Here is a 70,984-nt window from a genome sequence, read left to right on the forward strand (position 1 = left end):
CTTCTTCAGGCTACATCTGCCAAGAGAACTACAGACAGAGCTGCCAGGCCAGAAACAATTTAGAAGCCAGGACTTTCACTTAAGTTTTCTTTATTTAGGATGTAATTGATGTGCCTGTCCTTCTTTCTTTGGCCTTATTTCCCAACTGCTAAAAGCCTCCACTCTCTTCCTCTGCACTTCCGTACATAACTCTGGACTGCATTAGTAGTCTTCTCAGCTGGATTTCTCAACCAGTGCAGCTTCATTGGAAGCTGGAATGGAGATGAGGCACGTGCAGGCTCAGGCGTTTTTATCACTGCATTGAGGTCACATGTATCACCTGCTCTGAGGTCAGGATCGAGGACTTTGCCAGAGCTGGATTGGCATGTGTTAGAGTGCAGGTCAAGATGTTGAGGATGAGGAGGCAATTGCCCGTTAGCAATACCCTGAGTCATCCATTCCTCCTGTCTTCTGCCTTGATACAGTGTAAACTTCATCACTGTGATGAGGGCTTAACCTGTTTCCCATGAGATCACTCACAGGCCAAGATTTTGATAGCTGTTGGGAGGAAGCTTATACAACACCTAACCCAATGGGGCCCTGGTCTGTGACTGGGGTTCCCAAGCACTATGGTAATACAAGTAAATAATAATAATTCAGGCTAAGGACTGGGTGTCAGGAGGCATGGGTCTCCGCTAGAGACTTACAGTGTGACACTGGGCAAATCACTTTGCTGCTCTGTGCCTCGGTTTCCCCATTGGTTGGCTTTAATGCTAACTGAATAGCGCCGGAGTGAGTAAATGCAATATAAACACAAGGGTGCTGAGAAGAGTCAGGAGGAGACAGGTGGAGCTCTTACTCTTTTCGTGAGTTTGCCTGAATAAGGAGTCCATCGGGTTCTATGCTGCTGGCTGCTTGCTCCCCTCAATCTAAATACTCATCGGTGTCTTACAGCTGGACCCCACTGTGCAGTGTGTATTATGTGCCCTCTCTCTGGAGCTGATCCACTGTCTCACTTTTCCATGACTGCTTCTAGTTCTAAAGTGACCTATATTCCATACCAAATGGTGGCACCTCGTTTTCATTGTAGAACATTATTCACATGAGAAATTAAGACTTATGAAACAGAGGGTACAGAAGGGGTTATTCATACTAGAAGAATAGCATTTAAAGTCTCCAGCACTAATAATTTCTGTGTGTGCTCCTCATCTGGGATCTTTGTCACATATTGTGTCCCATATTTGGGCCTTGGCAGATTGAGAGGTCTGAGGATAACTTCCTGCTACTCATCCCAGTTCATGGATTTAGTCCTTTAGTCACAGAGGTCTCTGGTGAAGGTTCACACCCTGTTATCAGTACATGGTGGGGGTTGTGGTACACAAGAAGGTCTTTGACTCCCAGCTCCAATGGATTGTGAAAGGCAGCAAGTTCCAATGGGAACTCCATGTCACCCTCCAACCAAGAATTCAACTCTGGTAATGGACAGGATGAGTCCCTGATGAACACAACCACGGTGATGGTTCTTCCCACACCCTGCTGTGGATGGCCCTGCAGTTCTGGGGAGGTGGCTTGTGAGCAATTCCAGCTGACCCTGCAAAACAAAATGGGATGAACGTGATCCGTGCGCTCTCCTTGCGCAAGACGCCAGCATTTGACAGTCGCTTGGCTCTCTCTCAAACAAGCGGGTGAAGATCTCAGAGCCTACATCCCGTTATGCTTTGCCTCCTGATTGCCAGCTCCTATGAGCAAGGCTAATGTATGAAGAAAGACACAGAGAGACAAACTTACCAGTTTAAATCCTCCAAATGTGCAACCCGCAGGCTGCTAGGACTATAGGCCACAGGGAGTGGGACATATTACATAATGTCCAGCCCTGCTAAATATTAATGCCACACCCACCCGTTTGCTGGCATTTTCCCAGCGCATGGGCCACTAGCTGGGGGAAAACACTTCCCTAGCCCACTGCACAAAGGAGAGCAGGTAAACATTTCTGCCCAAATGTTCCAGAGCTGGCAGTTACTCCAGCAGGAGACTATAACAGCATTGTTTCAGTGTGGCTCTCTGCTCATTAAAACAAGAAAGACATTTGCACTTGGGGATTTGCAGTGTCAACAGACACACCAGGAAATGTCTCTCACTCTGCTTTCATGGATCTCTCCTGTTCTCCAAGGCTTATGCACAGCACATAAACAAAGATGGAGGATGTGAGGTCCAACTGCAGGCAGCAGCTGTGGAGGTCAGGAATTCCTGGGGCTCAGGACATCTCCTCTGGATCAGAAGGGACCCTGCATTTTGTGTTGATTTTCCAATTGCCACAGTAGCGTTTTCTTCCCTGACTGAGCTCCCTGCCCAATAGCCCTACGGATTGTGGCAGGGTTCTGGACAGATGGATGGCTGTTGGAAGCACATCAGATCTATGGATGGTTGAACCCACTCATACAAAGAAATGCAGCCACATCAGCCCTGCCCTCAAATAATTCCACTGGCTCCCTTGTTTGTTTCTCTGTGACACTAGACAGACAAAGCGGGTGAGGTAATATCTTTTATCGGAACAACTTCTGTTGGTGAGAGAGACACGTTTTCAAGCTTACACAGAGCTTTTCTTAAGGTCTGGGAAAGGTACTCAGGGTATCACAGCTAAATACAAGATGGAACAGATTGTTTAGCATAAGTAGTTAACAAAATATCAAGGGAATATTCAAGGTGAAGTGGCCAGTTAATCCTCTTCCCAAGAGCTAATCCACTTCCCCAACAGGAGGCAGCTAGGTCGATGGAAGAATTTCTCCATCAATCTAGCGCAGTCTACATCGGGGGTTAGGGGCTGGTCTACACTACAAATGCTGCATTGGTGCAGTTGCACTGATGCAGCTGCGCCACTCTAGCATTTTGATGAAGATGCTCTAAGCCGATGGGAGAAAGCTCTCCTGCTGGCTTAGTTACTCCACCTCCGTGAGAGGCAATAGCTATGTCACCGGGAGAAGCTCTCCCACCGACATAACGCTGTCTACACAGGGGGTTACAGTCAGTATAACTATGTTGTTCAGGGGTATGGATTTTTCACACCCCTGAGAGATGTAGCTATGCCTATATAAGTTTCCAGTATAGACCAGCCCTGAGATACCTAAAAATCAGGCCTGGTCTATACCAGGAAAACAACACTTATGAGCGACACAGTTAAACTGATTTAACCCCCAGGGTAGACAGCGCTAGAATTCTCCCATCAACCAAGCTACTGCCTCTCGGGGAGGTGAATCCCTCCCATCAGCAGGTAGTGTCTTCATTGAAGCGCTACAGTGGCACAGCTTTAAGTGTAGACAAGCCCTCAGTGGCCACTGAAATTTTGTCCCTAACAAAATACTGGAAGCTATCCCAAATGAGGGTATTGAGAGGGGTGTAAATATAGGGGCAATGAGACAAATTTTACTGTCAGGTACTTGGCACGTGTAGCGTTTGACCAACTATATTTCAGTTAGGGAAATGTCCTGTACCATTTATTCCCAGGAAGCAAAGTGTTGCTTCACTGCTCTATCATTAATTTACAGAATATGTACCCAGAGCCAAACTGCGCTGAATGACCCAGGTTATACTACTTACTTCAGTGGTATTACCCCAGTACCGATGAGAAATTGGGCTCCCCAGAATTTAAAATAAAAGTTCAGGCAATAGAACACCCTTAATTGTATCTATTGTAGAGTTTCATATTAGTCCCCATCCTGGTGGTATCTGAGGGCCTCCCTGGTTAATTATATTAGCCTTGGATGGATTAGCACCTTGCTATCCAGGCTAAAGAAGGGGCATCACAGAGCAGAACTGCTTGTGCTGGATTGTGACTGTGAGCCAAAGCTCTGCCCCCTTCCTGCTTGCCTGTTCCTTGGCCACCAGCCTGGGAAGGGGAGTAGCAGCAGAGTTTGGCCCTGTGGGTGATCTATGCAGCAGGGGAGCTCAGCAGTGAGCCCATGGTGAGTCCCTAGTAGGCTTCACGGAACCTTGAGCTCTTCTCCTTTCTCTGAATATGGGAAGCTCTGCTAAGGGGAAGGTAAGAAAATGGGTAACAAAAAAACATTGACCTTAATTTTTGGAACATGTATTTTTCAACTTCAGCCAACAGCCAAGAAGCTCTGATGATCTCATCTCCCCAAGGAATAGCACCTCCCTCTCAAAGACATGGCTCCTGGGGCTCTAATCTCTGCACGTAACAGCTTTAATCTATAAACAGAAATGAATAACTGAACTGCCTCCAGGCAGCTGTTTGTCCCCTTAACTAGGGACACTCAGCATGTGCTGTACTCAAGGCATGGGGCAAAGGAAGGTTGTGCTGACATATACAAGAGCAGGCATGGGCTCGGCAATTTCACTTGCGATGCAGGCTGCTTCCGGAGGCAGTCCCAATGGCCCTGCGGCAATGAATTCCTTATTATTACTCTTACAATTATTTCTAATGGGCAGCAGCATAGTGACCCTGATGCTTCTAGAGTGCCCCCTACAGGCTTCTTTGCAGAGTCCAAAATATGGCTACCCTCCATCGAGCTAAAACGAGGTGGCAGATTGACTCAGTGGCTATTTAGTGTGAGAGGATGACTAATGCAGGATTAAAAGAAGGTAAGTGGGGATGTGCGTCAAGGAGCGAAGTTTATGAAATATTTACAGACAACAGGCCTGCTTCTGATCCCAATTACAACAGTATCATTCCATTGAATCCTCCTGCTTTATACTGGCCTAATTGAGATCAGAAACAGGCTGAAATGCTCTGTGTTTCTGAAGTACCCATAGCTAAATTCTTTAGCACAAGGTTATATTTAGATGCCCATAGATGTTCCTTTGCACCTGTGGGCACTCTTTATGAGGGTCGGTGGCTAATCATTATACTGAGTTTGCTTGTACCCCTGGGCACACTTAGCCCAGGGCAACAAATAGTTATTATATTGGATTATGTTCTGTGCCTGTGGGCACACTTAACTGAACACACATGATGGCTACTATCACTGCATTGCCTTTGTCTACACCCATGGGCATGCTGAACTGCTGGTGCGGAGGAGTCAGTGAATTAAATATCTGCATGCCCACCGGTGTGCAGTTAGCAAATGCTACTGCTAATTGTCTTACTTGAAACTTAATATTAAGTTCAAAATACAGCAAGGAAAGTGCTGCAAAAATCACAAATGTCACTGAGAATTAACAGATGGATTTGAAATTGCTTAATTCTGAGCCTGTATGTTGCCAGAACTGAGGAACCAGCTTTGGGAAAAAGTCTTTATTGCAAATAATTGCCCTTTTCCTGACTATTTTACAGCTGCAAGACTCTGAATCAGACAGTTCACTCACCACTCTCTCCAAGCTGCTTACCTGTGTGAAATCTAGTCCACGGTTGATGCTTACTCTGCTCATTAGTGAAGTTACCACCAGATGCTTTGTTAGCAAGAGGTCACTTTGGCCAAATGCCACAGAAACCTCTTGAAATAGTCTGACTGCTAACCTATACATTTCACTTGACATGGTGCAGTCTGGTAATGCTGACAGCCTGCAATCACAGCTCAGTACTTACAGCATGTACAAACAACACTGTTTGACTCAATGCCAGTTTGGCGCCGTCAAAATAGGATTTAGGATGCACATTGAGCATGGATAGAAAATGTGGGAATCTCAGGATAATGGCAACCTGGAAAGCGAATTCAGTTCTTTAACCTAACTATACAAAACATGGCCCTTTCACATCAGTGTTAGGATATGCCTATTAACTGATATGGCCAAGCCTCATGTTAAATCAACATAGATGGCTTGGTTTTCAGAAGTGCTGAGCACCTATTGCGCCTACTGATTTCAATGGGAGCCATGAGTGCTCAGAACCTCTGAAAAATCAGGCCAAGAGACTGAATCCACTATTCCAAGGAAGTGATCCCTCTAGAACGGAGATCTAGTGTTGGTTTAGCCCCAGTCTGACTGGCATTAGAAACTGAATCACCCTTTCCCCTCAAGTGAGGCTGGCTTGGGTGGAATAGCGTAGGGAACCCTTGATTTTAGCAAGGCTTTTGACATAGTCCAACATGACATTCTCATAAGCAAACTAGGGAAATGTATGGTCTAGATTATTATAAGGCAGGTGCACAACTGGTTGAAAGAGCAGTTATGAATTGTTCACTGTCAAACTAGGAAGGTATATCTAGTGGGGTCCTGCAGATGTTAGTCCTGGGTCAGGTACTATTCAGTATTTTCACTAATGACTTGGATAATGGAGTGGAGAGTATGCTTATCAACTTTGCAGATGACATCAACCTGGGAGGGGTTGCAAGTACTTTGGAGGCCAGGATTAGAATTCAAAATGACCTTGATAAATTGGAGAACTGGTCTGAATTCAACAAGATAAAATTCAATAAAGACAAGTGCAAAGCACTTCACTTAGGAAGGAAAATACACAACTACAAAATGGGGAATAACTGGCTAGGTGGTAGTACTGCTGAAAAGGGTCTGGGATCACAAACTGAATATGAGTCAACAATGTGATGCAGCTGCGAAAAGGCTAATATCATTCTGGGGTATATTAACAGGAGTGTTGTAGGGAAATCATGGGAAGTAATTGTCCCCCTTTACTCAGCACTGGTGAGGCCTCAGCTGGAGTACTATGTCCAATTCTGGCTGCCATGCTTCAGGGAAGATGTGGAAAAACTGGAGAGAGTCCAAAGGAGAGCAACAAAAATGATAAAAGGTTTAGAAAACCTGACCTATGAGGAATAGTTAAACAAAACTGGGTATGTTCAGTCTTGAGAAAAGTAGACTGAAGGGGGACCTAATAATAGTCTTCAATATGTTAAGGGTTGTTATAAAGAGGATGGTGATCAATTGTTCTCTGTGTCCATGGAAGGTAAGATAAAAAGTAATTGGCTTAATCTGCAGCAAGGAAGACTTAAGTTAGATATTTGGAAAAACTTTCTAACTCTAAGGGTAGTTAAGCTCTGGAATAGGTTTCCAAGGGAGGTTGTGGAATCCTCATCATTGGAGGTTTTTAAGAACAGGTTGAACAAGCCCCTGTCAGGGATGGTCTAGGTTTACTTGCTCCTACCAGAACGCAGGGGGCTGCACACGATGACTTCTCAAGGTACCTTCCAGCCCTACATTGCCACAATAAGTACAACTGACTATCAAAATGGAACTGCCCTTTCTCCCCAGAATAGGGTGGTACAGCCATCTGTTTTAAGTTACACTGAGGGAATTGCATGGGGAAGATGCACTGAGAGTTTTCTCTCCACTTGTCTTGTAAAGAAAACAACAGCCAGAACTATTTGGAGTCCTTACACCCCTCCCAATGCTTGCATTATATGGTTTCTTCTTCATATACATTTGAAATGAAAAAAATCGATTGAGTTACAGATATCTGTCATACATGACTTTCAACTAATGTAACTGTTTTATATGACTGATGCACCAATTATTGAGTTTATCATTTTATTCTGATATTTTTAATAATAATGTACAGAAATGTTGAAGGGCAATTATCCAGGCACACAAAAAGTGATTGCTTAAAAATGTGGAAAAGCTATTAATTTATTGTTTTATAGTATCATTGCAAAGTATGAAATGAGAGAATTTAATGTATCTAGAGGGCTACCCCATAGAAAACAGAAAATTGCGGTCATTAATGCAGCCATACCAGGTGGGAATAGCAGCATTGTTAACAGCCATTGTTTCTCCCTCTATGTGGTTCTTGGAAACCCAAAGTTGTATAATCGGGGAGGAGAAGGACAACACACCACTCAACACTGTCATGCAGTCAGCAGTCCTTTCCATGACTGCAGGAATTAGGATGATCCTGAATGATTAGGGTAGGCAGCACAGGCTGTGCTAGTGAGGGAGAACTACAGGCTCTGTGTGTGATGGATTTGGAGCTACTCTGTCATAATTAAGGCTGTGTGTCTGTCACGGAGGTCACGGATTCCATGACTTTCCATGACCTCCGTGACTTCTGCAGCAGGCAGCCCCAGTTGCACCAGCCGCTGCTGGGGCAGTCTTGGGCCTCCGCATCCCCCGCAGCAGAGTTTGGGTGTGGAAGAGGGCACGGGGTTGAGGGCACTGGACAGGGTGAGGCAGGCTCTGGGCGATGCTTACCTGGGGGGCTCCGCGAAAGCAGCGACATCCCCTTTGCTCAGCTCCTAGGCGGAGGCATGGCCAGGCAACTCTGTGCGCTGCCTCCACCCAGAGCACTGCTTCAAGGGTCCCATTGGCCAGGAACCATGGGGGCGGTGCCTGCAGGCAGAGTCAGCGCACAGAGCTGCCTGGTCACGCCTCCGCCTAGCAGCTGAGCGAGGGGGATGGCGCCACTTCTGGGGAGCCCCCCAGGTAAGTGTTGCCCAGAGCCAGCCTCACCCTGCCCCATGCCCTCAACCCCCTGCCCCCTTCCACACCCAAACTCTGCTGCTGCTGCTGGGGGGGAGGCACGGAGCCAGGTAGGGAGCCTACCCGCCCCCAGCACCAGCGGGGGTCCCAGGCCGTGCGCCCCCCCTAGCACTTGGGCCACCCTGCCCCAGAACCTGCGGAGCCCCCAGGCAGCTCCCCCACCCCAGTTTTAGTCACTGATATTTTTAGTAAAAATCATGGACAGGTCATGGGCTGCGACTTTTTGTTTACTGCCTGTGACTTTTACTAAAAATACCCGTGACTAAAACATAGCCTTAGTCATAATTTATGAATACTCTATACTGGTCTGGGTAGTGGAGTATTTTCTGTAGGATTCTATTAGTTTAACTCAACAGGAGGCGGTCTGGAAAAACATGCCAGAAGGAAAAGAATGGCTCAAGGAAGCCACCTCTCGGCAAACAATGAAGACCTGTTACGGGACAACGCCAGAACTATGAGCTTTGATGATTTTGCCTCCTCTCCAGCCTACCTACGCAAATGGTTCTGACCAGGACAGGATAAGACCCACGAACACAGGAGAATAAAAGAACTCTATCAGAATTAAAAGGGACCCTCTCTAAAAAGAGAGGGTGTAGTTGTTCAAGAAGAACCAGATTGAGGCCCAGGACCACATAGGTCTGAGGAAGATAGGCCAGTCTAGATTTCCAGCAGGAAGTCGTAAAACTGTGTAGACTGTTGTTTTAACCGCCACCCCCCCCCCCCGCCCCGCCCCTGGAAGCTTTGTTCCTCTTGCTAAAATGCATTACATTGGTTTAGGAAGGCTGCCTGGTTGCTGGATACCACCAGTCACAGACTCCAGAAGGGAAGAATCACAGGTGCCCCAACTCAGTCGGACCTGTAGGGTACACACAGTGGGTACACAGGATACTCTAGCCCAGGGTCCAGTGTAAGAGTGGGTGAATTGCAAAAGTCCACCCCAGCATGGATAAAGGCCTGACATGTGAGGGAGTCCACTTGAGAGAGACCAGAGGAGGGACAGACGTGCAGCCTGTCCTGTAATCTGACCATACGCATCCAGTAGCCTACATATCAAATCCCTTCTATGTTCAGTCCTAGTGAGTCCTGTCTCTTCTCTACAAGGGTCACTGCAAACACCCTTTGCCACAAAGAGAAATTCATGAAGCAGAACCTCACAAACAACCCTTTGTAGAAAAGACCACAACATCTGAAGGGGTTGTACACCACCAGCAGCTACAGTTCTAGCCTCTCCCTACCACTTTGCCCACAACATAGCAGTAACGAAAAAAAGGAATGAGGAAGACAGGTGAATGGGGATTCAATGCTCAAATGAGATTCCTTCTTACTCAGTAATAGAATAGTTTACCTCCCACCCTCCACATGCTGCTGGTTCCATGAAGAACTCACTTGCATATTAACCTGTCCAGATTTCAATCAATTTGGTTTAGCCAATTCTTTTTAAAATTAAGAGGGAAGGCCACAGTAAAAACACAGATAGAGAACAGACTAGAGGAACCCTCCTCACAAGATACAGAAGGAAGCCACATGAGTGACAAAGTGCTTGAGGTTCAAAACCAGTGCTGCTAACATTACAGTACAACCTTACAGAAGGTGCTGCCCAGTTAAATGCCTACATACAGCAGTACTAGGTGAATCTCAAAGCCTAAGAGATGTAGATCTTGCTCAGGGTAAAACAATGGGAGTTCTTGCTTGGGATCTGACAGCATGATGAGGCTATTAGAGGCACTAGGCTTTGGATAAGATATTAAACTAAGGTGATACTGAAGATCCCACAGCATTTTATCTAAAGAAAGGGGACACATGCCCTACCTACATTTCCTCTCTCATAAAACAGTATCTAATGTGTATATCTGTCTGCGAGTCATTGCTGAAAAAACAGTGGTTGCCTGGTTTGCCTATACAGTCACCACAATACCAGTAACTACTGCATTCACCTTGAGAATGAAAGGTGCTATAAGGAAACCAATTTTTATTCTATGAATGCAGCTTTGTGTGCATTTATCAACCCCAGACTCAAATCTGTCAACCATTGTGTAAGAATTATGATGGTTTAAGCAGATTGTCAATCTAACATGTGGGATCTTTCTTTGGGCTTCAATGAGATGACATATGGAAACATGCATTTAGACAGGGTCCATGTGAGTAGCTTTGGCTCTCTAGAAAGACTCAGACCAAACTCTGAGCTCCTGTCTCATTGTTTAAAGTACAACCTGTCATTAACCAGGAAACTGACATAACACTTGTCACATACACTGACGCTTTGTCTAATAGTTTTGCACAGTTCTCACATTTCATTCATCCAAAAAACCAATCTCCACAAACTTTTTGAGCACTCAGCAAAGGAGCCTGTTATGTTCTGAAAGCTGCATAACTTGTTCACTTTGTTCTTCGTTGCATTCCCAGCAAAAGGCCTCATTAGCCTTGTCTCCTTTGATGCATTTAACTCGCCTTTCCCTCCCCCTCACATGCTTTGAGGTCCTGCCAACTTTGTCAGAGACAATGCGCAGGGAAAAAACATGTATTCAATTAAATTACAAAATGAAGGAGTAGCTTGCATGAGCAGGGTGAATGCAGCGAGGCTGTCTAAGCACAAGGGTAGGTTGGGGGTGTGGTGGTAACAGCCTAAGCAGAAGAGCAATGATTTAGAGAGACATATTGCAACCAAATGAATGGGCTGGGGAAGACCATCTTTTGGTGGTAATAAGAATAAAACCCTGCAGATCTCTAGCACCTTTCTTGGTCAAAGAACTTTACAGCTATTAATGAATTAAGGATAAAAACTCCTCTCAGTGTTATGTATTATTATCCCCATTTTACAGGCAGGCACAGCATTGGGAAATTAAAGAATTTGACTATGGTCATAAAGCAAGTCTGTAGCAGAGATAGGAATAGACCTCAGGAGTCCCAGCTACAAGTCCCCTGCTCTAGCCACTAGCCAACATCCCACAAGGGTTAAAGGGACAATATTGATTTCCCACACTGATTAACAAACTCCAGGCTATAAGTTGTCCCCTTAGGAGCATCACAGGGGTTTAGTAAAAAACATCTTAGAGACTAACAAATTTATTTGGGCATAAGCTTTTGTGGGCTAGAACCCACTTCATCAGATGTACGAAGTAAAAAATACAGGAGCAGGTATAAGTACATGAAAGGATGGGCGTGCTTTACCAAGTGTTGGGTCAGTCTAACGAGATAAATCAATTAATAGCAGGATACCAAGAGAGGAAAAATAACTTTTGAAGTGGTGAGAGAGTGGGTAAGCCCTGAATGACTGAAGATCCCAATTAGCTGGACTTCAGATTGTCCCCTTATACCTTCAGAAAATTGGATTTTACCTGTAATAAACTTTAACACTGTAATACACCTCTACCCCGATATAACATGACCCGATATAACACGAATTCGGATATAACGCAGTAAAGCAGTGCTCCGGGGGTGGGGAGCTGTGCACTCTGGCGGATCAAAGCAAGTTTGATATAACGCGGTTTCACCTATAACGCGGTAAGATTTTTTGGCTCCCGAGGACAGCATTATATCAGGGTAGAGGTGTAGTACCAAGAGAAATGTTTTCATTGTTTTAAATACAATCAGCATAGGGGAAATGTAACAGAACTGGGCAAATACAGCAGAAAACATGTTAAGGCATGGAAATCCACAGTTAAGGCATCCTTAATTCAGTCATCACATCCCCATGAAATAACCATAGAGTTACGACTGATGTATTCCAGTGTTTGTGGCCCACATCCTCAACAGTATTTAGGCAACTAAATCCTATTGAAGTCAGTGGGAGTCAGGCTCCTTAATACCACTGAGCATCTGGGCCTACAATCCAAGATTAAAGTACGCTGATTTTTTGTCATTACAGGGAAGAATCACGTTTTTGTGTGTCTTATCTCAAACTTAATATGAAAAAAGGTGTCTTTAGAAGTCAGTTTAATTTAATCTGGGACTATAAATATTAGTATGGATTGCATCACTATAGGTAGGGCCCTTCATTTTCAGTTTTATTTTATTTTATGTTTCCTGAGACTTTATCACTGTTTATTACCACAACAAAAACAGGTGAAAATCAGTGCAAAAATTATTAATTTTTCTGGGTAAAACAGGGATTTATTTTGGTGGATGGAAAGACAGGGGAAAAAAGTATTCAGTAGATTAATGCTTTGAATTCCGTTCATCAATGTGGTTTGCTGCAGAACCAAAACAGAAATCAAAACACGCCACCTTTGAGTTTAAGAAAACAATACATCTCTAATCAAATAAAACTTATTTGAATAAACAGTTTACTGTTGTAGACTTAGAACTATCAGCCTATAAATATTTACATTTGGGCCACACCATTTGTAGCACACACGCTCAACTTCATCCTTTTCTCCCGTTTGTTTTTTCTTTAAAGTTTTGAATACTTCGTAGTGTTCTGAAATATATTGATACAGATTTTTGTTTTCTTCCCATTTTAGTGTGTCAAAAATTTAAACCTGTTATCTGCTAACAGCTTGAATGTGTACATGAGATTCATCAGTATGTTCAGATGCACACACTTCAGAGCTTGCGTGTGTGCCTGTGTATATCTTCTAGACTCATACATAGCCTTACTTCAACAGGCAGCTTTGCATATACACACACACACACACAGACTAATGTATTATCATAATACATATATCTCATACAATGTATTGTATTTTCCTAATAAAACAAGTTATTTTTATACGTTTGAATGATAAAAAAAAAGTAGGGTGAAAATCAGAAAAAAACTGAATAATAACATTTTTTGTAAAACCTGGCAATTTTTTGGTAAAAATTGGTTTAAACTGAAAACGAAGGGGCTTAACTATAGGGAAGAGTTAAAGTGGCTTGGGTGCCTTAAATGTGCTTTTCCATATCAACTCTGAATTTCATGTGTTGTAATGCTTGTTTTGTTACACCATCTCTAATGTTTTTACCCTTACATTTATCTGAATTCTCAATCTTAACTTCATTTTAAGAGGGTTTGCTGGGGGGGGGGGGTTGGTCTGAGAATGTGTGCGCACATATGTACACAAATACTTACCCCATTTTTAAAAAATTAAACATTTTTATGTGCACAAGGAACAAAAAACAGGTGGCCTTCACACTTCACTCCACTGCAACATAAAAGAATATGAGAGTTTGAGCTTTTGATCAGTACTTGAACCAAGTTTCACACATGGACAGCCAAACCCCCCTTACATTTTCAGTGGCAGCGTTGTCCATGGCACGAGAGAGGTTGCACAGACCACACACGGTGCCATCCAGAGCTCAGTGGTCTTTTCGGTGCATGCAGGAGGCACTGAATTGAGCGGCAGGCAGGCAATGCAAAACACCAGCTGCTGCCCAGCTCCCTTAGCCTTAAATGTCCTTTTGTCTTGAAGGGCAAAAAAAACCAGGGCATTAAATGCAATAACGCTGCGTTAACGTTACAAAGGAAGGCTCCAGACCTACTGCTGGTGGGGTCAGTGCTGAGGCTACCATAAGCTTCGCCTGCCTTCAAGGGGAGTAACGCCGAGGCCAGGGCTAGGCCCCTCCTCACACGCCCTCCCGCCAATTTCCCATCTCTCCGCCGGCCCAGCCGTACGCATGCGCGTTGCCGGCGGGACGGATCATACCATTCCTCTGCGGTGCGTGTGGGTGTTGGAGGTGGGGAAGAAATCCCAGATTTGCTACCGTCCTCGCCCGGAGGCACCGCTCCGCACATCCCGAGCGAGGGACAGGGAGGCCTGTGTGATCTCTGCTCTACGCGGTTCCAAACAGGCCAAGTTCTCGGCGTTGGCTCTTTCCAGTCTATTTCCAGCTCGCCCCCCCCCCCGAGGGAGGAATGGTTCGCCCAGAGGCCGGGCTCTGCCTCTGAGGACCGGGGGCCGCCATTTTGTCAGCAGCGGCTGCAGGAAAGGAAGGTGGAGGTGCCCGGAGCCTCCTCGCCCCGTGTAAGGCCCCCCTGGCCCGGTGAGCAGAGCGCGGCGGAGAGCTAGAGGCTCAGGCGTCTCGGGTCCCAACCGCGACTGGGTCCTGCCTGAGCGGGCCGGGGGGAGCTAGGCCCAGCCTGGAGCTCGAGAGAGGCGGGCGCGCGCGGGGGGGGGCTCGGTGGTGAGGCCTAGCGCGCGGGGTGGGGGGTTTATAAGCTAGGCCTCATTTAGGCGCAGCCTATCGGTTAGGCATGTGGTCTGGTCCTCACGCCCGTCTCCCGGAAATGGTTTGGTCCTGACTCCCTTCTTCCCTTTCCCTGTGATCTGACCTCTGCTCCCCCGTTCCCAGACTCCCTCTCCCCGGGATGATCTGGACATTCACCTCCCTCCTTGGAAATGGTTTGGTCCTGGCCCTCGCATGGTCTGATCTCTGCTCCCCCACTCCAGTATGGTCTGGTCCTTGGCTTTCCCCCCTTTTTTCTCCTCCCAGCAATACCAGTTGGTTGGGTTCTTTCCCTCCGCCCCGTCCTACACAGGCTTGGCCCTTGCCCCATCGCCTCAGTTGGGGTGATTGGTGAGATCATTGCAGATTGTAAACAAATCCTCTTTCTTTCCTAGTTTTAAATAACTTTGTTCATAACCCCTCCTGTCCAGGCACTACCCATAAATGTCACTTTATATGTCTGTTGTTAGAACATAACACAACACTTGAAGCTTAGAGAAGATCAAATGCAACATCTCTTGGTAGGTTATTAGTGCCTAGGAAGAAAAGCATTGTCGGTGTTTTACAGAGAAACAAACTGATTTATTATGAGATTAAAAATGAATAAAATGAGAGAGTAAAAAATTGCTGATGCCCCCCCTTTTTTTTAAATCCATTAGTAAAATCCAGCAAAGATGTCTGAATACATCCGCGTTACTGAGGATGAGAACGATGAGCCCATTGAGATCCCTTCAGAGGATGATGGCACTGTGCTGCTATCCACAGTTACTGCCCAGTTCCCTGGAGCATGTGGTCTGCGTTACAGGAACCCAGTGTCTCAGTGTATGAGAGGAGTCCGGCTAGTGGAAGGAATTCTCCATGCTCCAGATGCTGGCTGGGGAAATCTGGTCTATGTTGTTAATTATCCCAAAGGTCTGTCTTTGTTCCATGAATTTTTGGTACAACCATACTTTCTTAATTACAAGGAATTTTACATCAAGATCTATAGATTCCTTAGTTTTTATGTTTTCCTCTTAACTTACTATCAAACCATAGCAGCAACTGCAAATAAGTCTTTTTCACTTAAAGTGTGTGCCTGGCCCACAAAGTGAATTTCAGAGCGTTCCCTGTTATTTAGCACCATAATTGTACAAGATACTTTACAAATAAGACTTTGTCTTACAGTTTGTAAGGCATTTAACAATCTTATACAGATACCTTCCAAAGGTCCAATCCTACAGTGAGCGCCGTGCAGGGCTGAGGTTTGCCCATGTGACACTTTTTGCATGATCTGGGCCAAAGACATCAGTTTTGTAGGGGAGGGTGTGGGAAAGGCGAAGGATGAAAAGGAAAGGGAAAAGTAAGGAGAGCACTTTTCCTTTTTCATTGAGTAGCCATTGTCTCAAACTATATATAATATACACAAGCTCTGGTCAGGCACCTGAATGTTATTTGGCAGTACTTCAGTGGAAAACAAGCTGAAAGTGTGTTTTTAGATGAGTTTGAATCTGCCTGTTTTCTGCACTCCTCTCCCTGATATTGTAGGGCAGTTGTATGCGGATTATAACATATATGCAGCAAATAGTATGTATCTGGAAGAGTCCCAGTTCTTAGCTTCCACAATACATCCTGCAAAAAAGAATCTAATCCTTGTGCTATGCTACTTCTGACCAATGGAAGTAGCTTTCCTTTCCTTTGATGTAATGTGGAGATGACAGTTTCTGATGTACATGTTTACATTCAGATAACAAGAGGAAAATGGATGAAACAGATGCCTCATCAGCTGTGAAAGTAAAACGAGCAGTACAAAAGACATCTGATTTAATAGTTTTGGGTCTTCCCTGGAAAACCACTGAACAAGATCTAAAGGAATATTTCAGTACATTTGGAGAAGTTCTCATGGTGCAGGTAAATTTCTGTTGTTACTTGACTCTACTTGAGTCAAAAGCTATGAATTCAGATGGAAGTTTTTCTGCATGAGCCAGTACAAGGCAAAAAGGGCAGTATAAATTTAAGAGCACACTTTTAACTGTTGTAACATTAAAATTTGCTTTATACTATTTGCTTTGCAGTATGCTATTTTTTCTTGGAGATATCTTGGTATGTGTTCAGGTCTTTGACCCATGTCAAGACTGATTTCTCAAAAGGGGATGATTCTGATGTTACACTAGTGTAAACAAGGCATTATGTGGCCCATTGTGTGGTGTTTGGTTTTTGTGCTTGCATATTAGTTTATTGGTATGGGGGTAGTTGTAGCATTTGTGAAGACTTACTTTTTACAGTTCTTGTTTGAATTTGAAACTTAACTTTAACAATAAGTTTGAGTTTAGGTTTAAGGATGTTTTATATTGATATTGGATTAGCATTTTGCCACGATGCATCAAACCCATGCTCTTTTGAACATTGTTTGCTATAATGGTAATTCACAGCCTGATTTTGTAAGTATGAAACTGTCAAATGCTTTTGTGTATTGTCATTGATAGTACCAGTGGCCATTTCATGAGGGATATAGAAGCCTCATTAAATTAGGATCAAAACTTTTCACATTGCACTCTTTTAATCATGCTTTGATAATCCTAGCATTCCTTTTGATCTAGGAAAAGACTACTAATTAGCAGCTAGTTGCAGCTAGTCTAAGAATACCAGTGCATATTACTGCTTCAGTATTTCAGCTATCTAGATCATCTTTTTCTCTCCTTTCCCCTTAGGTTAAGAAAGACATTAAGACTGGTCACTCAAAGGGTTTTGGTTTTGTTCGATTTACGGAGTATGAAACCCAGGTGAAAGTGATGTCCCAACGACACATGATAGATGGAAGATGGTGTGACTGTAAACTTCCTAATTCTAAGGTATTGTTCCTTAAATTATTTTAGTGTTTGTAGAAACAAAACAGGCACTCTTTTAAAGAATCCTGTTGAGTGAAAAGGGGATTAGATATATGGGCAAACAAAGGGAGAGGGGGACTTTAACAGGATCCTTGAGGCAGGTGAGAAGACAAAAAGAAGGAGTGGAGCCTGGAGGTTAGGTGAAGGAACAGTGGGATGGGGGTTTGAGAAAACTATTAAGCACAGGGAAGATATCCAGTCTGAAAACTACAGAAACCAGCATGCTGACATCATAAATGTCTAGCAGCCCCTACGTCAGATACTGTCCACATTTTGCAGAAGGGAGGAAAGTGAGGCACAGAGGATAGGTAGGTAACTTGCCCAAGGCCAGACTGGGTCAGTGGCAGAGCTGGGATCAGAATCCAACACTTTTGACTATGCATATTTCCTCACTATATATATATTCAACTGAAGGATTTAAAGCACAAGGAATGCTCTGCTGCCTACCTAACCAGTCCTCATTTGCCATCACTTTTCAATTCTCATCTCCTTCCCACTCTCCATTTTTCACATATATCCCCCTGGCACCACGCCTAGGAGATGCCCCTTGAGCAAGATGTTCTAAACAAATCTCCAATCATCAGAAGAGCTTTAGATTATGGGTGGTAGATATGGCTGTGGTCAGTATATACTGGTGTTTCCACCATTGTCAGCACTACTGGAACTGCACCACTACAGGAGCAAAGATAGGAGATTTCCCTACAACTTCTAGTGCAAAGGTCCTAGGGGGTAAGATTGCTTCCATCTACTCAGGAATTCCAAGTTCATCCTTACAGTCTTCCTCTCAGGTGGTACAGTTTTTAATTACATTATCTTGGGTAGAGTGGAGAGCAATTGGAGGGTTGCTTTTCTTTAGATCTTCCTATAGCTGTGATAAACCCCCATAACCTGATTAATAGTTTATGAAGTTCTCTATCACAAAAGAAACTACGTTGTATTTGGTATTCAGAAGGATGATTGCAGTGTTTTGGTCAATATTTCTTTTTCTGCAATTCTACCCAGCAAAGTCCCGATGAACCTTTGCGTAGCAGAAAGGTGTTCGTTGGGCGCTGCACTGAGGATATGACTGCAGATGAGCTCCGGCAGTTCTTTTCTCAGTATGGAGAAGTGGTAGATGTCTTCATCCCCAAACCCTTCAGAGCTTTTGCTTTTGTTACATTTGCAGATGATCAGGTATTTATTTAAAATATTTTAGCCCCTGACATTTAGGAAACGGTTTCCTAAGTCTTTTCAATATCTCTCTTTACCATTCTGACTATAAATGTTGACAAACACTGTCACTTAGCATGTAATTATTGGAATTGAATGTACAGCGCTTGTTTTTGTCATTGCAATTTGAGAATTTCAGTTGTACTTTGAATTTCTATTGAATTACATCAATATACTTACAGTTCATGTCTACAGATTCACACTTTTCAGCTGGTATTGTGTATATGGATCTTCACACTAGACGAAGTAACTTAAGTTTATTCAGTAAAGTTAAAGGATCTTGTTTTTAGTTTGTGTCAAATCTTCACACACCCTTCCTTTACAGTTTACACTTGTATTCAGAATCATGTGGTTTGTCTTGTTATGTTGTAACAAGTACTTTAAAAATGGTCTAATTCTATATTTATTTACATCCCTTATTTCTTATAGGTTGCCCAGTCTCTTTGTGGAGAGGACTTGATCATTAAAGGAATCAGCGTACATATATCCAATGCTGAACCTAAGCACAATAGCAATAGACAGTTAGAAAGAGGTGGAAGATTTGGTGGTAATCCAGGAGGCTTTGGGAATCAGGGTGGATTTGGTAATAGTAGGGGGGGAGGAGGTGGTTTGGGGAACAACCAGGGCAGTAATATGGGTGGAGGGATGAATTTTGGAGCATTTAGTATCAACCCTGCTATGATGGCGGCAGCCCAGGCAGCATTGCAGAGCAGCTGGGGAATGATGGGCATGTTAGCTAGTCAACAGAACCAGTCTGGGCCATCGGGAAACAACCAACCTCAAGGCAACATGCAAAGGGAGCAGAACCAGGGTTTTAGTTCAGGAAGTAATTCTTACGGAGGATCTAACTCTGGAGCAGCAATAGGTTGGGGGTCAGCATCAAATGCAGGATCAAGCAGTGGGTTTAATGGAGGCTTTGGTTCAAGTATGGATTCCAAATCATCAGGCTGGGGAATGTAGACAGTGGGCTCTGATACTGACTCTATGGTGGGAAATCAATTTTTTCTAAACTCATGGTAAGTATATTGTAAATTGCATATATACTAAAATTTTCCTGATCAATTTGTTCAATGTGCAGTATATTCAACAGTATTTTTGACATTTTTCTTTTGTAAAAAGAAAGGTTAAAGGAATTTTATAAGTTTTGTTACATAATTTGTTGGAATATTGAATGATTGAAAGTGAACTGCTGTTTGCCTGATGGGTAAACTAACACACTACAATTGAGAGGAAGGGTTTCTCCTGTAATATTTTATTCCTTGTCAGCTGAATTCTTTGCATGTTCAAAAAGGAAACCATTGGTCAGAAACTACATTCTTTCTTTTCCTCTTGTTTGTTTTAATTTGATCCCCACCATAAGAATCTCTCCAAATGCCCCAGTTGGAGAACAGTGTCGGTGTTGTGTTTTGTTTGTTTGTTTTTTTTCCTTTTAACACTGTCTCCCCTCATATACTAAGTACAATATGAAGGCTTCATTTAATCTCTGCAGTTCATCTCATTTCAAATGTGTATGGAAGAAGCACTTAATTGAAAGCAGTGCTGTAAATATTCTGCTTTAGGAATACTTCTGTCTACATGCTTTCTCATCCAAGAATACTTCATCACACTGCACATGCTACGTCTTAGACGGTGGGTGTTCCATTTTTATCCGCTACTCTTTATTTCATGGAATCGTATCAACGCTATGAACGCAAGGCTGTGAGATGGAACCAGAAGGCTGTTTGAACTTTTGAAACCTTGTGTGGGATTGATGGTGGTGCCGAGGCATGAGAGGGCTGGTATGTGCGAGAAAAAGGAGAGAGCGCATGCAGAGACCTGGTGGTGCATTATGGGATTTTATTTTACTTGGCGAGATGTCTCTCAATCCTGTGGCTTTGGTGAGAGAGTGTGCAGAGAGCAATGATAGCAAATAAAGTACGAGTGTTTTTTGCATTCAAAGGACATCCATATCTGGAAGACTAAATGGGTTTTATACCTAGTTAACCAATTAGTTGAATGTGTTAAGTGAAATGAATATCTGTATTTTTTTTCCCTTATGTCAACTGCTGTGAATGTTGTATGGTGTGTGTTCTTTTCTGTTAATGATATGTAAGTGTGGTAATGTGAATCGAAGATGATGGGGTTTGTGACGAGAACATTGAGTTTGTGGTGTGCTTTGCGGTAGTTGTAGCAGAGTTCACTAGCGAGCTCAGTGTGCCTCTTAAGGGTGGAAGTTCCACTGTCTGTAAGATATCCATAAGAATGCTGTTTGCTGCAGTTCTGTGTTTGGATGCTTTTTATAAGATTTGTCAATGTAGGAAATTCTTAAATAAAACTGATTTAAGTAATATGTGTCTTTGTTTTGCAGCCCTGAATGCAAAGAATTCATAACAGTTAATTTATTTTGTCCTTTGAGATGAACTTCCGTAAAGTTGTTTTTGCAGTAATTCAGTTTGTTTCAGATAAGCATGCTTTAAAAGTTGACAAGTCAAATGGATCCATCACTCTTCATGCATTGATACCTGACACCCAACTTGTCTATTTTTGCATTGTTCTGAGATACATATCTAAAATCCAGTTCTCACAAGGTTGAGTGCTCTCACCTAAAATGGTAAGCCATTCCCTCCAGCTTGCATCCTCACCAAGGAAGCTCCTGCTTGTTTTTAGCAATGAGGGTGGATTTTATTTTTTTTTTTGGAGTTGGGGAGAAGGGGCGATGGGGAAAGTAGCTAACACATATACCTGTCAGTAGATTTGCTGCTCTTAAATATATTGTCCAAAGCAGCTCCTTTGAGGATGAGAATGTAAAGCAAAATAAATATTGTAGGCTGCTTTAAATCAGCCTGCTGATTGGGAACAAAAGGGGAAATATTCCCACTCTAATTTGAGCACAGAAGAAACTGTAAACTTGTGGCTAAAATAAAATATTAGCTCATGATGAAGAATATCCACCTGAAGAAAGTATTGATGAATTTATAAGAGGCTTCTTATCTCCAAAAGAGAAATGTATCCAGTAGTAACACATCCAGCAAGGTTACGTCCATAAATATTAGATCTTCAGAAATTGATATAGTGTGTGCTTGAAATCCAGCACCACACTGATCCTTTTATTACTGTATTTCATATTCTGCAGCTTCTGAATATGGAGATTTAGGGCAATTTACTTTAGTTTCTGCTTTGACTTGGATATTTAAGTTCTTAAAGTGGATCTTAATTAGGATGTATCCTATTTATTTGTACCTCAATATGGTTTATCATGAAGGGGAGACTATCTAATTTTTGTTAGATATTTGCACTGGTATTACTTTAACTCCAGTCCAAGGGGATAACTGGCAACTAAATCTCAATCTACATACTTTAAAAAAAAAAAAAACAAAGGGGGTTGTGATCTCTCCAGAGATAAATTGTAATTCCAAATCTTTTCACTATTCAGATCCCTTTGCAAAAAGTTGCTTAATTTTTCTGCACCTAAATCAGATAAGATTTCCAAACTCTACCATCTGTGAATTTTGCATTTTAGCACTTGCACTATTACCAGCTACTGCTGCTGAGTAACACTTAAAAATGGTATTCTGGAACTTCCAAAGACTTAAACGGTGGCATCCCTGCAAGGAACCTGATGGTAAGTTTGTCATTAGCATGGCTTTAATTTGTTTAAACTTGTTTAAGTTGAGGATCAGGTATTAGCAGGTTGGCAGCATTGGGTAATCTTTACTATGAATTTTAGTCTCCCCTGACCCTCAAAGAAATTCCTGAAAGTTTTATAGCAGTTTTTAGACTTTATTGGTCATTTTCTCTATATGCTTTTTATATTCTAGTGTTTTAAGTGAGTTAATAAAAGGTATTTTTGTCACCACCTGCGAGCGTTGTCTTGTTCTTTAACAATTTTCATTTCAAGTATGTATTACAATATCATGATTAAATAGACAAAGGATGTTTGTAGAAACAACCAGTTTTTAATAGAATTAGGCTATATTCTTCAGGCTCATTTAGCCAATAAAATAAAATTGCATTTTAGTATAACAGCTTCTGAGCAAACTTTTTAGGGTAACCTGCTAAATCTTTCTTAATCTGACTAGTGGGATTGTACTGTTAAAACTGATGGGATGTTGACAGTTACTTGGGCAGTACTGCTTTAAATATGAGTGAATATGGAGACTGGACCACTACATGACTTAATTACATTTTAGTAATGACTGTAAATGTGAAAACACCTTCAGAATCTTGGTTAAACTATCTCTCTGCTCTGTCTGTCTGTTTTTGTAGAGGCAGGTTATTATAATATCCTTGCAATTGTGATTAAGGGTGTTTATTCTGTTCTTAGTAATGTCTAAACTGGCTCTTAAGAATAGAGCAGAAACATTCTGTCCATACTTTGCCATAGTCTTGCAGAGCTGTCCGGCTGAAGCTGTTGGGATTTCATCAGAGGCAGCAAGCGTCTCAAAGAACTAGTAAAATTTTTGATTTTGACATTTGTATTCTAACTTGAGGGGAATTATTTATGCCTGTGCTAATATAACAAATGCTAAACTGTCTTTCCCACTGTCTCAACAAGTATGTTCTTCTGTTAACTAGATTGGTAATACTATAGGTTTATTACATGTGTATTTTTTAAAAGGATTGTGATCCACAATATTAAGTGGACACAATCAATTTAACACAACTTTCAGATGGAAAGTATTTAACATCTAAGATTGAGTTTTCTGTAATATTTGCTTTTTTAGTTAATGTAAATAAACTAAACAAGGTGCTGCTAAATGCAAAGTTTCCCTTGATCATTTGAGCCTTCCACCTAGCAACAGGTATGGAAAGCAACTTTAAAATAAGATTTGAGTGTAAAACTGATTAGGTTAGTTAGGCAGATATAACACCTGAAAGTACTAATTGACAAAATGAAGTCTATTAAATCAACTTTAAAAATATTACAGAACTGGAATCTGATCTGTTAAATGCCTTAATGTAACAAAAGGAAGAATGTTATTGTTAGTTACTGCACATAAGAAAGTAGACTATTTAAGAATTTTTCAAAATGGTGTTTTCAATCCATGAAATGTAGTTAATCACTTTTGTATATACCCCATATTGGTCAGCAACCCCACAGTCTACGCCCCAGGACACAATACCACCGACAAACCATTTCTTAGTCAGATTATCTAAGAAAGTTAATGGTCCCCCACTGTCACCCTGACAAGAATCTTTTCCCCCTTCTTCCTCCCCAGCACACAACATGTTTTCTGTTAGTATCAGATATTTTCCCTGTGGCAGCTTTGCAAATGCATCTTTACACTTTCTGTTGTCAATAACTACTAATTCAACATACATTAGATGATGGGAAAGCCTTCTTTTCTCAGTTCTTCCCCAGCCAGCTACAGTTCCCATATCATCTGTTTTCACATGGAATCTTTCTTCTTTTCTTGGCAAGCAAATGGGGATAATATTTGCATTAATTGGGACTTTATGTTTCAGTTTAATCAGTGCAATGTCATTGTTATAACTGGTGCCATCGATGTAACCTTCATGTACAAAAATTTCTTCTGCCCAGGCTTGTTGGTAGTGAACTGAACTTTTGTTCAGAAATCCCATTTTGATTGTCAATGTTGATGGGTCTATTTGACGGGCTACGACATGAGCAGCAGTTAAAACCCAATTGTCATACAAGAGGGCGCCACCGCCTGCTCCTCCATCTTCAGCAATTAGCATAACTTGCCAGGGGAACTGTCCAGGCTTTGCCCTTTTCCCTCCAATTATACGTTCCAGAGTTGCCCTGGTTTGTATTCCACAAACTGATAGGAGAGAAGCACATGAAGTGATAAACATTTAGTAAAGATTTGGAGTATGGCAAGTGGTTACTAAGTCTGGCTCAGCTGAAGTCACCAAGTGTAGACATTGCGTCTAACTAGCTAATCAATTTTGGAACAGTGAAATCAGTCGTCATCTGTGACCAGCCTGAAAACCTAGACAAGAGCACAGTTGTAAACTTAAGTTTGCAAATGGGTTGATGCTGTCAAATAACTGATTTAGGAGGTGATTTTCAATGGGACTTGTGGTCCTAGCACACTTATGCACTTCTGAAACTCCCACTTTTAATTTCTTGCACTGTGAGCAGAATACACATAGGGACCATCACTTGAATCCTACTTTTAATTTCTTAAGAATAAAGAAAGAGGCTACATATGAAGTTTGGGCATAAGGAGAAGATGAGGTTCTTCGCGATGTGTGGTCCCTATCTGTATTCCACTGTGGGTTAGGCATGTGCCCGGAGTTAGAGAATTTGAAAGTAGTGTCTGGTCTGCGCATGCGCTCTGGCTCATCTTGTGCCTCTGACCGAGGCAAAAAAGGACAGAGTGGAAGCAAAGGGGAAGGAGTGCAGGTAGTGGATAGGGGGACCACACATCTCTAAGAACTCCAGTTCTAGGTAAGTAATTTCCTCCTCAAGTGATGGTCCCTATTGTATTCCACTGTGGGTGACTGACAAGCAGTACCTAAGTAGGAGGAGGGTGGGAGGATGAGGGCAGTAGGGTTGAATGGAAAACCTCCATCCCAAAGGATGCATCAGCAGCCGAGTCCTGTAGCAGGGTGTAATGCCTTGCAAATGTGGATGGAGCTCCACATGGCTGCTTTACAGATAGCTAGGAGCTCACTAAAGGTTTCAACTTAGAGCATGCAGCAATGAGAAGGAACTGAAGAGGCAGTAGGTCCGCCCCACCCTCTATCGCCTTGGTTGGAAGTGGGAGGTGAGCCGGGGTCAGTGCACAGAGCAGTGGACACTACTTTCAAATTCTCCAACTGCGGGTGCATGGTACACGTGTAATACACACTGGAATACAATAGGGACCATCACTCGAAGAACAGAAGGGAACAAAAATATTTAATGTAAAACTATAGAGGTGAATGAAAATCAATTTTACTGTAAAGGACGCTTAATACCATGTGAAATTACAGAATAGCACAAAACTCAACTTCATGGGTTTTCATGCTCTAAATACCAGCTAATTAGGAAATGTTGCAAAGTCAGTAATTTAATTGCCTAAACATTCAAAATCATGACATTCTGCAGTAAAACTACCTGACAGGCTCATTTTCACTCAAGTCTTTCTGTTTTAGCCTGAAACTCATGCAAACTGGACCAATGTTGAATATACAAACTAATAAATTCTAATTTTATTGTGAAACTTTTGCCTGCCTCTGGTACCAGGCTCAAAAAGTCATCTGCTCTACTGCAAGTTGGGTCAGATAGAATCAGGTATGAGCTTAAGAGGTCCTGAGAATCCACAGCTTCCACTGTCCTTGACATAGGCGGCGAGTTATATAGGCCCATGCTCCACCAAGATTTAAGAAAGTGGGCCTAGCTCCACCAATGTTTGGGCTTACCGTGCTTTCAGGGGGACATGGGGTCCAGGGTGGCCTGGGGAGTTAGCGGGGGACATGGCGCTGGCAGCAGTGAGAGACCTGGCCCAGCCCACCCCTGCTCCGCCCCCATTCCATCCTCCCAGCTTCCACCCCCTCCCGCGAGTGATCCTGGGAGCCAGTGGGGCGGAGCTGAGCAGGGCGGGCTGGGTTGCTCGCTGCTGCCAGCGCCAGGCCCCCCGCTAATCCCCCAGGCTGCCCTGGACCCCGCGTGCCCCTGAAGCGCTGGGCCCCCCAAAGCGCAGGGCCCAGGCCGGTTCTGCTTGGACCCACTCTGGGCACCCCCAAAAATTATATAAAGCTGGCACCCATGGTCCTTGATGGGACGTGATAAGTGCTCAGCTTCAAGCCTCCACGTTAACAATGGTGGAAAACTCAGGAGCAGGGCCGACTCTGGCTTTTTTGCCGCCCCAGGCAAAAAAGCCTCCCCCGCCCCCCCAGCGGGGAGCGCGGCCGGGGCCCCGCTCTCCCCGGCCGGCCGGAGCGCCACAGGGAGGGCGGCAAGCCCGGCCGGGGCCCCGCGCTCTCCGGCCGGCTGGAGCGCCGGGGGGAGGGCGGTGAGCCCGGCCGCGGCCCCGCTCTCCCCGGTGCGTGCCACCCCCCTCCAGGTGCTGCCCCAAGCACATGCTTGGTAGGCTGGTGCCTGGAGCCGGCCCTGCTCAGGAGAAGGCCAAAAGAGGCATTCTTAAAAATGGGGACCAGTGTAAAAGAATTAGTGACTAAAGGAACCCTAGTTGAACTCTGGCTATTGTGAAAATTTAGACCCATAATGTGTCTTTTTCCTTTTATCTTTTACTGTAATTATATCACGTTCCCCATCCTGTTGAGTCTCAGATTACACCACTTCTAAAGGTATGTCTACGCTGGATGCTTTTTTCAGCAGCATGTAGAGTACCTACACGGGTAGCTCCACCAGCACGATTATAAATAGCAATACAGATGACGAAGCATGGCTTAGGTGATACAGTACAGGCATGCCTGAAAGGTACCCTACATGCTGCCGGATCCTTTTATATAACGTAATGAATAATGACCATGTACTAGTGTAATTTTTGGCAATAGCAATATTTAAAGACCAGTCATAAGACAAATTATACTAAACAAAGCTGCACTTATTATCCTGATACTAAGTTCTTGCTAACCTACATCAATTATAAACTTCTTGTATAAATTCATACATTACCTGGCTCACAGACTGGCAGTACTTTTTCTCCCTTGGAGTTCTTCCAGTATCCATCAGCACCACACTGGTATCTACCTGAATGTCACAGAAAAGGCAAAAATACAAGAATGCACATGTTAAGTGGCCATCATGTTTTTAAAGCTCTGCCTCTACGGAACATGGCTGTATCTGACCATAGGACCGAGTTTTTCAATTCTCAGAGTTCAGGTCCTAATACCCTCTTAGGTTTTGTGAATTCCTATGTGAAGGTGGCTCTGTGCATCATCCCTCTCACTAACTGGGCTGTGAGATGTGCGAGGTCAGGGCATTATGCAGCATAAGTATCCTACCGACTTGTAAAGTGGCACCCTCAGATGTGACTTGAATGTAAATTCCACACCCTGAAGGGTAAGGGAATGTATGAAGTGTTAGGTACATTAATTAAATCCTCTGAAACAGATCTTTTGTCACACTCCTCACATAAGGATCATTTCTTAAAGATACACAATGTTTTTGAGATCAACATTAAACTGATCTTGAATATAATATTTTAAGGCCACGTTCTACTGAGCTGAATGTATTGCCTGTACATGCTACTGCACCATCCCGCATTCACCAGCTGCAGAAGAAAAATACTGTCTTGAACCTCTTAGTCAAAGTGACTGGCTGAATTTTTTGTGCCCCATGACTGATTTCTAAATGTTATTGCCTAATGCAGGGCCTGGACCTGGGAGGTGCTGTGCACTGATGTCAGGAGTTGCTTGTTCTCAGCATCTGAGGATCAGGCTGTAAGGAATAATGTCTCCCCTTACCATTATTACTTGCTTTCATAGTGTAGAAGGTGCTCTCGCATTCGTACTGAATCTCAGCTTTGTAGGTGGTCACCTTTGGTCCTGTGATGTAAGTAACCGTGCCGTTGTCTATGTCTTCAGGTTGACCACAGTTGACAACTGAAAACAGTTCCAAAAGACAGAATTGTGAAAGGTTCTTCTAATTACCAATGTAAAAATGGACTGCAACAGTCAACCCAGGAGGGTAGGAGCTGATTGGCTCCTACCCCTGTTAAGAGTGTGGCATGGGAGGAAGTTTGCTGTCTTCATGTCCTATTATATGGTGGCCATCTGAGACAGGAGATAATCTCTGTAACTCCTTAGGATGCACTTTGAAAACTGCTTAAAGGGAACCTTTTAAAACTAAAGACAATTAAAAAAAATAAAGAGAGTGGCCCTTTTCAGTGTTTGTGCATCGACTCTTGAGTGCTGATCTGCAGAGAGGGAACGGTGCAAGACTTGTTTTACCCAAGATTTTTCCTGGGGGTGGGGGAGGAGGTTGGGTGGTGAATACGAGGGAAAGTCTGGGTCAAGTGGAATTATTGGACTATAACGCAACCACACACACACATTTTTATAAAATTAAAGTTAAAGGTAGCACTTTTGGGTGCTGGAAGCAGTTACGCCCAAGGAAACAGACGTGCATTCTAATCTAGACCAGATCTACTATCTAAAGTATGTCGTACTGCATGTTGTTCATATAGGTAATTGTTATGACCCACAGCCCAGAAGGAAGTATGGATAAATCTAGAAGTTATACTACCAGAGAATTCTATGTTTCTTATAGGGGAAGAGACTATGCCTAATAGTTATTAGAGCAAGAGACTGGGAGGTAGGATTTCAGGGTTCTGTTCCCACGTGCTAGTGACTTGCTTTGTGAGCTATACCAAGTCCCTTTTACTTCACTGTGTCCCCATTTACCCACCTACAAAATGGGCATGTCACTACCTACAGTACCACCTAGGTATTGTGAAGATTTGAACTTAATATAAAGTAGTTGTAATTTGTGGGGGGAGGTATTGAACAATTGGAATAGTTTTCCCTCTATGCCAATAGCCCTCATAAGTTTCTGGATACCTGTAGTGTAGTTTCCAAGTAAACTAACTTAGTGTTGCTACCATCATTGCTTTTTAAAACATGCTTTTAAGGAATGGTGGAAAAAATCAAGACAGCTTCCAATTTTTAAATATGAAATACAATTGTAATAATAAAAGGGGTGACTTTTACGCAACTAAAAAAAAAAAAAATCAAGCCTATATTGCCTCCTACATCTTGGCACTTATGAAGGTAATTTTATATTCTGCGTTTGACAGGAGAATTAAGACATTGGTATACTACAAAGTTGAAGACAATTAGTGTTGACTTACTGATGCACTTTGCCATCGGTTTGTTCCAGGAACCACTTTTTTGACATTCTGCTTTAAAAGACTTTAAAACCAGTTCATTCTGCAAGAGGAAAATAGGAAATGTATTTCTTTCTCTAAAATGACTAACTTGACTTTATTAATAATCATGATGTTGCTTATTGGGAGAATGTGTCAGTTAAATATAGAGTTTTAGCTCACTGATATGGAATGAAAAATATGCATAAAACAGATTTAGATAGGTTTGTGATGCTATTCTCAGATGTCCTACTTTGTTCTTAAACAGTAGATGTATCATTTTAGTGAGGAGAAAAGGTATTTCCTATACTGCACTCATCTTGGATACAAACCTAACCTTTCTTACCACGATTTGGTGGAATAAGTGAGGGTAACTTAACACTTCTGGATATTTGTTTTGGAGTGGCAGTTCTACCCACTTATGCCTGCTATGTGCTCCTAATGGTTAACAATGAAGATGGCTAAAGTAATATAAAAATATTTCAAGAGCATGCTGTATCTTCTGGATTTTATCTATTTCAGTACATGAACACGCCCTTTATTGCATCTCATTTTGATTATTCATTTAAACTAACAGAACTCAGATGCATTTAGTTATCCTGGGTCTGTACATGAACAACAATGTCCTCAAACTGTCAAAAGCAGGATAGATTCTAGAATCTTAGTGAATGTATAGAAAATGGAGAGAAAACTATTAATGTGGGGCTAGTACACTTTTTATATTGATCATGAAGATAAGCCTGTGTGAAACGAAATAATAAAGGCCAAATTGTGATCTCAGAAGCTTGCTCTGAGTGGGTGCTGTATTTGGAATATCTTCAGAAATTACCTAATAAACACTGAAGTTGAAATGCTATAGGAATGAATATAAAATGTCTTCCAGTGCAGCAATAGAGAGCAAACATCTAGTTTTTAAAACTCTCTCTGCAGAGATGTAGTAACAATTTAAAGAACTTTAAAAAAAAATCATTCCGTTCCATTAAGACAATATGGCAAATGTTTTTAAAGTTATTCTCTAGCTCCCAACTCAATTACAGACAAATCTATAAGTGATGTCCGGAGAGCTTCTAAATCTGGACACTAAAACTTGTTTGGGAAAGGACAATTTCGGAAGGACCACAACTGCACAATAACTAATGCAAAGTGTGTGTGTGTGTGTGTGTATAGTTGATGCACCCACAATTACACTAGGAGCAGCACAGAAGTTAAATGACTTTGTACAGTGGCTAACTGGAGAGAAACACATTTAATTCCACAAATTAACCTCCATAGAGAAACCAGAGAAGGAGGAGCTTTAGTTTACTTACTTCCAACAGCACATATCCAGTATCACAGGATAGAGTATAGTAGTCTTTCAGGATGTATTTTGCTTGCACTGGATTGATGTGACCATGGGGTGGTGCTTTAGGACTGGGGCATGGCAAAGCTGTAGAGGGATGGAAAACAAAACATTATCCTTCCTCCTAAAGCAGATTCTAATCTTTGTTTCTAAATCTGCTGTTAGGAAACCAAATACCACCTTTTCCCCTCACAGCATAACTAAGACCAAAAGGAAACATTTAATAGAGAAATGTGTAAACTTGCTGCGTTGTACTCATGACCAATGGCTGGGTCACACAGGACTGACTAGTCTTCCCGAAGCTGTGGAGTGAAGGGCATCTCTATAGCCTAGACATCAATTCATAGTTCTACCAAGCGGGGGTGCTTGTTTCTTAAAGCCAGAGCCAGGCCAGACAATTCTGACACTAGACCCAAGGAGAATCTCACCATGCGCCGTTGTTCTGGCTCTCCTCGAGGGGTTTTACATTGGTTAATGAAGCAAGTAAAAACTAAGTATGAAAGCAGTTTAGAACGGTTTGCTTGCTGTGCATGCCTCACTGGAATGAAGTCCTGGGAGTGCTCTGCAGCTGAAAATTAAGTAGGGGGAAGTGTCAGAGATGCACTATGTGGTAGTGTAATGGAGCAGTAGCAAACAGCACTGCATCAGTCACTACTGTGCTGTTCACCTTGGCCTTTTGGGACTTCACACTGATAGAAATTCTCCTGCTCCAAAAGTGCAAGCCCTTACTAGTTGAGCTAAAGGAGAATCACTGTTGAGCAGCATTGAGCCTATGAGATGCAGTTGATTCTATCCAGTATAGAGAAGTGGCACACTTACACAATAACCAGTTCATTACATGATCAAGCTTCTGATGCAGCAGGAAGTGCAGGTTAGTTTGAAATGAGTAGTGTGGCAATATTGTCAGTGAAATGGATCTCGCAGAAATACCCTTACTACTGATCCTAGCCAAAAAGGTGATAGACTGAGAATGTAGCCAGAATTAATATGAGCATAAAGAAATTCGGCTCTGGAAGCAGCATCAGCAGCCCTGCCTCCTACAGAAGAGCTAGATTTACAAATGGCAAGAACTGAGCTACCCACCTGTTGTAGTGTATGAGATCTTCCAACCAGTGTGGTCTCCGGAGATATCGGTGGTGAAAGTAATATCCACAACATTGCTGCCTGTCTCAATTTTTGGAGGTACATTCTGCCCACAGAACGGGCCATATTCCTTTTTGGGTGTTTTAATCTGAAACAGTGAGAAGAGTCAGACAACCGTGCTCCGCCCATTCCAGGGTACTCAGATCATCTAAGGAGCATACAACTTGACTTCAATATGACACCCAGGTAGGAACTGTGCAGACCTCTAGCTGTAGCTCTCTTAGGGGATGATAAATTTTGTTAAATGTTCAATAGAAACAAAGCTATCGTTATTTTGATTGATGACAAGTCATCAATAATTGCATATTGAGCATCTTTCATCAAAGCATCTCAAAGTGCTTTAGAAATATTATTAAGCCTCACAACATCCTCATGAGGTAGATATTATGTCCATTTCACAGGGAGGCAAGCTGGCACTACAAGAGGTTAAGTCACTTGCCTGAAATCACACAGTGAGTTTAGGGAAGAGCTTAGGATAGAAGCCGGGAATCTTGCTTCCCAATCATCTTATGAAAGTGTATTGTTCTTGGTGACGTTCCCAAACAAGAAAACCTTAAAGGACAAGGGATAAAGGGCACGATTTGAGGAAGGTGCAGCAAGCCACGAAGGCTGTGAAGAAAAAACAATGAGACTCAACAGACCTTAAGGGCATCATAGGGACACACTGTTTCCACGTGACTTTCCACGTTAAAGGTTTCCACAAATTCCAGGATGATCATGAAGCCATCTTCCACCCGGATAGTGTAGCTGCAGATGGAGAGTTTGGGATAAGGCTTGGGATAATTGGGGCTGGTGATCACTCCAGATCTCTTAGTAAAAGCATTGTTTTGACACTGAGCTAGAAGAAGAAAAACAAAAATGGTAACTGATAATTTCCCCTAGAGCTGCATCTCCTCACACAGTAGGAATTGCAAGGCCTCTTCTACACCAGACTCTCTTCTGGAGAATAATTTTCAAATCATTGCCTAGGACACAAGGGAAACAAATTGTGTATGTGTGTGGGGGGGTGCTTACAGATGTCCCTAGTCTGGATTTGTCCCTGTTGCAAAAGTCACTAGATCTATCAGTGACTTTGGGACATAGTTAGAGGCCGAGCACCATACAGCAGTTCTGTCTCAGGAACGGTACCTTGACACGGGCAGGGATTGAGTGGGAAGAAGAGCAGGAGCCAGAAACTTAATAGCCAGGGTGTTGCAGGTCAGAATTAAGAGGCAATAGTAGGGCTGTGTCAGTCCAGCAGTGGCTGGCTGGGAAATATTAGAATGTGACAGAGCTGGGATGCAGGCAGGAGTGAAATAGAGAATCTGTACGTCAGGTCTGCTATGCCCCAGCAACACTGTAAGCTGCTAAACGCCTGGCTTTCCTACTGTAGCCAGACTGTGCATGGTTCTAGTCAAAGCTATCAGTCCCTCACTTTCAGAAGCCTCACAATACATCTCATCCTTCTTCCTTTGCCAGAGATTTAAGATATTTTATTCTCTGGGCAAAACCAGCTGTGCCCCTTGGAGCCACAATGCTTCCTGATAAAGAGAGACAGGGAGGAACAACCACAAGGCTCTCTGCTTGTTGATTGCTGTGAAGTGGTGCTTTGATCAGCTGGGCATCAAGGGTTTATGATGTGCTGCCAAGAGTCAGATGAGCAGCTTCCTTTAATTAATAGGAAATGATGGACCAGTTGCTACATTTGGCATATTGTTCAGTCTATAGCAGCACTGGTAAAGCTACATTAATTATAAAAGGGAAAACTATTGAGCTTTTTAAACATATCCTTAGGCCCACAATGCTAATCCCTGTCAACAAAAATGCCATCACAGCCCCCTGCTCCATTACTGAACACATTCAATGCTCTAAAACAGAACTTTCCTATGGGTTGCCTAGTTAGAGGGCAAGCTTCTCAGGGTAGGGACTGTCTATTGTATGGTGCAGAGCATGTTCGTGCCACTTAAAAAATTCTCATTTCCTATGGTAAAATTGTGGGCTCCTCTTATTTTGGAGAATGAAACCTGTTCTCACCTGACCCTCAATTATACAACAATCCTGTCTGCTGATGCTCAAATTTACATTGTAAGCTCTTTGAGGCAGAGATCATATGTTTGTTATGTGTTTGAACAGTGCCTAGCATACCTGCGCTACCACAATACAAACAGTAACGTGCTTTGGGCTCTTCTTACATTTCTTTTAGAGAGGTAGTATCCTTCCAGAGCAAGCTGAAGTTTCAGAACCATAACTCTGAGCAGCTTTTCTGGAGCAGCTCTGAGCAACTACATGAACCTATTTATCACCATGGTACCTGAGCATCAGAATGCATTGTATTTCAACCTTGTCACCCAAACAAACATACAGATTGTTAGGCTTTTTGCTTTAATACCAGGCTCCTCTGTCAAGGAATCTGAACACACTCTCAATTTTAAAGTCCTGGCCGAAGTGCCCGTCCCGCCTGCAGAGTGCATTTGCCTTTGCCCTGAAGGAGTGAGAAAGTTCTTTGGTGCACTAGAGTGCCAGGAGTTTGACAGCTGAGTCTGACTCTGCTCTTGCAGCCCGCTGCTCACTTCATTTCCTGTAGCTGGTATAAAGGAATCAGTTGAGCTATGTTAGATGTCGCCACCCATCTCTTCCTCCCACTTCACACGCCAGGAGAATAATTGGCAATTGCTTTTTTCTTTAAGTCACTGCCACATTTTTTCCCATTAAATGGATGGCCCTGTAATTCTATGGTCTGTGTCTCAATGTACTGAAGCCTTTGGTGAGTATTAGAGAGAAAACTAGGGACCCATGATGCTATTAATCTTCTGTGATATGCCTTCCTGAGCCATTGATGGTGTTGCTTACAGTATTGATTGGGAGACTTTGGGTTCCTTGCTTTGCCCTTAAGAGCTTAGTGGAAAGTAGCATGACCACATCCTCACTTTCATCCATTGCAGGGCCAGAACAAGAAGGAAGTCCTATTCAGTACAAAACATCTAACTCCTTCCTGGTCACAAACAAGGTAGTGGAAAATTGCTTGCTCTCCAAAAACTACATTTCCCTTGTATCACAAGAGGCTGGGCTAATCCGATCACCCTTATGAGTGGTCATAAAACAGGTGGGAGCCAAGGGGCAGTACCCTTCTAGCCTGGAGAATGAGACCGTGCCCGTTCTAGTACCAAAGAGACAATACTTTACCTACACAAGCCTTCACCCATGCCTTGCATCTACTGCATAAATTAGGAATACCCGTGGAGGCGAGTGTGTGGGACAGGGCCATCTCTGTTACAATGACCTCTGTGCTAGGTTATTTGATCTTGGCTTCCATTTATTATACATGGGAAATTATATACTATATAAATCATCATATATATTTATATTTAAAATACTGGGATTAGTTAGAGAAGAGATTAAAGGGCAACATGATAGAGAAATCCAAGATAATGAATGTTACAGAAGTGGTCAGTTGGGCTCCCATATTTTGTGCATATATTACCTATCACCATGGTATCCAAAGACTACTTACTTTCTCTGATAATACAAGAACAAAGGCACACCTACATGAAATTAAGGGCCAAGAAATTTAAAATCGGATACAAGGAAATACTTTTTTTTAAATGTTGCATATAATTAGGGAATGGGTAATGGGGTGGATCACTTGATGATTACCTGTTCTGTTCATTCCCTCTGGGGCACCTGGCATTGGCCACTGTCAGAAGACAGGATCCTGGGCTAGTATGACGGTTCTTATGTTCCCTGTGGAACTTGCTGACGCATGATGTTAACAAAACTAAGAGTTTCGTGGGATAAGAGCAGACTAGACAATTACAGTTACACTAACTAGGATCAAAGTGTCTAAGGGGGATCAACACAGGACATAAGGCAGCCACCATTTAGGGTTAGGAAGGAACAGCTCACAGAGGTGTATTTCAGAACCGTTGATTAGGAGGGATTTATACCATTCTCTGAAGCATTTGGAACTGACCATTGTCAGAGACCAGGCCCTGAACTAGATGAACCATGGGTCTGACCCAGTAAGGAAATTCCTATGTTCCAGAATTGCCCAAAAAGTGTTGATCTCCTAACATAGCACAAACAAGAGGTTTGTGGAGAAGCTCTTTGGGGCAGAAACAGTCTATTTGTACTGTTCATACAGCGCCTCGCACAATGGGATCCTGGTTTGTGACTGGAATCCCTCAGTGCTGGCACAATACTAATAAGAAGAGGAAAGTGCAGACAACTCACTAATTCAGAAAATGGGTCCTCAATCTTAACCTTGTTCTGAAGGACTGAGGAAGGGCAAAGATGGAGGCTAATTCATTCTTCATGCTCACTTAAACCTGGCTCCTTTGAGCCAAGAGTGTCCATTGAGACTCATTGTGGTTGGTGGTTTTGCAACAAGACCATTTGGGGACATGTGAGCAGACACCAATAAACCCTCTTGATGTGTAGCCACAAGCAGCGGTAAAACCAGCTGACCAGACAGGAACAGACGCCTTATGCCAGACCAAGAGATTTGCAGTTTGAAGATGAAACACTTTAGGACCTGTTCTACTTTTCTATTCAATATCTCCTGGATGTGGCCATGGGGAGCTGCCTTTGAAAGGGCTGTATTTTTACTTCACAGATCTGCAAGTGAGAAACTCAAACTAGCCAGCACAAAAAGAATCAAATAATGTTCAAACAGCTCTCAGCAGGAATGCAGAGCCTGGGTTTCTCAGACCAACCTTTAGAGCTGCCCAGAGAGCACGCAATTATACTTAGCCCATATTTTTATTCGAATCACAGTGAGCTGTTTGCCAGAGACTTGAACTCTGAAAAATGAGCCCCTCTAAACTGGTGAGCTCAGAGCCACTGGCTCAGGTTTCTGACAAAAAGTGGGTCATAAATCGTGCCATTGAGCCACCAGAAAACTCTCAAGCTGCTATAAGCATGGAAGCCAACAGAACAACTGTGAGCATGAAGCAGCCTTCAAGACAAGATCAAGTACATCAGGACAGAGCCTTCCTACCGATGAAAGAGCTAGTCAGTCTGAGATTGGCACTGTGATCTCTGTCTAGGTTTGAATATAGCCTTCATCACCAGAGTATCTAAGCGCTTCACACTCATGGTGCGTGGGGGGGGGGGGTTACCCTCACAACATCCTTGTGAGGTAGGGAAGTGGTGGTGTTCCCATTTTACAGATGGGGGACTGAGGCACAGGGTAGATTAAATGACTTGCCCAATGTCACACAAGAAGTCTGTCCCTGAGCCGGGACTGAGCCCAGGTCTTCCAAGCCTGTGTCTGATGCCCTACCTATTAGACCATTCTTCCTCCCAGTCTTCCCTTGGAACAGGGATTTGGGGTATGCATGAATGGAGCATAGAAAAGTAGAGATTGGAGTAGAGACTGAGCCTCTGAGGCTTGTTTTAAGTGTCTCCCCGCCCATTAAACTACTTTGGGCTCATGAACTTACTGATCTTTTTAAATGTATCTTCAGGGGGATTTTCCTGGAGCCTCTCAGTTCCACTAGTGAATGTCCCACTTGCAGCCAGAAAACAGGGCCTGGAACCTGGCCAGTGAACACCCCATTGAGGTTACCTAGCCAGCTCCTGTGTTACCTTGAAACAGGAAAGGGAGGTATGGATCGATGCTATGGGGACATTAGTGGAGACTGCACCCCAGGAATTCATCTGGCCGCTACTGTGCCACTTATAAAGAAGGAACCAGGCACTGGATGGAGCCACTTATTTAAAACCATCTCTTCACTCTGCTGTATCCAGGATACTATCTTTGTCAATGGCAGACAGAGGACACATGGCAGCATATGAGACCTCAGCTGAGCTGCCTTGTGACTACATTTGGAGCTCTGGATCTGTCAGACAAGAGATGGGGCTTCCTTTCCACACCCAGCGGAAAAACACCGCTCCCCCAAAGCTGGCTGCTTTGCTTACACTAACCGCTTCATTATTTTCTTTAGCAAAGCACCAGGAGCCCTTTGCAGAGGGCTCACCAGATCGCACCATAAGAACAGGGTTGGGTTTCCAGTGGGAGATGTGGCTAAAGTCATAAAGTTTGGGTCCAGGTCCAGATTTTTCCACAGTGTCAGCATGCTCAAAACTGGGGCTTTGGGCTTGTCTGAACACAGACACGAGGTTCTCTCTTGGAGTCTGAACAGATCGAACTTACCGAGTGTTCAAACCGGGGGAGGAGTTCAGGCCCTGTTCTAGTTTAAGCACTTTGATCAGTGAAGCAAGAAAAGCCATGGGCTTAAGACCAGAGGCAGTCCCATCTCTAGGTAGCTTTACTGCCAATAGGACGGCTCTCTCTTATCAGCCTCTGCCTTATCTGCCTTCTCCCTTCCTCAGCAGCACATGGCAATGCAAAGAAATGATGGGGAGGCTGCAGTTGACTTTAGGAACAGGAAAGGCCATTTTATTGTCTACAGGAGGCAGGTCTGGAAGGAAGGAAACCGAGATATGCGCAAGTCACTAATCAAACAAGCAAGCGGAGCTGGTGGCCCTGTGACATGCAGCTATGGGCAGGTCAGGAAGAAGGACGAGCCAGCTCTTCCCAGCACATCTGTCTTGATCTCTGCCTATGCGAGGAGAAGCTTAATTATCTCAACACTGGAAAATAAAGGAGAAAAAGAGTAAATGAATAAGAGGGCAGCCAAAACTCAGCCTTTCCAGAGTGGGCCCAAAAACTCAAAGGGGCAGCTTCAGTAGTCAGCATGTTTCCAAACAGACCTTTGGAGTCTGAAGGATGGAATGAGCTCAGCGCTTGCCGTTTTAAATCAAGATGGGAGATTTGCTTTAAAACAACAACAACAAACCCAGCCCCCCTGCTGTTACAAGCCCCAGTGATGGGAAGAGGAAAAGGGACTGGGGCAGCAAGCAGAAGTTACCAATGCACTAGAGATATGCCCGAGTCGCAGAGTCTGGCTCCCACATCGGACCCAAACATCCCCCCAATTTGTGCGTGTTTGCTATGGGCTGGACTGAAACGCTAGATCCAGAGACAGGCTCGAGCTTCAGGGTTTAGATATAAATCCACAGCGAAGTGGTGGAAAAGCTGGGCCTGCTGTGTCGTTCCACACCAGCCTCGACCAAGTACAAAGTGGCCCCGGTTCTTCCCAGGCTCAGGAGAGCGAAGCTGCATGCAGCAGGGAGGAGGCTGGCGCCAGGAATCTGCAGGTTTTGCTGCAGGCAGAACCAAGCCCGAGGTGGTGATCATTGCACTGATTCAGACAGACATTCACTCCTTATTGTCAGATCATAAACCTTCCTTCAGCAGCACGTGCAGAGCAGCAGAGACAGCCAGCAGCTATTCTCCTTTTGAACTGGGAATCCGCTGTCACTCGTCAGCAGATTGTTCTTCCTCAAAGCAGCCCTGAGCTCAGGTCCCGAAGCGCCAGAAGACTCAAAAGTATTATCCATCGCAGCACTCGGAAGGCAGGAGTGCTGGCTGGAGGGGCTGGGCTGGCAGCCCTGCAGACTGAAGGTCTCCGATAGGAGCAGCCACGGGGCAGGCTTCCTTCCTCCAGCCAACATGCCGAAAACCTGCCCTGGAGGGATGATTTCTGGCAGCGACCGGAACCGTTCTACCCTCCACGCCTAGCCAAGCACTGGCCTCTCCTCTGAGACAGCTGACACCAGGGCTGGTGAATGCCAGGGGCGGGATGGGATGCCTGACCTGCAGGAGCTAGACTGAGGCTCCCCTGTACTCTCCCATCAGCTGAGGAGTGTGTGCACTGACTCACACCCTGCACCATCAGGGTGATGTCAGCTGGCCTGCAGGGGCCGTAAGCCAGCTCTGAACTTGGCCGCGGCGTGTGGGTTGCTCACTGACCTGTCGTCTAGAGGGGGAGAGGGACTCCTGTTCTGACGGGGAGGGGGGCAGCCCACCCTGCGCATGGGCAGACTCACCTGCGCAGGTCCTCTTGTTTTCATGGAGGACGTAGCCAACCCTGCAGCTGCAGTAGAAGCCGCCCAAGTAATTATGACAGTGATGGTCACAAAGCGGTTCGTCGTCAATCAGCAGCTCACACTCGTCAACATCTAGCGGGTGGAAACACAGCATCATTAACTTGACTTCACTGGGTGGGGGGAGCTCTGAGCAGGACTGAAATGGGAACTGGGGGGAGGTGGGAACAGAGCAGGGACATGTTTTTGGAAACTGACTCGATACGCTTTAAACATGTGTGTGTCTCTGTCTGGGCCAGGCTGGTGTTTCTTGGTATTCTTTGTAAAACATAAAGGTGGGGCTTTCAGAGGAGCCTAAGCCAGGCAGGGGCCCAGTTCCCCCAGGAAGCGAATGAGCCTGGTGTTTCTGAATCACTCTGGTCCTTTTCAAACACACTTTTCCTCCCACTCCCTCCCCTTAGCTTGTACAGTTGGAAGATCCCCTGCTCTAGGCACCATATGCAATTCAAAGCCAAACACCCACCACAATCTGACAGCTTGTGAAGGAGCATACAGGGGATTCCCCCTTCCCCAGACACCAGCTCCGCCTGGCGCGCTGTGACAGTGCCGTCTTGCACAGTGATTACTGATGCCGGCTTTGTATTCTGATCTCACACGGATTCCTGCCATACTCCATTGTCCTAGGAAGAATCTACCTCCTAACATTTTGCTCTCCTCCAGCGCTCTCAAATCCTTTACAGACGTTAATTAACCAACACAGCAGCCCTGGGTGGTAAATAGGAGTCTCCCCATTTTGTCGGTGGGGGAAGAGCAGGTTCAGAGATAGGAAGGGACTTGCCCAAGGTCACACAATGAGACAGTGGCAGAGTTGGGGATAGAACCCAGATGTCCTGAGTTGTAGTCACCTACTTGAGTCACTACCTGTAACGAATACAGCTGTTCCTAATCCATTCGCTAGTAGCAGCAGGCAGAATCTCCATCCACCTGGGAAGCCCAGCCATCTCCTTCGGCCAGCCCCTGGTGCTAGCAGCCAGAGTCTGCGTGAGGCCAAGAGGGGTGCTGGCCCTAGCGTAGCTGGGTTGGTTTCTCTACCCCTTCCTCCTCACTGCGGGGCCCATCTCTCACCTTCAGCTGCGTAGAAGGCCTCGAAGCCAGTGAACGGGTTCTCGTTGGAGTAGTCGGATCGGAATGTCACAGCGAGGGTGTTGTCAATGGAGTGGTACGTCCTGTTGCCCGGAGCCTCCTCAGTGTCTGTGCTCTCATGTCCACACAGCGTGGCCACCAGCTTCCCGCCGGAGCTGATCTGCGCAGGGGATGCAGTCACGTCTACGCTCAGCTACAGCCTCTATTTCCACGCCCGCCCCCCACCCAGTGCATGGAGCCCAATCAGGGGGACCAGGAGCAGGACCTTGTGCAAGGCCACACACAGCTCCCTCCCTAACCATGGTATGCTCCATTGCCAGCTCCATATAATTATCTCCACCCCTGCCTGCTTCCAGCTTGCCTTGATTCCCCCCCCACCTTTCAGCTGTGGCATCTCCCCCTCTGCAGCCTCAGGAGCATGACCAAGCAGGGACTGGAGATTGCTGGAGAGGCAAGAAAAGGAAGGAAGAACCATGACAGACACTAGCAAGAGCAGCTTTAACTTGTAGCCAGGGCTCCACAGGACCCTGAATGAATCAGCGCATCCACCATGTGCCCTGGCCACGTGCTCTCCGCTCTGCTGGCAGAGCTGAGGCTGAAGGTCCCCTGCTCCTGGCGGACTTTCCACCACCAGGAACTTTGTCCCCCAGTGGGACAATCCGGGGGGTTAGAGACTACAGCATTCTCAGAAGTACATTTGTGATGAAGACCATCCATCTGGATTTGGTTATACAATTGCAGATATCACATTACATGGTGGGCAGCGATTTCCCCACACCCTGACGTGCCCCCCATTCTCCTCCCCTCCCCTAAATCCTTGGCTGTAAAGCTCATTGCCTGAACCCTCCCTTCCCCCCCAACACACACACACAAAGGCACAAGGCCAGCTTGGGCCACCAGCCCAGGGTTCTGTTTGCTGTGGGTTTTGTTCCTGTTTGCTTTCCCCTTTGATCCTACGTGGGAGCAATCCCCGGGGCTATGGCCAGTCACAGGCGAAAGTAGGGATTAGGGTTAAACGCAGGTTAAACACACACAGCTTTGAATTTGCGGTAAAGCCCTGCTGAGCTGGGTCTCTCCATTCCCACATTCTCTCTGATGCAATGTTTCTTGGTGGGAAACACCCACTGGATTCCCCGAGTGTCCCTCTCCCCTGGCCCCATGTCCCTGAACGTTTTGGACGCTGCTACTAGGCCAATTTTGAGAAACAGGATTTGTGCTGCCCCTGGGGGTGGGGGATGAGAGCTCATGCACACAAGTTCTAGCAGCCGGTAAGAGGCTGAGCAGTCTGACCAATAGGGTGCAGCCTCAGAGGAAGACGGTGAAAAGCACGATGGCCTTAGAGCAATGGTTCCCAAATGTTAACAAGCCGCGAACCCCTTTCACTAAAATGTCAAGTCTGGTGAACCCCCTCCTAAAAATGAGTATTTCCAGGGATTTTCTCCCTTACCTCAGCACCAATTATAAAAGCAGTGATCTTGGAAATATAAAAATTGTTTTAGGACATACTTATTACACACGATTTATTAACTATGATTTATCATCACAGTATTTTTATTACATTAGGAAAATGGCAACACTCGTCCAAGATCTCACTTCTGTAGCTTGTATCACTTTTGATGCAGCCTGTTATAAGACCAGGCTCCTATCAAAGGCGCCAGTAGAAAAAAAGGTTGCGGGGGCAAAGCCCCTGCGCACCCCGGGTTCAGGGGGGACGGGACCTGCCAGAAAAGTGGGGGGGGCCACGGGGGCTGCTGGAAAAAAAGGGAAGGGACCCGCCGGGGTGGTGGTACAGACATGGGGGCGGCATGTGACCCTCATCACCCCCCATACTGGGGCCTCTGGGTCCTATGTTTCATCAAGGAGTATCAGATGTGAAACAGCAGGAAGCTATTTAGGAAGCCAGCTCAAAGAGTTCCTCCTACACAAGCATTCAGGTCTTGAGCAGTCCAGGCAAACAATGAACGTTACAACCAAGCTTAAACTTGTTCTTCAGAATCAATTAAAAACAACACTAGCAGCCTATTAAATTTTAAAAACAGCAGAAAATAGCCATCTCAGTGTGATAGATATGCTTGCTTTGATCTGCTTAGCTCTTGGAAGTCCCCAAGGCTCCGGGCTGCTGGCCCCATGCTGCCCAGGGTCCCTAGGGACAGCTCTGTTCACCATTAGGGAATTTTTTCCCCCCAAGAACCCCTTGTAACATTTTAGGAAGCCTCAGGGGTTCACGAACCCCAGTTTGGGAACCACTGCCTTAGAGGAACATGAACCTCTCACCTGAGTAACTCAGGGATTAAGATTTTACTTAAGATGCCTGATCTGGTTCTACTGAGCTTAAAACAACCATTGCCCATGTGGGCACACCACCTGCTTCCTGCATGTCTCCTGTAGATATGGCTCCCCCAACCACACACTGACCTTCAAGTATGCCCTCACCGATATCAGTATGAACACGTGGCTGGACAGCTGGTGTGCTGAGATTGCTGCCTTGTGCTCCCATCTTCCCCCATTCCTTTGGCCACTCATCATACGCTAAACTCGTTAATTCTCTAGGGCAGGGCCTATCTTTTTATTAGATGTATAAGAACATAAGAATGGCCATACTGGGTCAGACCAAAGGTCCATCCAGCCCAGTATCCTGTCTACCGACAGTGACCAATGCCAGGTGCCCCAGAGGGAGTGAACCTAATAGGTAATGATCAAGTGATCTCACTCCTGCCATCCATCTCCACCCTCTGACCAACAGAAGCTAGGAACACCATTCCTTACCCATCCTGGCTAATAGCCATTAATGGACTTAACCTCCATGAATTTATCTAGTTCTCTTTTAAACCCTGTTATAGTTCTTGCCTTCACAACCTCCTCAGGCAAGGAGTTCCACAGGTTGACTGTGCGCTGTGTGAAGAAGAACTTCCTTTTATTTGTTTTAAACCTGCTGCCCATTAATTTCATTTGGTGGCCCCTAGTTCTTATATTATGGGAACAGGTAAATAACTTCCTTATTCACTTTCTCCACACCACTCATGATTTTATATACCTCTATCGTATTACCCCTTAGTCTCCTCTTTTCTAAGCTGAAAAGTCCTAGCCTCTTTAATCTCTCCTCATATGGGACCCGTTCCAAACCCCTAATCATTTTAGTTGCCCTTCTCTGAACCTTTTCTAATGCCAGTATATCTTTTTTGAGATGAGGAGACCACATCTTTACGCAGTATTCAAGATGTGGGTGTACCATGGATTTATATAAGGGCAATAAGATATTCTTCATCTTATTCTCTATCCCTTTTTAAATGATTCCTAACATCCTGTTTGCTTTTTTGACTGCTGCTGCACACTGCGTGGACGTCTTCAGAGAACTATCCACGATGACTCCAAGATCTCTTTCCTGATTAGTTGTAGCTAAATTAGCCCCCATCATATTGTATGTATAGTTGGGGTTATTTTTTCCAATGTGCATTACTTTGCATTTATCCACATTAAATTTCATTTGCCATTTTGTTGCCCAATCACTTAGTTTTGTGAGATCTTTTTGAAGTTCTCCACAGTTTGCTTTGTTCTTAACTATCTTGAGCAGTTTAGTATCGTCTGCAAACTTTGCCACCTCACTGTTTACCCCTTTCTCCAGATCATTTATGAATAAGTTGAATAGGATTGGTCCTAGGACTGACACTTGGGGAACACCACTAGTTTCCCCTCTCCATTCTGAAAATTTGTGCGCCTAGCACAACGGGCCCTGAATCGGATATCAGGGCCTCTAGGTGTTATTGTAATAAAACAACAAAACAACAACATGTAGGCACAAAAGGTTGTGGTCAAACCTCCAAAATCCTCCCAATCAGCCTGGCTTTGAGTTTGATCCAGCAGCGTCTCCTTTCAGGCTTTTTCACACTTCCCCCAAATAGTCCATTGGCCACTTTCTTTTCGCAAGCTCTTCCCCATTATATATGGACATCCTGATGCTACTGCTTGGGCCATGTCCCATCAGCACAGCTCTCATGAGACACAAGTATTTTGTAGAGCCAGTCAAAAAATTTCAGACGGGACAGAAAATGCTGATTCAAGCAAATTGAAACGTTTCCTCGGAATGTATCACTTTGTCACAATTTTTGATGAAAAATTACTGAAGGGTTTCATTTAAATAAGAATGAAGTGTTTTGCTTCTATTATATTGCATTATAATAGATAAGTCTTATATTATAAATTATAATATAATACGAGAAGTGATGCACTTCCGTAAGCTTGTTTCTGTATTTCCAAAATGGAATTGCAGCAATATTATTTTGTGAGAAATTCTGACTTCTTGTTTCCATGTGGGCTGAAAGAAAATTTCAACATGTCCGATCTGCCCAGGGCACAGAAATTCAGCATTTCCACCAGCTCTAGTTTTCTTCCAGCGATGCTTCCTGATCCTGTGGGCCTATGTGAATGCATCACTTGCAAATCAGCTGAGCCCAAACATTACAAGGAGATCTGATCATAAGAAAAACTGATTCCTTGAAACCTGCGACCTCAGACGGAGCTGGCTGTGCCATATATATCAGTATCCACATTTCAATCTGAGTGTGGAAGGGGATATGCAGCTCCAGTAGACACAGACAGTATAAAGCAAAGTACCTAGAGAAATGCATGCGTCTCTACAGAAGTGCACATGCAATCCCATATTGTAAGTACAAACATACACGTATCATATACATCCAGCCATCAACGTGCACAGACACAAAGTTCTATATTAATACATACGCCTCATACATGACCACGGACACCCTCTTTGCCCCGTGGCTCCGCGTACCTTCACGTAATCATATTCACACAGGTAGGACAGCTCCATGTTAAAGTGAGTGAAGTAGATCCGGATGGTGTATCCCTTGGGGACGCTGATATTCCAGGTTCTCTCCTTGCTGTTGGGGTACACGTTTGGGAAGTCGGGGGATGTGATCCTCCCATACATTTTCTGCAGCTGGATGTTGCTACCCACTCCATGGCAAAGGGCCGCCACGAGGAGGTACAGCCTGCCCCAAATGGAACACAGACAGTAACAAGGGGGGAGAACGTTAGCTCAGAGATCACGCTCGCTACATACCGTGGGCACTAGGACATTAGTCAACATCTCTGCACCTGATGCTCCTCTCCTGTGTAAATGCTCTGGGTGTCAAAGGAGTGCTGCTGACATAAGACCCAGGAGAGGAGAACTGGGCTGCATCTCCTTCCATAAAAACAGGACAAAGAGCTAGAGAACCCAGGCTGCCTGAGAAGAGCCTCCTTGACTTCACTCACCTCATCCTTCCACTGTCCTGCCGGAGCCTGCAGCAGCTTCTCCTGCTGTGCTTGCCTCTGAGGGGGAGTTTGCTTTGCTGTGTTTGTCTGGCTCTTGAACTCTGATGTTTATCTCCCTTTCCCCCCTCAACCGGCTGAGTTCTGGGAACAGCAGTTACAACAGAGCGGGCCTGAGCTCAGTGCACAGAACCCGAGTCAACCCCGGCTCAAAGTGCAAAGCAGAGCTGAAAGCGTAGCTGGATTCCAAACTTTTCAGCCCCCACCTCTCTGGAGGGATGAGCAATGGGCCTGGTATTTGTGCAGAGAGGCCGCGGAAGGGGAGAGGATGGGTGGGGACAGGTACAGGGTGGTTCAAGACTGTGTGTGCTAGGGCATGGTCAGGGTGTTTGGGAACATCATTCCCCCTGTTGCCAGCTGTTCGGTTGCTATTACCCAAGAAGTACATTACTAGAACCCTGGTCTCTTTCACAGCCTGAGCCCACGGAGCCAAGAAGGAACCGGATGGGAACCCGGGTCCCTTTGCTGATCCATTTTACCAGCAGCTTTGACGGAGGACGATCACAGAACACTGTAGGGCTAGTGCCCTAAAGAACGCTGTAACCAGACAGGAGGCACTCAGGTACTACAGTGATGAGGGCTCTCCGAGGACTGGGGTACACAGACCTATGGCTGGGGATTTGTTAATGGGGCACAGAGCCTTTAAACTCCCAGCTGCTGGCTCTAATCCAGCCCAAATCTGTTGTTCTGTGCTTTATGTGCACATCCAGCCTTTGCCATTTCGCCTCCATGCTGGAGCGCTGGTCTGATAGGGTTAAAAATCCAGCTGTGGAATTACACCCAGCTGTCCCATGCAGGGTGCCATGCCAAGCGGCAAAGGGAGAGGGGGAGTCAGAGGAAAGATGGAGAGTTGGCCATGAAGAGAGATGCAGGGAGGCAGGAGCTGCATGGGAGAAGCTCTCCCCCCACCAGCACACAGATGCAGGAAGCCAGGCCGAGGGAAGTGGTGTGGTGGGGAAGGGGCATAGCAGAAGAATAAAGGGAGTTTCTCCTTGTCCAAATGGGACCCTGCAGTGACCAGCAGCTTAGGGTCCTCTCTTTTCAGTCCACAGATGATGCAGGCAGGGCCAATCCCTGCTCACCCGTAGCACCAGCCAAGGCACAGATTCCCACACACTTTACAAGCACGATGCATTCAGCTGCACAACAGCCTGGTGGTGCTGGGGGGAAATCCCAGTCCATGTATAACACGGTCTCCACTGAACCAAACGGGTGATGTCTGCTATGGTGCAGGTCAGCGTGGCTCTGTCGACGTCTCGCCAGCTGAGGAGCTGGCTCATAGGTCAGATCCTGGTTCCCCTTGAAGTCAATGGCAAGACTCATACCGAAGTCCCCGGGACAAGGATTTGAGCCATTACCTCCCAACACAGAGCCAGATTCTGGAGCTATTCAGGCTGTATTGGAGATCAGAAGTGGGGCCCTCCTTAGATTTGTTTTGTTTTGTTTAAGTTAAAGATTTTCTAGAAACACCCCTACCCCAGCTCCCCTGAGTACAGGCCACAGCAGACAAGCATCAAAGAGGAGTGAGCAAGCTCCATATAGATTGCATAGGTGCTGTCTCTCTCCCACACCCATCACCCAGAAGGAAAGGAGATGAGGGACGCTGACTTGCAATGAGAAGCACGGGTTCCTCTGTGGTCTGTGAAGAGGAGTTGTGCCAGGATTATCCTCTTACCACAGCCAGTGCTCCTTCTCCTAGGGGTCTGCTCCTCCAGCCAGCAAAGCTGCCAATCACCTGCAGTCTACCTGGGCATTTTCCACCAAATAAAACCAAAGCCAGGGAGTGACCCCTACCAAACTGCAACCAGAAAACGCCATTTCACAGAGGGGAAGGGGCAGTCAACACCAGTCCACGCAACCACAGCAGTAAATGAGATTAATGGGCTAGACCACACAGGAGCTAGAGAGGACTAGATGCTTTCAGGGCCCACTGATTGCTAAACAGCCCCCACTGAGCCCTCACAGCTCATGGACTTTACACAGGCCACAGGCAGAAAACTTTGGGAAATCAATAAGCGCCAAGCTGAATGCTGGCTGTTTGCTCGGCAAGGTCACCGCTTGTGATTTCAGCGATGTTTGTGTCTAGGTACACACATGGGTGTTGAGTGTGCGCGTGTATATACAGTCGTCAGGCGACTGTTCATGTGGTGAGAGTGAGTGTGTGTACATGTACGTACAGTGATCAGGCAATTGTTTGTACATATCTGGATTAAGCAATCAGATCCCAGAGTGCAAATCTGTTCTGGTTAACTTCCATGTCCCACTGCCAGTATTTCTCCTGCCCTGCAATGTGCCCTCTCTGTGATTGGACATGAATTATTCTATCGTCATCCAACTCGTCTCCCTGCAACTGCAGGCTGCTCTTTTCCTTTGCATTACCAGAGCGCCTCAGAGCCCCAGGACCGAGTCCCCATTGTGCGAGGCACTGCACAAACACAGAACACAACAACAGCCCCTGCTCTTGCACGTTTTAGCGGCGTTGGGTCCCAAGCTGCAGGGGTCAGTCCCAAAATGAAAGTATCAGCGCTAAGATTGTTGTGAAATATCTCCAGTGTATTGAGAGTTTGACCAAGCCCTTCCATCCCCGTCAGCCCCAGGTCCTCCTGTCTGATGCTTGGATTCTAACCTGTCACAGGGGCCGCAGCTGGCCCTCAGAATGGCTGTGCATCAGAACATGGAAGCTGACCTGGCAAGAGACCAGGGAAGGTGTTGAATTCTTGGTGCAAATACAAGGCTCCCACCTCCATGGCCTTTGGAGAAGCCAGGCTGCTAGCCGGAGCTGGGGAAAACCTTTTAGAATGAAGTGCCTGGGATGAAATCCTCACCCACTGTTTTGCCTGTTTCCTTGCGAAGAGCCCTTCTCATTTCAGCACGTCTTGCGGCATCAGCCAGCTATTTGCAGCCCTAGCTTAACAGCATCATGCTGAGTAACCGCAGGCCCTACAAAATGACTCCTAACACCCATCCTCCTTTTCCACCCAGCCCCAAGCAAGCCTGAACGCTGGGCACACCCACCCCCCGTCCCTGTAAGATGCAGCTATTCGCCAGTTGCCTAATTACTGACCCAGTTAAGGAAGGTTTGGGTTATTCTATGTGACAGGAGCCCATTGTGAATTCTGCCCAGCTGTCTCCCCATTCCCAGCCCCTTCCACGCTTGAGGGACCGAGGTAGCCCAGAGGGAAGAAGTCGCTTTCAAGAGGAAAGTGTGTGTGAAAGCCAAGGTCCAGGGAAGGGGCTCTGCCTTCGAATCCATGTCTCCACAGCAGCAGATGTGGTGTGACGTGAGAATGCCTGGGAGACCCCATGTGGGACTGCAGCCGTCAAACATCTTCCCCAGATCCCCCCTGTGTTTGCTTTCCTGCTCCCCCTACCTCTCACCACAGCATGGCCTGTCAAGGAAAGGTCTCGGATCCCCTCTGGGGCAGCAGCTCGGATGCAGGCACCTGAGCCGTGCCCATCAGTAAGTCAGTGCGAGCAGAGCGATTCAGGCGGGGCTCAGCTAACGTGGCTTGCCAGCTATGATGTCTACCAGCCAAAGGCCCCATCTGGAGTATCCTGGGAAGGCCAGGAAGCAGGGCGTGGGAGGAAGGTGGTGCTGGAGAGCAGAGACAAGGCTGTGCTGGAGGGAAGTGAGTGGGGGATGCATGGGAGACACACCCAGAGGGCTGTAGGTTTGACTTGCTGAGGTCTGCATGTTCCCTAAGCTCTGCCCCCTGCTGATTTGGGGAGCACCCGCTTTCCCCAAATATAAACCTCTCCTCCCATTTCCACAGGCCCCAAGCCTCTCCTTGCACCAAGGTGAGGTGAGCAAACAGGGTAAATTGATGTCATGCTTCAAGACGGTTTCTCTCTTCAATTAGTATTTGCCCTCCCCTTCGCCCTCTCCCTCCAGGTCACTATCTTCCGTGGCAATGGTCCCACCTTCCAGCTAATGCAGGATGCTACAGCATGTCTCCGCAGCCACACTTCCTACCACGAGAGCATGTCACACCGGTTGTCTGCTCCCTACACTGGCTTCCATAGATAGAAAAGTAAGCCAAGTTCAAGGTCTCAGCTTGATCTTCAAGGCACTCTGCGGCCTGGGCCCAGGGATGAAGACCGTGGTCAACCACTCCGCCCCAGTGGAGCGCTCTGTAATAAGTGTAAAGCTCTTCTGTGGAGGAGACAGAACTTTCCTTGGGGGCTGGTCCGAGACCATGGAATGAACTACCCCCAAGAACCAAGGACCATCACTTTCCCTCCAAGTGCCAGGCACATTTCTTTGACCTGCCTTCTCTAACATAAACCTACACAGACACACACACACACGCACACTCTAAAACAGAACACTCCACTGCTCACACTTCTCCTGCAGAGGAGAGAACAAACATGACAGATGGCAGTCACGTTGCTGAAAGCACTCAGATGTACTGCTTGCATCGCTGTAAGAACCCATATAGAATAGAATCTCTTTTCTCTTGCCTGTCTGTCTTCCCCGCTCCTGTTTCCGTTCACCTGTCTCTCGAAGAAGGAAATCATTCACATGGCCCCACGCTCTGGGTAGCTACACTGTGTCTGCCACATTGGCTCGGAGTCTGCCACTGCAGTGGAACAGCTGTTTCTCTCTGCAGAGAGAGTTTGGTTCGAGTTCAGATAAAGTAGGAGCCAGGCCTGTGTTGTAATACTGTCCTCTGCCTTCCTCTCTCAGATCAGAGGAGATATGCACGTTACAGGCACAAACAGCCTGTTTCCTAGATAATTATGGCTCAAAGCAATGGATAGGAACTAAGGAAAAGTTCATGTTACTCATACTCCCAGGACAAAATCCTAGAACAGGGAAGGGAACACGTGGTTAATGATACGGGGGAGTGACCAGGGCAGGACACAGCTCCATTGCTAGTCTCCAGTTCTTCTGCTAACAGAAAAAGGGGTGCAACAGTGATTCCTCACCATGCCAGCCTCATTTGGATCAGCACGCTGGTGCTGTTACAAGGTCACTGCAGTCTTGTTTAACAAGCAACCTGAACAAGCCAAGTCATTCTGCTCCTGGAACAGAGAGCATCTTCCTCTGCAATAGTGGTTCGGGTTTGTACACTTCCCATGGTGACCGGGTGGGCTGGAAGATGGCCTGCCTGCTAGATGGCCCCCTGCAGCATGGTTAAGCCTCCAGTGAAAGACCCCCGTCTCCTGTGCAGCAGCATCTCTCCCCATGGAAGCTGGTGTCTGGGGGATAACAGATGAACAGCTTTGAACAGGGCTCAAATCCCTCCCCCATCCAAGGTTTCATTTCTCTGCCCCTGCTCCAGTCCTCCTTAGATAAGGCTCTATTCCTGTCCATATGAGCCATAGTTCCTACCCATCTTCAGCCCTATCCCCTTCCCATCCAAAACTCTGCAGAGTGCAGCTATAGCACCTTCTAGCTTACAGGTTCGAGTTGCCCTTGGGTGGAAACATCTGAATTACTGATCTCTGTCGCATCTTGTCCGTTGAAAGCATAGCAAAGGGACCTAAAACCTGCCGAGATTGTGGGTCAATCTAGGAATATGGCTGCAGATCTCCAGCTCCTTCCACTTCCATCCTTTCTCCCTGATCTTTTAAACTTCATCACTTCTCTCCCTCCACAGAAAAGTTAACACTCTGCAAAGTACCTTCTTCCCCTTCCAAATGAATTGCTGGCTAGCTACAGATCAGAGGAAACGCAGAATTAACTGGATCCTCTCCCCTATTCAGTGAGTAGCAACTCTTGCTGAAAAGCTACCGTGTCCCAATAACCTACTGACCTCCAGCCTGCACCGGACTTCCTTATAACCTTGTGTAGCCAAATGCATTGCTCCCACACCGTGGCCCAACAGCAAAAGGCCTTCCTCACCACTCCTCTTCCTCCAGAACTGGCCATGATCGTCTCTGTGTTGTGCAAAAGAGGAGTTGTTAGCCCATTGATCCAGAATAAACCAGCAGATCCAGCCTAAAGTGCTTCCAAAACTATTACTCAGATACTGTAATAATGGGAGCTACAGAAAAGTCCAAAGGGTGGCGACAGAGACACTGGAATGGACAGACCTCCCTATGGCTGAATACCCTTACTGAAGATCTGTAGTTCAGTTCCTGCTGCAGACAAAGTGGATTGAAGATGGTACCATAACCACCGGCAGCATGAACCAAAATCTGCAGCATTCCAGAAAGAATGTGCATGCATCCGAAGAAGTGGGTATTCACCCACGAAAGCTCATGCTCCTATACGTCTGTTAGTCTATAAGGTGCCACAGGACTCTTTGCTGCTACTACAGATTGTTGACTTATCCTGGAGTTTTTATGTCCCTCAGCATAGGCAGAGAGTCTGGTGGATGTAATACAGGCACTCAAGCCATTTAATGGTGAATTAGGCGTGGAGTCTGTTAGAATCTATCCCAAAGTGCTCCTGGTGAAACTATCTTTCAAGGACAGGTGCTGGCAGTGTCAGACAGTCATCCCAGCCTAGTCTGCTACAGTAAAGCCAAACCTTTCTGGAAGAGAGAACAATTTGGCCTATTCGAGAGAGAGATTGGAGAAGCGAACTTGGCTCCCGACCCAGAGTTCAGATCTAGGCTTTTGATAGGGGCTCTGTTTCCAGCAATGCAAAACAGAATGCATAGTACCAAACTGCTCCCAAGCGCTGGTCCTGAATGCCAGGGCACTGGAAGGGCTTCTTGCCAAACTGATTCATCCAAGTCTTGGGGGACTGCTGGCTACAGGCAGGACATTGGAACATCTGGTAGGTCAAAATGCAAAGCGTGGTACCAATACCATGTTAGCCAATACACATATGTTAGGTATAGTATACACTAATAGGTATTATGCACACAGTATATATGTATATGTATTGGGGAGTTATGTTAACCTAATGTATTATGATCTTCCCCCAATTCAGTTCACCCACATCAAGTATTCCACAACACTCTGCAAAGCTGAATTTAGCTTTGGCATTAGAAAATAGGAAACCTGTCAAAGACAAGTTATGTTAATATTGTGCCCTGGGTACAAGCTTAGGAGGTGCCTTCATGCCTGTTAGTACCTGGAATGCTGTGTTCAAAACAAAAGGTAAGAGGGGGTACACCATGGTACCAGAAAAACAAGTTGAAATTGGTGGGTGGAATCTTAGATGACGTACAGAGGGTCTTAGCTTGTGCACAATGTATTCATAAATAGAGGTAGTTTTGGGGAGTGCGCCTTCTGCGTAAGGCGACCTGAACACACTGCAAGAACCCGCCTCCCAGAGGGATTGGTGCTGTATTAACTCTCTCTCTCCCCTGTACCATACTGTTTTGTCTATAAACAATACATTGGCTGAGCTTCGTTATTTGCTCTCAAACATTTTAAACACAGAACTGCAAATGGAGTCAAAATCCACTGGCTATGCAAAAAGCAAAACAGAGGGCATCAGAATTCCGCTTCTTCCCTTCCTTGAGGAAGGCTATGGAGAGGAAACAATTCAAACCTCCCCCGAAGAGCTGGTTCTAGCTCCAGGTTGTGTGCTTCTTAGCTCATGGTGTAGGTGCATCACCATGGGATTGGAAGGAAGGGGAATACTTACACTATTCAGGTCCTTATACTGCACAAGTTCATTTGGAGTAGCACAGACGAGACAGACCCCCAGAAGCTAGTAAATGACAAGCTCTTACTGTGTCGTTTAAATGTTTCAATGGGATCTCCAAGGCAAAGGCCAGCAGGAAGAATCTTTTTTGGGGGGGAGGGACGGGGAGAAAGGGAAGAGGAGGGGAAGGGAGGAGGCTATTTCACTGGCTCTACATTAGCGAGGATGAGAGGGAGCCAGAGTGATAGAGGGGCTGGAAAAATCACTCTTGCTGAAGTCAGATTAATCTTTCTCACTTGTCTGTTAGCCTCTGCTTAGCAGCATTGTAATGACCTGAAATTGCAACTGATAAATCGGTGCTGAGGGTTTGTCTCATCGCGGCTGCCACACGAGGATGGGCCATTATTCTTTCAATTTAGGTCTCTGATGCCTGTTAACATATATTAGGCTTTTCCATATGGTGCTTTTTAGCCTGGTGCCCAGGGCAGCTGCCCAGGTCTCTTCCCCCACCCATGCTCTCAGGCCCTGCCTAATGAGAATGGATGACAGCCCCAGCTCAGTAATGGGACACAGATGGTCCAAATGGCTTTTCACTTTTCTACTTTGAAACATATTTTCCATCTTAGAAATTCTCATACAAAAATAAACCCTCCTAATCTTTGGCGCTGTAATTTTGTGTTTTCTAAATTGGCAAGGGACTCGTCGGATAGGGCAATATCTTTGAGAGGGCTGCAGACTTTTTATTAGAACGGATCGGGCACTGAACTAAGAGTCAGGAGACCTGAGGGCCTAGTCCCAGCTCTGCTGCTGGGTGGCTTTGGGCAAGTCACTCCCCCTCTCTGTGCTTCGGTTTTCTTTCCTACTCTTCGTCAGTCTTGCCTCCTGTAAACTCTTCAGGGCAGGGGCTGTCATGTACTAGGGGTTTGTACAGCCTCTAGTCCAATTACTAGTGTTATTTATAGCTCCGTAGCACCTAGGAGCCCTCGTCATAGCCCAGAACCCCATTGTGCTAGGTACTGTACAAACACAATGACCCCCCCCGACCTCCACTGTGGCCTCTAGACACTACCATAACACAAATAATAATGAATTAAACAAAGGGATCACTGGAATGAAAGTCTGGTGCGGGTAGGACAAAAGGGGAGCCCTGAAAGAAGACGACAACCTCACAGCTGCATGCAGAAGCGAGTGACTGAGGGGTCTAAGCAGCAGGTTTGGCATAGCTAGGCTCTGTGGCATTACAGGTTCAAACCCCAGCAGGGTTCACACGGGCTCTTTATCCTATGAATTATTTGTATTCCAAGAGGAGCCATAACTGCACTAGGCGCTGTCCAAACACGCAGGAAGAGGGAGATGCATCTGCTTCCCTGTCATTTTTCAGGGAGGGGTGGGGATGTCTTTTATAATGGTCTCATCTCAAGTGCTCATTTGGACCCAGCCTCCATTGACGCCAATGGAGGGAGAGCAAGCCCTTCTGGCACTCTGGTATGAGTCCAGCATTTTCATTTAAACCAGGGCATGATTCAAAGTTTGACTGTTTTCTCTCTTTTTAAACCTTAGTGCTCAACCCTGCCAAAAGCCAGGAACTCCCTTCCTGGTCTTCTCATTGCGTTTTCCACGTGCATTCAGTCCTACGCTTGTCCAGGCTGCTTTACCAGTGCACTTGTATCGCGGCTCATCCTCTCCTCTCCCTTATTAAAAACTAGGATGCATAGGCAGCCAGTTTCTGCGCAAGCGGGCAAGTTCAAATGGGAGGGGAAGAGGCATACCATATGCTTACCATGCGGACCAGGTAGATCGGCGCCTCATACACATCCAGCATCACCCAAATGCATACAGCATCTTTGGGTAGAAGAGAGCTCCTGGCATACTTCCTGAGCAACCCCAGAACTGACAGCAGCACAGGAGGGAGTTAGGCTTAAAAGGGAGATGTATCTAACCATCCTCTGCCAGAGAAATCTAAGGGCATGGGGTTTTTCTCATTGCTTCCTTGTGCTCCCCTTGTCCGTCTGTCTGTATCCACGTGTCTTATCATTAGAGTGTAAGCCAGGGGTGGGCAAATTACAGCCCACAGGCCGTGTCTGGCCCGTCAGAACTTTTAATCCGGGCCTCGAGCTCCTGCCGGGGAGCGGGGTCGGGGGCTTGCCCTGCTCCGGCACTCCAGCTGGGGAGTGGGGTCAGGGGCTTTCCGCGCAGCTCCTGGAAGCAGCAGCATGTCCCACCTCCGGCTCCTATGCATAGGGGCAGCCAGGGGGCTCCACACACTGCCCCTGCCCCAAGCGCCGCCCCCACAGCACCCATTGGCCAATGGGAGCTGCAGGGGCGGCACCTGCAGATGGGACAGCGTGCGGAGCTGCCTGGCCGTGCAGGAGCTGGAGTGGGAACATGCTGCTGCTTCTGGGAGCTGCTTGAGGTAAGCACTGCCCAGAGCCTGCACTCCTGAGCCCACCCACGCCCCTGCACCCCAACCCCCTGGGTCCCAGCCCAGAGCACCCTCCTACATCCCAAACCCCTCATCCCCAGCCCCACCCCAGAGCCAGCACCCCCAGCTGGAGCCCTCAACCCCCCCCCCATGCCCCAGCCCCCTGCCCCAGCCCTGATCCCCCTCCCACCCTCCAAACCCCACAGTCTCAGCCTGAAGCACCCTCCTGCACCCCAAATCCCTCATCCCCAGCCCCACCCCAGAGCCCGCTCCCCTAGCCGGAGCCCTCACCCTCCCACACACCCCAACCCCCAATTTTGTGAGCCTTCATGGCCCGCCATACAATTTCTATACCCAGATGTGGCCCTCAGCCCAAAACGTTTGCCCAACCCTGGTGTAAACTCTTCGGGGAAGGGACTTTCTGTTCTGAGTTTGTTCAGTGCCTGGCAAAATAGGATTCTGGTCCATGCCTGCAGCTCTTGGGTATTACCACAATCTTACTGCTACATTTGAAAGAAGGATGTACCAGAGATGCTCCCATCTCTTCAAAGTGCTGGCGGCTCCTTTGTATTTATGGAATCCAGCTTTGCATTAAACCTTAAAATATGGAAACCATCATTTCACTGTTCACCAATGGGGCCCACCGGAGCCTCAGAAAGGGTATGGAGTTAAGGGTCTCATTAGGAGCCAGAATCAGGGTTGCCTTGTTTCTGTCTGTGACATCTCATTTACTAGGAAGTCTCCCTTCCTGAAGGTGCGCAGTGGTAATTATATGCCTCTGAACGATGGAGGCAAGGGACTCAGGAAAACAATTCCTCTCGAATCCTTCAGCTTTCATTACAGTTCTCCTTAAAAACGCCAGCTCTGATTTACAGCCCGCGAGGGCCTGCAGTCAGATCTCAACAGCTGCCAAAGCAGGACTGACAGAAGCACGAAACTTATTAACCCACCCTTCAATCTTTCCAGATCTTGGGCGTTGAAAGAGATCCCGGGGCTGGGCTGCTCCATACATGAGCAGACAATTGTGATGTAGCCACTTGCGGGTGGTGCGGCTGTTTAAATCTGAGCTGCCCTGTCTCTGTCTGAAGACTGCAAAGGGGCAGTAACTTGCAGGCAGTCTTGCCTTGTGCTCAGAGCAGGGAACTAGACACCAAGACTTCTCAGGGCCTATTCTTGAACATACCCACTCCATGGCTGCGTGAACTTGGATAAGTCACTTCACCTCTCTCATGCGGTTTGGCCAGCTGTAAAATGGGGATAATCAAACTTGCCTGCCACCCAGGGGCACCACAAGTCTGAATTAATCAAAGTCTATAGCACTCCCCCAAGATCACTGCATGAAAGCTGCTATTCATGTTGCAGAAGTGAAAACATATTGTTATAATTCCTATCCTATAAAACAAGACAGACACACATCTGATAATCCCCAGGCCCTCCCCAAGCAGTCACACGCCACAACACACACACACAGAGTAATCTCACAGTGTACCACACCCTGTGCAATTGGAGATGTGATTGCAGCCCATGTAGACATGCCCTAGCCAGCGGTGTAACAATCAAAGATCAAATCTAGCTCAAGTAACAATTGCAATGAAGTTGCGATGGCATGGGGGGTGGGCTGCTTGAGTATGTACCCAGGGTCCCGAGCAGACAGAGCTGGCTTGATCTACAGCAAAACTAGCTTGTGTATGCCTACAGGTGCTGCAATCACACCTCTCGATTGCAGTGTGGACATACCCCCAGTGAGAGTGATAAATGACCTGTGTAAGGGGATGTGTGTGTATGCCTGGGAATGAAGAGCTCTGGGATGCTGCTCCACTCTCACCTTCCCCTGCTGTACCCACACATTGCAGCGCACATCTATGGGTCACGCCCCATTCAGATTCCTTGGCAATAAAGTGACACTCCCCAGAAGGGAGATGCCACTGCTGGCCTTTCTGCTCACTTGTTTTTCTCCTACCGCTCCGCACACCCTCACCCTGCAGCATGCTACACCGCTCACCGGCACTGAACAGATTTCTGTTATCCTTTCCGGAAGAGCAATCAGGAGGCACTTTCCAGCCTGCTGGCTCCCAGCAGTGGGCGAATTCTTCATTTCACAGACCGAGCCAAATACCACCTGGAAGCAGCGATTTCAAACCAAGAGATAGACACTCACTCCCTGCAGTGTTGGGCCACTAATGTGTGTGCCCATGCCCTTTAGGCAGCTGCAGCTTCCCGCACGCACACCTGCATTGAACCTTCTGGCTGGTTAGTTTTCACCCCAGAGCAGATTTACCTCCGTGAAGAAATTAGCAGCAACAGAACAGGGAATAGGGAAAGTTTTCTTAGCACCACAGGCTCGCTCGTGGGCGTTTCTTTGCCCTGGTGGTTTCTGCAGGGACTCCCTGTGCAGAAACTTGTCCTAAAGGAGGGGGTGGGGTGTGTGTGCAACCTACAGTACAAAGGAAACAACATGCTATCCCCTCTTCCTCCCCTTTCCAGTCCATCACCCCAACGGCTGCCCTTAACTTCTGCCAGATCCACCGGCAAGTGCAGACTGAGGTGTTCAAAGCCACCTAGGGAATTTGGACCTTCAGCTCCCATTAGAATTTAAAATCTCAGCCACAGCTAAACCTACCACCCCTGCTATCCTCATGTAACCTATGGGCCCCAGACTGCCAAAACAATGGAGACCAGCGTCCAGAAAAACAAGTTCTAAACCTCTCCTCCAGGCAACCAAGAAGCTCCCAGATCGTATCTAGATATTACGTTGCTGGAGCAGTCAGCTTTCATGGCCACTCGTCCTTGGCCTCTCTCTTGGTCAGGCCTGCCTATTAGTACCAGTTGAGAGGACCTTTGTGATTCAGGTGTCCATTTACTGAGCAGGATTGAGGTCAACAAATTTATTCCATACAATGGCCAACTTTTATGCCACAACCACCCTGAGCAGGGTTGCAACTAGTCATCTCCAAGTGAAGTGCATCCTGTTTCAATACCAAGCTCCTGAGCCAGCCAGTCCATCTGGCCTCTCCACGCCATCATCATGTTCGTAATCAGCCACTGTACCGGGACTAGAAGCAAGAAGGCATTGACCCCTTAGATTCTCTTTCCTGAGCTTGCTACTTTCAGAGCCAAAATCCCTTATCACAAGAGGAACGAAGAATGATTCATCCCAGGTTTGGGTGCAAGACCTCAGCCACCCCACACTGCGGAGCAAAGGGGGAAGTTTGCAATCAAATATTTCATGTGTTTGTGTGCAAGGTTGGGGGATTATTTAAGTAAATAAATACAGTGAGAATGGTCTCTATTTCTGTCAGTTCCTAAGTGGCTTCGTCTCCCCGGGTCAGGTCACGTGAGTCTGAAATGTTCCGTCGGCCTCAAACACAGGTTTAAGAGGCAGGAGGAGGACACGTTTGAAGATATTCATCTGGACCGCATAGGTGTCTGTAGAGCTCCCATCCTTGGACAAGCCAGCACCCTTTCAAGGCTGTGAAAGGAGATATGAATAGGGAAACAAGACCCAAGCTGCTCCCGTGCTGTGGGAGCATGTAGAGGGGAAAGCAGAAATAATATGCAGCTGCAAACAGGACTTGCCTCTAGCTAAGCTTCAGGTGACACAAGCAACCCTTTAGGCATGCACAGGTCTGCCCTCTAAAGAGATGCATGATTTAGTGGGCTGAGTCCCCAGAGACCTGGGTTCTATTCCCATCTCTGCTACTAAGGGTGTGTCTACCTAGGGAAACTGACTGGAACAGCTAGTGCAGGAAAGCTCCCCAAGTGGACACTTTATTCTGGAATAATTACTCCACTTTGGAAGCATGCCATTCTAGAATACAAGTGACTTTTTCTGGAATAGCGTATCCACGTGGGGAGCTACTCCAGTCAATTTCCCCATGTAGACAAACCCTAACGTGGTGTGTGAACCTGTGCGAGTCATTTCACCTCTCTGTGCTCTTATTATCTATCCCTTTCTTAATGATTCCCAACATTCTGTCAAAAAAGCAAACAGAATGTTGGGCATCATTAAGAAAGGGATAGATAATAAGACAGAAAATATTATATTGCCTCTATATAAATCCATGGTATGCCCACATCTTGAATACTGCATGCAGATGTGGTTGCCCCATCTTAAAAAAGATATATTGGAATTGGAAAAGGTTCAGAAAAGGGCAACAAAATTTATTAGGGGTATGGAACAGCTGCCATATGAGGAGAGATTAATAAGACTGGGACTTTTCAGCTTGGAAAAGAGACGATTAAGGGGAGATATGATTGAGGTCCATAAAATCATGACTGGTGTGGAGAAAGTAAATAAGGAAGTGTTATTTACTCCTTCTCATAACACAAGAACTAGGGGTCACCAAATGAAATTAATAGGCAGCAGGTTTAAAACAAACAAAAGGAAGTATTTTTTGCACACAACGCACAGTCAACCTGTGGAACTCCTTGCCAGAGGATGTTGTGAAGGCCAAGACTATAGCAGGGTTCAAAAAAACTAGATAAATTCATGGAGGATAGGTCCGTTAATGGCTATTAGCCAGGATGGGCAGGGATGGTGTCCCTAGCCTCTGTTTGCCAGAAGCTGGGAATGGGTGACAAGGAATGGATCACTTGATGATTCCCTGTTCTGTTCATTCCCTCTGGGGCACCTGGCATTGGCCACTGTCGGAAGACAGGACACTGGGCTAAATGGACCTTTGGTCTGACCCAGTCTGGACGTTCTCATGCGCTCTAGCTTCCCCATGCATGGAATGGAGAATAATAAGCCATGTCCATCTCTGTAAAGTTCTTTGAGATGCTAGAGCCATGCAGAGCTCTGTTATCATTCCTCCTCTCTCAAGTGCTTGCAGCGTATAGTATTTCGCACTGCGGTGTAACTGAAAGCACAGTACAAGGCACAGTCTGCCCTTTCTGCCCGTGCTACAAAAGCAAACGCACCTGTGCTACAATGCCTCATCAATTCTCCCTCCACCCCGGCCCACTTACATCCCTGAGAGTTTTATCAGGGCTAGGCGAGGCTGTGGAGAAGCTATTGTTTCAGATCTTATTTGAAGTTGCCAAAGGGTCCTTTGCATTCAGGAGTCTCCTATGCTGTACGCTTCTTACCTGAAGCTGCTGCGCCACCTTTATAGTCAAGACAATATCTTTCATTGAAAGCCCTCTGTCGGGTATAAGGATGTATTCACAGCCTGCTGTGGCTGGGGGTCTGGTGAATAAAGTAGTTCAGAGGAGTAAGTGAAGACACAGTTTAGGAGCCCACTTCACAAATGAAAGCCTTCGCAGCTCAGATATGAGGTCAGGGAACTGAGAAACTCAACACTATCCATCTAGCTAGAGTGAGTAATAAAGTGAGTGAACAAATGGGTTATTTGACCGTGTTACATTTCCACTTAAATGAGACTGAGTGAGGCAGAAAATTCACTAAGGTCATGTGCAGAAGCAAACACAGCCTCGTGGTTAGAGCAGGAGACTGGGCGAGAGGACTTGTGGGATCTATTCCCAGCTCCGCCAGTAACGAGCCTTGTGACTTTAGGCAAGTCACTTCAACTCCATCTCTAAGATCAATGAAATAGGGACAATGGTACGAACGTACCACAGGATGTTGTGAAGCTAAATTCATTAGTGCCTGTAAGGTGCCCTGAAATCCTCAGATGAAGGGTGTCAGATACAGGTGTCTCATTAATAAATCCAGTCGGTGAGTGCGACCCAAAGACCTCTTGATGCCAACTGGCAGAGGACACAGGTATCCCAGGGGTCATTGCAAAGTCTCTAATAAAAGCCTGTGTCATACTGATCCTCTTGATCATTGTGAGATGTACGTACAGATGATATTTAAGGAGTTATGTATCTGTACAAAAAATATCTTCTTAAGGTGTGTGTCTAGGGACTGGTCAGCAGCAAAGGTGAAAAGCTGCAAGGAAGAAATGTTTAACTATCTGTTTACATGTAAATGAAGTATTGTATGGTTCACAATGGGCATCCACTCACAAGTCTGAGCCAAATGCTAATGAAGGATTGTGAAATCTTCAGAGAGAGGAAATTAACAGGAAGAAGTAAATAGCAGGAGTGTTATCCTGGATAGGGGTAAGACAATGAACTTTTGAAACATTTGGGGTAAAGATGAAGCCGTAGGTATGATCTGTGAAGATAAGCTGTCAGCAGGCTTGCTCTTGTGAGAAGGGTCGCAACCAAACTGGCTGAAAAGACTGAGGAAAGCCCTGGGGTTCGGAAGCATCCTGTCAGAGACAGGGGAATATTTGGTTAGTCACAGTAAATTTAAAGTCTAAAAAGCATGTTCTAATTTTGTTTTATATGTAACCATTTGTCTCCAATATTCTCACTCACTATCACTTGACTCCCTGTTCTTTGATAATAAATGTATTCGTGTTTTCGCTGTACATATACCTAAGTGCCGTGCGTTCACTGAAGCTGCGTTCTACAGTATTACTAGTAGCTGCAGCGTACTGTGCCTTTGGGAACAGCAGGCCCAGTAATTCTGTGAGCGCTCAGTGGATAAAGGGTTGGACACGACAGGGAATGCTCCAAGGACTCGAGTGTCAGGGGGTTGGCTATCACCAACCTGTGCAGAGAGAGTGAGGCCTGAGGCGGCCTGGAATGCAGGGATTGTGTGGCCAGAAGTTGGTGCAGTCAGGGAACTGACCAACGGCAGACACAGACATGACGTCCTCACACTGAGAGCAGGAAGTGGTGAGGTGCCTCAAAGCCCTGGGTACCCCTGGGAAGTGACACCGCTCACTGAGTTCAAAAATGGAATCCAGAGCTGCTGTACAGCCGGTTGCCCTTGTTCACTCCAGGTCCTCGCCCACTTCTCTCTGGCTGAACATATCCCCTCACTCTTGTTCCTACTCACTACCAGCCAGCCAGGGCTCTTCTACCATGGTCATTCCAATATCCAAGGGGAGTGGGAGGTTATTTATTCATGGTATGGCAGTTCTGAAAGCCATGGCCTTAGTATGCAGGTGAGTCGCTCCACACAATACCAAAGCTCACCCACAGATGTAGCAAAGGAAGTGCTAGAAGCTCTGTCACCTGAGCCATCTATGACTAGAGACCAGCGTGAGTATCAGTTCTGCATTGCCCAGGGGAGATGGACTCATTAATATACTTGGCACTTCTATGGCACTTTCCATTCACGATTCTCAAGGAGCTTTGTCACCACTGATGAATTGAGATCTACAGCCCCCTGTAACAGCATCAGTTTTCAAGAGTGGCCATTGATTTTGGTGAGCAGCTCGAGAAACTTTTGGGATTGCTTTTCAGAGGGAATGAGCACCCACAGCTCCCATTGGAATCACTGGGAGCTGCAGGTGCCCAGCACCTTTGGTGATGGGGGTAGGGGATGGGGGAAAATACACAGTGGCCACTTCTGAAAAGCTGTGCCTAAGTGACTTGCCCAAGGTCAAATGCACACACCTGTGGCAGATTCAGGAGCAAACACCAGAACTCTGACCTGTAGTTGAGGCATTGGACTAGAAGGCACTCGCTTGGCTCCACTAGACTTTTTTTCCCCCTGGAATTAGTTGATTACAAGGTGTTAACTATCTTTAGTTAATTGGCAAAGATTAGTCTGGACGTGCCTCAAACCTTGGTGCCCAGGTACGGATTGTGTGTAGTTTAGCATAGACTCCCTGCTAGCATCCACCGAAGCCAGCGAACGTGTGAAAACAATGACTTATCCTTCCGATACTAGGGCCTTATCTTCACTGCTAAACAATGGTATATTTTTTACCTCAGGGAAACTAATGTGCATGAGCTAGCCCGAGTTAAAAAACCACAGCTCCTCAGCTCCACTACAGGATTAGGCTGTGACCCATAAACATATTAACCTACAGGCCACTGAACAGTCATATGTTGCAGGGCTTGAGACAATCGCTATTAGGGGTTAGAATGAGACAGATTCTCCCCCATCTGCCAGACGGCTTCTTGCTCTATCCTTTAAAGCACCTAGTGCTGACCACTGCCAGAAAGAAGATTCTATGATTACACCTTTTGGCCCCTACTAAGTTGGGCTGGACTTATACTGGTAAGCAAGGGTAGGAAGGCTCCAGATCCCGTCGCTGAGTTCCCTAGCACGGATCTGATTTTTTCTTTAGGGAGTGAGGAATAAAACAAGCTCCAAGACTCCAACCGCTCCCAAAAGCCAGACAAACACAGCCAGAAACTTCCATGGCAAACGAGGTGGAAAATGCAGCCTGACAGAGAGCGAAATGGCAGAGATGAGCCTACCCATCTGGGTGCCAGAGTGGCTGTATCACTCATTACGCCGGGAGAGCGGGGGAGTTGGAAGCGTTACCTCGGCTGGAAGAAGAAAACAGGCCGGGGGCTGATTTGACTGAAACGCTGCTGAGAGCAGAAACCTCAGTGCCACTCACGTTCAAAAACCAAAGCAAAGATTCTTATTGAAACAAACCCTCTAATTCAGTGCTTCCCGGCTTCCAATGATGGTCCCTCTGACTTGGGTGCGATCGCCTCCCAGCGCTTGGTTCTCTTGGTCCCATCATTCAGACCTGTGCAAAGAGGGTGTGAAGTTCTACCACCAGATAGGCAGTGTGGCCTAGTGAACTGGGAGTCAGGAGACCTGGGCACTATTTCTCTCTCTGCCACTGACTTACTGTGGGACCTTGGGCAAGTCACTTCCCCTCTTTCGGTCTCTATTCCCTTTCCACACGTTGTGCGTCTCATATATTTAGCCTGTTAGTTCTTTGCAGCTGGGACTGTCACGGGGCATTCACGCAGCATCTAGCACAGGGCAGCCCTGCTCTCAGTTGGGGTCTCTAAGCTTTCCCTTAATGCTACTACTGACAATAACGGCAAATTGAACAACAGCATTTTATAGCCATTCTGCCCCTGTGTCAGTTACTGCCCAGGTAGAAGGCAGGAGAGAATCAGGTCCCCACTGTCTGCTTTAGAGACCAGCATCCATGCTGGACTTACCTCCACCACTAGGACCTACCCGCCATTCAGTTGAATACATTGTCTAACCCACCTTCCAATCGCAAAGGGGAGGGTCAAAGCTAAACCAGCTCCTCGGCAGGTGACCATGAGCCCAGGCAGCAGGCCTCACTGGTCTCAGCCTGGCGAACTAGCACAGTGGCCCAGAACAGGAGCAGGAGACGGTCTGGTTAGCCAGCACATGGGCCTCTCACAGAGCGCAAAGAGGCTCTGGTGAGAACTAGAGCAGGGCCAGAGGTGTAGGATCCTGACCCAAACTTCCCTGAGTTTTGTTTCAGCTTGTTACAGAGATGGAGCCAATTGTGATATTTGGCTTCTGACCTGTGAGTGTCTGGATTTGAGGGCTAGGGGGTCAAACTGAATGCAGCTCCCATTGTAGCATGGGGCTGGCTCTCTGTACAGGAGTAGAGAGCTCGCTTTATGGCCTATTACAACAATCTGTAACCCACTTTTTTCCCCCCTATGGCTGCAGAGGTGTTAATGGGTCACTCTACCTTGAATGGTCCCTTACAATAGGGGTAGTCAATAGGCAGCCCATGGGCCAAATCCAGACCGCCATATGCTTTTGAACAGACCCCAAAATCTTTTTATTGATCATCATCATCGTTTTTTCTTTAATTATTTTCTCTGGAGTCTGGACCTGGACTGTACCTTCACCAAGAAATTTGGACCTTGACAAAAATAATTGATTACCCCGCCTTACAATATGCGCTAACTACATATGCTAAACAATTAGTCCCACTTTGCATTTTGCTGCGATGATGGGAGTACCTTCCCAGACCTGAAGAAGAGCTCTGAGTGGCTTGTCTCTTACCAACAGAAGTTGGTCCAGTAAAGGTCTTACCTCACCCAATATCCTGGGACCCACACCGCTACAACCACACTGCACATAGCTCCCTCCTCGGATATTCCTCCTGCGAGGTTACAGCCATTTCTCCCCACACCCCCCAAATGCACTCTGGGCTCATGAGGAGAGTACGAGGGGTAGGCAATTCTGCCCAGGTGTTGGAGCACAGAGTGGGGAGAAAGAAAGGGAAACAAATCGCTCTGCTAAGCTAGTCGCTTTGCTCCTGGCTCAAGGCGACTGGAGATGGGCTACCTGCAGGTCCTGCCCTGACCCCTGGAGGCATCATCTTCACCAAGCACACAAGGCACCGAGGGGCACGATACCCTTCTGAACCGATACACTGACTGCTACCCCCTAGCTCACGATTGGGGTGCGTGAATCTCTAACATCACCAGACCCTTCCCCCAGTTCCCGATGATAATGGGGCGCTCTCGACACTGTGGCATAACACCCATCATGCCCCAAGGGCATGGCAAAAGGCGGGGGAAAGAATCATGGAGCCTAGGCCTAACCCCAGCTGCTCCCCCCACTCCACCGGTCCTGGCTGGGGGAGGAATAGCTAGACTCTCTGGCCTCCTCCAGGACAAAGCCTCAGCAACCCCACCTGATGCTGTAGTGGGGCTAGTGTGATGCCCTCGGGAGAGACTGCTGTACTTGTGTTTCTTGCAGCCACCTGGGTTGCAGAGGGAAATTTTCTCTTTTCTGGGCCAACCCTCAAGGTCTGGTCCCACAGGGGCAGGGAGGGAGGAAGCAAGCTGCCTGGGCTCGGCTCTCCCTCCCACCCCCAGCTTCCCTTCTCCAGCAAAGCCAGATCTACTGAGTCTCACTAATGGGGCAATTAGAATCATGCCCTTCTGGCGTCCCCATTCTAACGTGATTAGCCTCCTACCTTGGTATTTCCACTCTCCTTGCGCTTGCTCCAGATGCTCCAAGGCAGCCAGGCTGGGGGCAGTGCCAGCTCTGGGACTAGCAGGGTAAATGCCCATCTGGGCAGAGCCTGGATGAGTCTGGTCACAGCTGTGTCCCATTAGTGCCTCCTTAGGGCAGAAGCACCATGTGCTTCCTCGTGCTCCCACAAGCAGCAAACCACCAGCAGCTGCCCAGACCACTTGTGCCTCTGCACTGCCCATGGCCAGCACTGAGCACAGTCACCCTGCCCCAGCGTCCACTGGGCTCAATGTAAAACTTGGCATGGAGCCTCTCAGGAGAAGCCTGTCTCTGGTTGCTCCAAAATCCTGGTTAGGAGCATGGAGGGGATTTCCCTAGACCATTACCCCTCAGCACACTGTCTTGCCTGAACTGGCCGCCAGTGGTATGAACTTCCTCCCAGCAGTGCCCAGCCAGGGCTCCGGCAGGCTGAGCTCTGGGCTTCCTCATGTGTGAAACACCTGTTATCTTTTATGCCTGTTGATAAATTGTATAGTCAGTTGCTTGGGCACACTTCGGTTTGTTATGAAATATACTCAAGAGATCAACTCACCAACATCAGTCCCGTTTATTACTATGATGCAGGAAAAAGGTTTTATATGATCCTAGTCTCCGAAGAGCAGTCCTGTTCAGTCCTGTGACATTCACCTTACACAGAAGGCATGCTCCCTTGAGTTATATCCCTTCTCGTATCAGTAAAAGGTACTATATGTATGGCATCTGAAACTGGATTTAAGGAATCAGGTTTTCACCTTGTTAGTTGCTGGTATCCTGATGCACCCCTTTATCTTCTGTGATGAACCCAGGTCATGATGCAACTTTATCTTTGTTCTGAGTACTAAAGGCCCTGGAGCCATCTCCTGGGCTTGTACCAGGGTAAATAGGTTTGTGAGGAGGGTAAATACCTTTCTGTTGCTGTTAGAAAACATTTATATCTCCTGACACGGACAGTCTTCCTATCTACTTAAGCCAAAGTTTACTTCTGCTAATGCAAAGTGTTATGGGATACTTAGCACAACTCAACAGGATTATAAAAAAAATATAGGCCAAAATGGGATATATAATTGCTATATTAATGCTTAATAATATGTATACTTAAATGTTTGGAATATGTATTGTGGGTAGTATTATCAGCATAACATATGTGTATGCTAGTCTGCATATATTAGTCAGCATGTCCTTTTCCCCCAACACCTTCCAGGCCAGACCTTGACCTTTGCCCACCACCCACCGAGTGTCAGAAGGCCCAGATGTGTGTGTGTGCATTTAGCTGCAGCAGGCACAAACAAGCAGACACATGTTCCCAAGGCGCCTCTCAGCCATGCTTTATTTGTGAATGGAGTAATAAACAAACAGAGCTCAAATCATTTGAGGAAAACAGAAACCATTGACATGTGGATGCTATTTACAATGCAGATACAGTTCTTGTGTTCTAAAGGGGACAGGGAAAATCTGAGGGGGCCTGGATCCAGGGCTGGTAGTGGGGCTTGGGGGTTAACAGGAAGTGAAAGTTTTCCAGAAGAAGTTTTTACAGGGGGCTTTGCGGTCTCGCTGTGATAGCTGGGCTAACCGCCCCAAAGCCAGCCGCTCCTCTTCCAATTTGCTCTCCGGGGGCTCTTCAAAGTCAGTGGAAGCTGCCTCGCGCCCCGTGTCCATCCCATCCAGGAGACCCACCAGCATCTTCAGGATCATGTCCTTCCGGGCCTTGATCTGCTCCTGCAAGTGGAAAGCACAAGAGAGGTGATGCCATCTCCATAGGTCACTCTGCAGGTACTGGCCTAATGCTCTCCATTCCTCATCACAGACCCCAGCTCTAACCCTTAGGACACTGGGCAATCCTCTGCAGTGCTAATCCCCTCAGAATGGCCAGTTTCATAGTGCTGGATGGGAGTCACTGGGGTCTTCATGATGGTGGTGGGGGGGAGTTGAGGCAGAAAGGTGGGGACATTTCCTAGTCCCAGTTGGCCTCCTCCTCTTTCCTGGTTCACATCTCTTGGCCCGTGAGCCAGAGGGGAGGGGGACAGCATACACAGGAGGGAGGGCTAGCACAGAGGCTCTGGCATAGAGACCTGGATGGTTCTCTGCAGTGGCAGATTAGACATTGGGCCAACGAGGCCTGAGCCCAGGGGCCCCAGCCAACTGAGGGGCCCTAGAAAAATGGCCCTGACCTGCTCCACCCACCCAGCACTCCTGTCCCCGTGCCCTGACCCCATTTCCCCAGCAGGAGTGCCAGAGGTGGGGGGGGACTGCAGGTGAAAGGGGTGGGGAGGGGCTCCCCACTTGCTCTGGCCCAGGGACCCACAAATCCCTAATCTGTCTCTGGTTCTCTGCTCAGTGTTCAGAAAGCCTGGGTCTCATCAGAGAGACAGGGGAGGCGGAAGAGGGGGACAAAGCCAGGATCCCAGTTCCCTTGGTTCCCTCTCCCTCACCACAGCTCCTGGCCTGAGGGCTCTCAGCACCTGTACAGCACTTGCTCTGCAGACAGGAGTGAGTTAATCCTCACCCTGTCTCCCAGGGTAACAGGAAACGGTTATCACCACCACCATACAAGAGGGGAAACCGAGGCACAAGGGGGCAAGACTTGCTCAAGCTCACACAGCAAACCAATGACAGAGCTGAGATTAGAGCTCGGGAATGTCTGGCTCCCAGACCCATACTAGAGCATGCCATACTTACCTGGCCAGCTGGGCTGAGACAGCAGCACCTGTGTGTCATTATACCAGCGAACAAACTGGTTCGCTCTGTTACAATATCCCCTGCTCCTCCCACCCTCCCCAAACCCAGAGAGCTATAAATCCGCCCCCCCCCCGTACTGTTTCTATTGCCTGGCAGTCCCAGCACCCACTTGGGAAGGGCTATGGAGGGGCAATGTGCTGAGAAACGTTATTAACATGGGGAAACTTCATGCTGCGACTCCTCTGGCCAATCATTGCCAGGAGGACAGAGTTAAGGGTGAAGGAAGGAGGCAGCCATGGGGGCGATGGGGGTGGGGGGAAGCTGTAGTAATGGCTGGAAACGCTACTTGTACCAAGGAGATATGAAACAATCCACATTGCCTGCTTTCAAATAGCCTAGGGCCAGATTCTGATCTCAGTTACACCAGCCTTGATCCAGAGTAACTCAGCTCGGTTTCTTCGTTACCCCCAGAAGAATCTGGCCCCTACGGATTCAGCGTTTGCTCCCCGCCGACGCTCCGGCAGTCCCTAGCCACGAACCGCTGGGCTAGGCTGTCCGCGGGAGCCCAGCGACCAAGAACCCCTGGGCTAGGCTGTCCCCGGGAGCCCAGCGGCCACGAAGCGCTGGCCTAGGCTCTTCCCAGGGAGCTGCCACATTAATCCTCCTGATTCTTGAAGGAAACCTTTGTGGGTATTGGCCGGGCGCTAATGATTTGCCCTTTAGACAGACGGGGAAACTGAGGCACATCGCTGCCTGCGGCCGTGGCAAGGGCAGAAGCCCCACAGGGCAGGGCGGGGGGAGGCTGATTTCCCAAATCCTGCCCGTCTGGCAACACCTGGGTCGCCGCTCCCTCGAGTCCTGAGCTGGGAAGCAGCGCTCCAGCCGCCTACTGGGTGTCCCTGCTCCCTGGGCACGGGCTGCCTGCCCCATTCGCCTACCCATGAGCCGGGCGGGACAAAGCCCTGGCTCCCTGGGAACCAGCGGAACCAGACAGCGCTGGAAGCCGGCGGCCACTGGCCCCAGCGAGGCACAGGTGCCGGGGTAAGGGGCCACAGAGCCGCCTTGCTCCAGCCCCGTGCGCTCGCCCCTTGCTCCCAGCGCGGTGTCGCTGCCGCCCTCAGGGATGTCCCGCTGGAGAGCTCCGAGCCGCTAGAGCCGGTTATTGTTCACTCCCCTGCGCCTTACGGCTGCTGGCTTCTCTGCGCCGCTTCCACCGGGACATGGGGATACCCCGGCCGGTGCTTTCCTGGGCATTTGGGGGTGTATTTCATAACAGCTTATGTCTCAAACCCGGGGGTGCTGAGCCTGAGAAAGGGATCCGCGTCTTTCTCCTTCAGCCTCCAACCCACCCTCCTACCGCTATCTGCTCTCGACGGGACTTGGGAAAGTTATTCACTCTGGATCTCCCTTCCAGGAGCGGCATGGGACCGGCCACTGAGAATCGT

General features: G+C 46.6%; 3 protein-coding genes across 4 annotated transcripts in view; 1 reads left to right on the plus strand and 2 right to left on the minus strand.

Annotated features, from left to right (window-relative positions):
- The first annotated feature begins 14,246 nt into the window (after positions 1 to 14,246).
- On the plus strand, positions 14,247 to 21,092 carry TARDBP (TAR DNA binding protein). Its single transcript, XM_024210555.2, has 6 exons — positions 14,247 to 14,325; positions 15,168 to 15,420; positions 16,232 to 16,395; positions 17,196 to 17,336; positions 18,375 to 18,545; positions 19,011 to 21,092. The coding sequence occupies exons 2-6, from the start codon at positions 15,183 to 15,185 to the stop codon at positions 19,539 to 19,541; spliced, it is 1,245 nt and encodes a 414-aa protein (XP_024066323.1). The 5' UTR covers positions 14,247 to 14,325; positions 15,168 to 15,182; the 3' UTR covers positions 19,542 to 21,092.
- A 153-nt stretch (positions 21,093 to 21,245) lies between these two features.
- Positions 21,246 to 46,294, minus strand: MASP2 (mannan binding lectin serine peptidase 2). Of its 2 annotated transcripts, XM_024210553.2 has the most exons (11): positions 46,107 to 46,294; positions 45,622 to 45,841; positions 40,818 to 40,995; positions 39,696 to 39,827; positions 32,465 to 32,661; positions 31,764 to 31,911; positions 30,649 to 30,767; positions 29,327 to 29,405; positions 27,942 to 28,079; positions 27,151 to 27,225; positions 21,246 to 24,343 (listed from the first exon to the last, which is right to left on the minus strand). In XM_024210553.2, the coding sequence occupies exons 1-11, from the start codon at positions 46,109 to 46,111 to the stop codon at positions 23,574 to 23,576; spliced, it is 2,061 nt and encodes a 686-aa protein (XP_024066321.1). In that variant the 5' UTR covers positions 46,112 to 46,294; the 3' UTR covers positions 21,246 to 23,573. The 2 variants fall into 2 exon arrangements, with proteins under 2 accessions (XP_024066321.1, XP_024066322.1); XM_024210554.2 differs by lacking the exons at positions 21,246 to 24,343; positions 27,151 to 27,225; positions 27,942 to 28,079; ... (2 more) ...; positions 31,764 to 31,911; positions 32,465 to 32,661 and adding an exon at positions 38,176 to 38,396 and having other exon boundaries at positions 46,107 to 46,278.
- A 22,063-nt stretch (positions 46,295 to 68,357) lies between these two features.
- LOC112114041 (somatostatin-2-like) overlaps positions 68,358 to 70,984 on the minus strand; it is a 3,947-nt gene continuing 1,320 nt past the window's right edge. Inside the window, exon 2 of the mRNA XM_024210556.1 lies at positions 68,358 to 68,579. Within this exon, the coding sequence (XP_024066324.1) occupies positions 68,358 to 68,579 (222 nt within the window). The remainder of the gene's footprint in view (positions 68,580 to 70,984) is intronic.

Source organism: Terrapene carolina, unplaced genomic scaffold (assembly GCF_002925995.2).
Source record: "Terrapene carolina triunguis isolate 2854851 unplaced genomic scaffold, T_m_triunguis-2.0 Scaffold714, whole genome shotgun sequence".
In the NCBI taxonomy this organism is placed as follows: Eukaryota; Metazoa; Chordata; order Testudines; family Emydidae; genus Terrapene; species Terrapene triunguis.

Bases quoted from the DNA above. Each gene is read 5' to 3' on its own strand.
- TARDBP (XM_024210555.2), top strand. From the start codon at position 15,183: ATGTCTGAATACATCCGCGTTACTGAGGATGAGAACGATGAGCCCATT. The intron at 16,396-17,195 runs GTAAATTTCTGT...CTTTCCCCTTAG, and splicing joins GAGAAGTTCTCATGGTGCAG to GTTAAGAAAGACATTAAGAC. The intron at 18,546-19,010 runs GTATTTATTTAA...TATTTCTTATAG, and splicing joins TTACATTTGCAGATGATCAG to GTTGCCCAGTCTCTTTGTGG.
- MASP2 (XM_024210553.2), bottom strand. The intron at 39,828-40,817 runs GTGAGAGATGGG...TCCACCCGCTAG, and splicing joins GGCCTTCTACGCAGCTGAAG to ATGTTGACGAGTGTGAGCTG. The intron at 24,344-27,150 runs GTAATGTATGAA...CTCTCCTATCAG, and splicing joins ACTGCCAGTCTGTGAGCCAG to TTTGTGGAATACAAACCAGG.